The sequence below is a fragment of the Notamacropus eugenii genome, chromosome 4 (assembly GCF_028372415.1).
Source record: "Notamacropus eugenii isolate mMacEug1 chromosome 4, mMacEug1.pri_v2, whole genome shotgun sequence".
In the NCBI taxonomy this organism is placed as follows: domain Eukaryota; kingdom Metazoa; phylum Chordata; class Mammalia; order Diprotodontia; family Macropodidae; genus Notamacropus; species Notamacropus eugenii.
The window spans coordinates 278679774-278751862 of NC_092875.1; the positions used below are offsets into that span (position 1 = coordinate 278679774).

Consider the following 72089-nt stretch of genomic DNA (forward strand, 5'->3'; position numbering starts at 1 on the left):
TTAAATTTTCTCTCCTGGATCTATTTTCCAAGTCAGTTGTTTTTCCAGTTAGACATTTTACATTTTATTCGGTCTTTTCATTCTTTAGATTTTGTTTGACTGATTCTTGATGTCTCATAAAGTCATTAGCTTCTACTTGTCCAGTTCTAATTTTCATCAAATTGTTTTCTTTGGTTAACTTTTGCATCTCCTTTTCCATCTGTCCAATTATTCTTTTTAAGAAATTATTTTCTCCAGTTAGCTTTTGTACTTTCTTTCCCATTTGTCCAATTTTCCCAGTTAGGTTTTGTGTTTCCTTTTTCATTTGTTCAATTTTGATTTCTAAAAATCTATTCTCTTCAGTGAATTCTTTTTTCATACTTTTAAAATCGTTGGCCATTTTTTCCTCTATTTTCTTCTTCAGCTTTTCCAGGAGTGTTCTCGGTACATGCGAGCCATTCATATTCCCTTCTGAAGTTTCAGATGGGAGTACAGTCTCAATACCAACCTCTTTGGTAATTGTGGTTTGGTCCTTGTTCCCATAGAAAGATTCTATGGTCTTTTCTTTCCTCTTTTGCTTCTTGCTCATGATGTTGATGCTTTATGTGTTGTGGCCTCTGTTTCTATCAGCTAGACTCTAAAGAACTTGGTGCTGAACTGACTGGGGTCAGAAAGCAAAGGCAGGTGAAATCTGTTTGTGTTTCCCTGGATTAGTCCTAGAGCTAACTTGTTAAGTGTGGGGGAGGGGTGGTCTGGTCACAGGAGATCTCCTCAGCTGAGCTAGAGCAAAAGCAAGCTCAACGCTTGGTAATCCCAGCTGTCTTCTTGTTTTCTGTGGAAGGCTTAGGCACATCTGGGTCCTAATGCAAGACACCACACCCCTGGAGCTCTGGCTGTCTGGGGCAGCTCTGTTCAGCAGTCACAGTAAGGGGAATATTCTTTTGCTATTTTCCTAACCTCGCTTGCTATGAGATTGTTTGCCCCTTCTGCTGATCTCACTGATCCAGGATTTTTCTGGGGAAATATTTTATGGTTCTTTCAAGGTCAGCTAGGGGAGGGGGAAAGAACATTTACCAATCACTCCACCATGTTGGCTCCCAGACTTTTAAGGAGGTGACTTACAGACATTTAATCTGCAGGTTAAAGGTCTCTGTGCAGCTACTGTGGATACCTGGGCCTCCTTCTGCAGCTGTCACTTGCTCAGCTCAGCTTGACTCTCATTCTGAGCTGCTATTCCACCATGCTGCCACTTCCTCCCACTTGTATTTAAAAAAAAAAATAGATGTCACATTAGTAGGAATCTTTAAGGTCATCCAGTCCAACCCTCTTATTTTGTAGACTAGGGGAATGAGGCAGTATAGTTTAAGTCATTTGCTTAACATCACACAGTTAGTTAGTGGCAGAGTTGGGATTTTAACTCAAGTTGTCTGACAAAAAAATGAAGCATTCTCTCTGCTCAAGCACACTGCTTAGGAAAGGTCTTAGCAACCACAATCTAGATATTACAGAATTAGTTATAGCAGTCTCAATTCAGATGGCCTTGCCACATGAAGTTATTGATAAAAATGTTACATAAAATAAAGCCAAGAATATGTCCCCCGTAATATTCCACTAGAGAGCCTCCTCTAAGTCAACACTGGCCCATTAATGAGTACTGTTTGGGTCCACTTTTTGAACCCATTCCAAATCTACCAATAATCTAGCGACAGGTTTCCAACCTTCAGAAATGACTTATAGGAGGCCATAGAGTTGCTTTAAGGGGACTATTAATCCATATACAGACCAAAAATTATAACTTTAATCTTTCTGTAGTTTCAATGGCCAAACTCAATATAAGAACAAGCTGACTTTATGTAAACTAAACAAAAGAAAATATTCTCTCCTCTAGGAAGTGAACTCTTAGGTGATTGAAACTGTTTTTGCCTTTCTTTCATAGAGTAGTGATTGGCACATAGTAAGCATTAGACAAATGTCCATTGACTGACTGTCATATAACTATTACTATTTTTCAAATGTGTAGGGAGAAGCTCCAGTCATGTAACCAAGAAGATATCAGATTAGTCAGTTTACATAAAATCTTCATAATTCTCCAATATACCAAAAAATAAAAGAGCTATGTATCAGATATAATTATAATTAGATCTGTAATATATAGAATTTTAATAAGGTAAGTTTCTTTATGAGTTGATACTTGGTGCTCCTTCAACATTAGCCTTTCTATGTACTAAGGAGAAAACTCAGACTATTTCAGGACTCAAAATGAGCATAGAAATCTATGCTGCTCTCAATACATTATCTCTACAGCTCATGCAACACTGAAAGAAATAGTAATAGCTTATTTTGCTAGGCCATGTGAGGGAGAAAAGAAGAGTAGAAGGGGGAATCAGGAAGGCTGAAAATATGCCATTATTTGACTGAGGACCAGTCCTGTGGTAGGAGACCTTCTGCAGTGGCAATGGCTCTCTCCAAAAACCCACTCCATACACATGCACTAGTCATGGCAGATGTTATCTCTACTCATCCATGTGCTATAGAATAAAAACCATTCTCTGGTTGCTTGACATGTCAGATTGCTTGAAATTATTATTAAGCCATCGGTCAGTTGGCCAATTTCAACAAAATTGCTCAAAATATAACAGTACCACAAATTCCTTTCAAATAACTCAGAAATGGGAAGGCAGGGCATCATGATGTCTTAGAATCAGGCATCTTGAGTACAAAAATGGGAAATTCTGCAGTTATCAAAGAGAAAACAACAAAGCAATAATGGATATTTTCTGAGGCAAGAGAAGGCCTTTATAGGTCACACAGGTTAAGGTGGCTTCTTCAGTAGATAACACCTTCCAGGGCACGGAAAAGACAAACATATGTGATTACTGCAGAAAAAAAATGAAGCAATTTATGGTTGCAGAGGAAAGAGAAAAACTGGGGTATATCCTCTTGTTTCAAACATAAAGACAGACAGATTTTAACAAAAGATAGCTTCTGCACAAATGAAGGGAAGGAAGAAAGCAATGGGAGGAATTAGGAAAGTCAGTACCTAGCATTTACCAAGATCCTACCTTGTGCAAAATGCTGTGGATAAAAGAAAGAAAACACAGTCCTTGTTCTCAAGGAACATAAATCCTAGTGTGGGGAAGCAACATGCCAACAACTATACATAAACAAGATGGATACAGGATAAAATGGAGGTAGTCAACAAAGAAGAAACAACAGAAGTAAGAGGATTCAATAAACCCCCAAAAATCTTTGGGTCAGACACCAGTATTGGATGGTTGTGTTGGACCTGAAGAAAAGGAGACTGAAACCCAGCTTGGGTCACTTTTCTACCACAGAAGTTACTCAAAGTGGAGGCTTCAGGTAGCAAACTCTATGCACCTCAATGTGAGGAGGGAGATGTAATTTTGCATTTACATGTATTTGTGCACACGCACACAAACGCACATATGCACACAATAATAACGAAGCTAGCCAGAGAAAAATACTCGATAAAACATCAATCTATAAAATGATAAATCAATAGAGAGCATGCTAAAAACAAAAGGAAGCATAAATAAAATTTCACAAAAAAACACAAGGTTCTCTTTAAAATATTATGATATGGAAGGACGTGAACCAGTAATGCCTGCTGAAAGACAGAATTTTGTGAACTTCCTAGTGATCACAGAAAAATAAGGAACTCCACAATGAAATTAAAAACAGAGTAAAATTAATAAGAGTAGAAAGGAACAAAAAGAGGTCAGAAAATAGAGTGCTCGAAGCAGAATTTAAATATATAGAAAAAAAATTAATCCATGATGTAAAATATCTCTAGAAAAGTGTGAAACGGAAAGTTCTGAAAAACAAATATACTGAAATGGAGGAAAATTTTTAAGAGAGATGTAAAAGGCAATAGTATTTAAAGAACACATGAATTCTATAGAAGACAAAACACCTATAGAAGACAAAATCCTGACCTTGAAGACAGTATTCATATAGTTAATTGAAAGATCATAGGTTTCCAAGAACATAAATTCAAAAGCCTAAAAACGTCATAATACAGGATTTAATCTGAAAGAAAAACTGTCCAGAACTTCTGAATGCAGAAAATAAAATATTCAACATCCAGAAATGGCCACTATTAAAAAAAATAAAATCAGGCTTCAAATCCCCAAACAATTATTATATGTGTATTGATATGGAAATACACACATGCATTGTATATACCTATGTACATTAGTTAAATTTACCAGTTTCAATGGAAATCTTTAAAAGATTTAAATGGCCAAGGAAAAGATTTTCAAATATGAAGAAAATTTGAGTGACAAAATTATTCACAGTCCCAAGAAATCACAAAATGGAATAGAATAGTACCTTCTGAAAAGCAAAAGAACTCAAGCTGCAAACCTATAAATAGAAAATTGATTTCATTATTTAACATTTTCTATATAAATGTATGTATTTGCCTTTCCTCTTTTTCTGTTGTTTCAGTTGTTTGAAAGTCAAATTACCTGTTAAACTAGGATTTTCAGGTTTGGGTTTTTGAAAGAATAAAAAAAAATCCTTTTTGTCAGAAATCGACTGTTTTTTATTGGTGAATAGCTTCAGTTCTGCAGGATGTATAATTTTGCATTGCAGCTCAAACTCATTGGTATAGAATTTAACTAGTTGGGAGGAAAGGAGCTCTAAAAACATTCTAGGAGGTTGTGATAAGTACAAGGGAATGGACTAAGCAAAATATCACAAAAAGTGAGAGGGGGTGGGGAGAGAGAGAGAGAGAGAGAGAGAGAGAGAGAGAGAGAGAGAGAGAGAGAGAGAGAGAGAGAGAGTGAGTTCACCTTGAGTGGTATATAAGCCCTTCACTAGTCTTCCTGGAGGAAGTGGCTCATAGTCTTTGTCTATTCCTCGTTTCCTACTTCAGGAGATTTCAACATACGTAATGATATTCCCACAAATAACAGAACTTCCTAGTTCCTTAGCCCTTTTAATTTCCATGACTTACTCCTGCCTTCAATTATGAACAGAGATGATCATACTCTTGATTTCATGATCATAAATTTTATATTTACTTATTCTCAAACTCTGGCATTCCTTTATCTGACCATTATTTTTCAGGATTCCATCTTTCCCTAGGCATTCTCACCTCCAACTCTAATTTTTGTCCTCACTGTGACATTCATTTTTTCCAGTGTTCATTTCTCACTAAAGCCATCAACTCTCCTCTCTTTCCTAACTCACTCCCTTGATATATCAGTTCAACTCTATTTTCTTCTTTTGAATTCCTTGCCTCCTTGTCTTATCACTAATTTCTGCTTTACTAAATACTAACCCTCTATTATTCCCACAATCTGATTTTTTTCTTCTATTCCTATAGTGCTAAACTGAAGAAGAGGAAATAAGGAAACAATTTTGACTGGGTCCACTACAAATGTATGTCAACTGGGCCCTCAGTAAGACAAATATTGTCTTTTACTTTGCGTCTGCACTCTACTCACCACACTGGTCATTCCAAATTTCATCGTTCCCTAACTTTTCATGCCAACTTCCCATCTTCCCTCACTTCCTTCTTCTTAATAATGAGGATCTTGTCATATGCTACACTAAAAAAAATTGAAATGCTTTACAGAAAGCTTTCTCTTCTCCTTCATCTCATGTCACTCAAATTACTTTTTTCTACTATCTCCTTTTTCACTCTGGTCTCAGATGAAGAGGTAGTACTTGTCCTTGCTAAGGTCAAGTCCTCTACACGTGCCCTTAATCCAGTCAACTCCCAGCTTCTACCCCCAAATTGCACTCCCACTATCCTCTCCATTCTATCTTTAATCTTCTGTCTATCCTTGTCTACTGATTTCTCCCCTGGCACTTACACACACACACACACACACACACACACACACACACACACACACACACACACACACACACACACACACACACACACAATTGAGTTTGGGCTTAATATTTTTTCTACCTTCTCAATTTATTTTAAACATTCTTCAATAGCTTTTGTCTTTGCATCACCTAAGTTTATTCCATTCCTTCCCCTTTATGGTCTCCTCTTATAATAAAAAAAAGTAAGTGAAAAAAGAGAAAGAAGAGAAAGAATTCACCCAAACTTATAAATAATTGTTTAAAAGATTCTTATATTGTACTCAATGTTCATTATTCATGAAAGCCTTATATCTGCAAAGGAAAGGAGAGAGGAGTATTCTCATAACTTTTCTTTGTAACTGGAAAAGATGGTTCCTTAAAATTTTATAAAAGTAATTTTAAATTATTTTGTAGTTTTTGTTCTTTCCTTTTGCATTTTAGAAATAAGTGCATTCCTGTTTCCTGGCTCTGCCTACTTTCCTTTGTATCAGTTTATGTAAATCATTTCATGCTTCCCTGTATTTTGAATGTTTGTGGTTTCTTACAATGCAATAATATTTCATTGCTTTTATTTATGACAATTTATTCTCCCATCATGAACCACTTTGATTTCAGTTTCTTGCTACTATAAAAATGTTGCTAAAAGTATATTGGTATTTAAGGAGCATCCCTTTTCACCAATTACCTTGTTAGGGGTCATGCCTACCAATGAGCTCTTTAGGTCAAAGTGTATGAATATTTTATTTATTTTTTAAATATTTATCTATTTTTAGTTTTCAACATTCATTTCCATAAAATTTTGAGTTACAAATTTTCTCCCCCTCTCTCCTCCCCACCCTAAAATGCCATGCATTCTGGTTATCTCTTCCCCCAGTCTGCCCTCCCTTCTATCACACCCCTCCCTTCCATTATCCCCATCTTCTCTCTTGTCTTGTAGGGCAAGATAAATTTCTATACCCCATTACCCATATTTCTTTTTTCCTAGTTGCATGCAAAACAATTCTCAACTTTCATTCCTAAAACTTTGAGTTCCAACTTCTCTCCCTTTCTCCCTCCCCACCCATCCCCAGTGAGAAGGCAAGCAATTCAATATAGGCTATATACATGTAGTTTTGCAAATGACTTCCATAATAGTCATGTTGCATAAGACTAACTATATTTCCCTCAATCCTATCCTGCCCCTCATTTATTCTCTTCTCTCTTTTGACCTTGTCCCTCTCCAAAAATGTTTACTTCTAATTGTTCCCTCCTCCTATTTGCCCTCCCTTCTATCATCTCCCCCACCCCACTTGTCCCCTTCTCCTCTACTTTCCTGTAGTGTAAGATAGATTTTCATACCAAACTGAGTGAGCATGTTATTCCCTCCTTAAGCCAAATGTGATGAGAGTAAGCTTCACTTTTCCCCTCTCACCTCCCCCCTTTACCCCTCTGTTGAAAAAGCTTTTCTTTTATGAGAGATTATTTGTCCCATTCCATTTCTTCCTTTCTCCTCCCAATATATTCCTCTCTCATCCCTTAATTTTACATTTTTAGATATCAACCCTTCCTATTCAACTCACCCTGTGCTCTCTGTCTATAGATGTGTGTGTGTATGTGTGTGTGTAATCCCTTCTACTACCCAAATATTGAGAAAAGTTTCATCTATCCCTGTAGGAATATAATTAGTTCATCTTTAGTAAGTCCCTTATGATTTCTCTTTGCTGTTTACCTTTCCATGCTTCTTTTGATTCTTGTGTTTGAATATCAAATTTTCTATTCAGCTCTGGGTTTTTCATAAAAAATGCTTGAAAGTCCTCTATTTCATTGAAAGATCATTTTTTCTCCTGAAGTATTATACCCAGTTTTACTGGATAGGTGATTCTTGGTTTTAATCCTAGTTCCTTTGACTTCTGGGATATCATATTCCAAGACCTTCAATCCCTTAATATAAAAGTTGCTAGATCTTGTGTGATTCTGATTGTATCTCCACAATACTCAAATTGTTTCTTTCTAGCTGCTTTCAATATTTTCTCCTTGACCTGGGAACTCTGGAATTTGGTTACAATATTCCTAGGAGTTTCTCTTTTTGGATCTCTTTCAGGAGATAATCAACGGATTCTTTCAATATTTATTTTGCCCTCTGATTCTAGAATATCAGGGCAGTTTTCCTTGATAATTTCATGAAAGATGATGTTTATGCTCCTTTTCTGATCATGGCTTTCAACTAGTTCCATAAATTAAATTGTCTTTCCTGGATCTAATTTCCAGGTCAGTTGTTTTTCTAATGAGATATTTATCTTCTTTTTTTTTTTCATTCTTTTGATTTTGGCTTATAATGTCTTGGTTTCTCATAAACTCATTAGCTTCCACCTGCTCTATTGTAATTTTTAAAGAACTGTTTTCTTCAGTGAGGTTTTGAACCTCCTTTTCCATTTGACTAATTCTACTTTTTCAAGCATTCTTCTCCTCATTAGCTTTTTGGACTTCTTTTGTCAATTGAGTTAGCCTATTTTTAAAGGTGTTATTTTCTTCAGCATTTTTGGGGGCTCTTTTAGCAAGCAATTGATTCACTTTTCATGATTTTCTTGCATCTCTCTCATTTCTCTCCCCAATTTTTCCTCCACCTCTCTTACTTGATTTTCAAAATCCTTTTTGAACTCTCCCATGACTTGAGACCATTGCATATTTATTTTGGAGGTTTAGGATACAGAAGTCTTGACTTTTAGGTCTTCATCTGATGGTATCCATTGTTCTTCCTCATCTGAAATGATGGAAGAAAATATCTGTTCACCAAGAAAGTAGCCTTCTACAGTCTTATTTTTTCCCCCTTTTTTGGGCATTTTCTCAGCCAGTTACTTGACTTTTGGGTCCTTTGTGAAGAGGAAGTTGTACTCTGGGGACCTGTAAGTTCTCAGTTCTTCCAAGGTGGCACAATCAAGAGAGAGAAGTTTACTCCTATCTTGGCCTGTGCTCTGATCTGGGAGCAATGAAAAGAACTCTGTTCTGCCCAGAATCTGCCAGTAGGGTTCCCTTTCCAGAGTCTCCACTGGGTACATTCACAGCACTCTTCTTCACACCAGGGCCACCACTCAGGGCTGAGGTCCAGATCAGTAACTCAATTACCCCAAGGTGGTTAGGCTGAGGGCTCCAAAAAATGGATGCTTCCCCTGCAGTTGCTGCTGGTGCCACTGAAGTTGCTGCTGCTACCCTTCTCACCCAGGTAAGAAAGCTTTCTCACTGACCTTTGAAGCTGTCTTTGGTGTTTGTGGGTTGAGCAATCTGGGAACTACAGCAGTTGCTGGGGATTCCACCCTCTCAGGTCTGTTCCAGTCCTGTTCCTACTGGTGTCGTGTGGCCAAGGCTGGGCTGCACTCTGTGGGCTGTTCTCTGCCCTGAGCCAGGTGTGATGGACCTTTCCTGTTGGCCTTCCCAGCTGCCTTGGGCTGAAAATCTCTTTCACCTTGTCATTTAGAATTTTTTTAGAGTCATTTTTAAAAGGTATTTTCCATGTTTACAATTTCATTTGGAGCAAAGGGCAAAGAGCAGGAGCGGTGCCCTCTGGCCAGATGTCAGTTAGTCCAGGCTGTGCACATGCCTTCCTGTCACCTCCTCCATGGGCTCTTCAGCCTGGTCTCAGGCCCTGCATGCCCTTGTCATTCCACCCCATGCAGGCAGTAGTAGTGGGGAGGAGGGAAGGGTATAAACATTTTAACCACTTTCTTTTCATAATTCCAAAATTGTTTCCAAGAACGGTTGTATGAATTCTTTGGAATTTATCAATGGAGCATTGTTATGTTTTTCTATAACTCATCCAACAATGATTATGCCAGTCTTTTGTCATCTTTGCCAATATGCTAGATGTGATGTAAAGACTAATTTTTTATTTCCATGTTTCTTGTTACTTAATGATATTAAGCATTCTTTCATGTGGTTGTAAATAGTTTCAATTCTTCTGGGAAATTCCTAAGTTATTTATGTTTTCTGTTTTAACTAAGTGTTATTTATTTACATTATTTCTGACTTTCTTTTGTCTAGGCAATTATATTCATATATTTTTTTCTGTTTTACAGTCAGTACCAAATAATTTTTAATAATTGTATCTCTAAAATATAATTTGAGGTATGGAAATGATAATCTCATTCCTTCCCCTCCACCCCCATTTTTTCCCTTGATCTACAAAGTTTGTTCCTCCAAAGGAATTTTATTATTTTATCCAGTTCTATAAAGTTTCTTCTTGGCAATTTTATTGATATAACATTAAAAAAAGAAATTAACGTTTATGTCATTGTTGTTTTTATTACATCAACACGCCCCACACATAAGCATTGAATATTCTTGTACAGTTTAAAATTGTTCTTTATTGAGATCTTTGTAATTAAATAAATCCATGTGCTTTGATAGGTTTATCTCCCAAGGTTTGTTCAATTTGTAGATATTTTGAATGAGATTTCCATGTCTATTATTGCTTTTTAGATTTTTTTAAGGTATGATTTTGAAATATGTTTGACTTTTTTGTGAGTTTATACTGTGGCCTGAAACTTTGCTAAAGGTATTTTCCCATTTTGTTTCTTTGTTTATTCCTTAGAATTTTATAAGTAAATCCCCTTGGTATAAGCAAATAGGGAAGATTTTATCTTTTCTTTACTTATGTTTATGCTGTTAATATATTTTTCTTCTCTTATTGCTCATTTCTAGAATCATATAAAATAACATCAGGAAGAGAGGGAACCCTTAATTTTTCCTATATTAATTGGAAAAATTAGTAGAGCTCCACTGCATATGATATTTGGTTTTGGATACATATTTTTATGACATTAAATAATTCTTCTATTCCTGAACTTTGTAGGGATTTTTAGCATAAATCAGTGTTAAACTTGTTAAAGGTGTTTTCTTCATCTGTTGTGGTAACCTATGACTTGTGTGTTTTTGTTTTTAACAAGATTTATTATATTGATTGTTATTATGTTGATTGCATCCCTGATATTAATCCAGTTTAAAAATCAATGAATTCTTGGACAAATTATATTAGAATATTTCACAGAATTTTATTAAAATTTTTGAATGAATATTTTGAATGAAAATTGGTCTGTAATTCTCATTTTTGCTTGTACTCCCCTGGTTTGACTCTTCCCCCAAACACCTCCAAATGCCTTTAAAAATAACTCTAAATAATTTCTAGAGCAGAAAAACCCACCAAAAGATAAAGTGAAACAATTTTTCAGCCCAAGACAACTTGGAATGTCAACAGGAAAGTTCTGTAGCACTAGGGTGAGAGAAGAGTGTAATCTAGGGCAGGTCACGCCAGTGCAGACTGAATCTCAGCAAACCCAGAGCAATTGTTGAGGTAACTGAATCACTGGCAAGAGTCACACCTGGGTGAGAGGGGAGAGCAGTCCAACAAAATGCTGGACACAGAAGTGGCTGCTGCCAGAGATCTCAGCCCACAGATGGCAAGGGAATTGAACATCTGATGAGAAGATTTCAGGTGTCTTTTTGCTAACATTGAGTCAGGATTCTGTTGCTTTCCACATACTAAGTTCCAGGTCTCAGTTTTGGGTAGCAGCCCAGAGTGAACTAGCATACCAGAACTTGTCGTCACAAGAGAGGGTGGACCCTCCTCACATTTCCAGGGCAGAAAAGAATGCTTGCAGTCATTCACAGACAAGAGCACAGGACAAGAGAGTAGTAAACACTTCTCCTTAGATCATATCACCTTGGAAGAACTGAAAACTTACAGGTCTGTAGAAGTGTCTCTGAAAACAGCTGCACAAAACCTGAGAAGTTTGGAACAGTGCATCCTCTACTCTGGAAGCAGAGTCCAACTTTGACAAAGAATTATAAAGCAACTAATAGGCTAAGGAAATGAGCAAACAATGGAAAAATTCTGACTATTGAAAATTACTATGGTGACAAGGAAGATCAAAACATACAACCAGAAGAAGACAATAAAGTTAAAGCTGTTACATCCAAAGCCTCCAAGAAAAATCTGAATTGGTCTGATGCCATGGAAGACTTCAAGAGGAATTTTGAAAATCAAGTAAGAGAGGTAAAGGAAAACATGGGATGAGAAATGATAGCTACACAAGAAATTAATGAAAAATGGGTCAACAGTTTTGTAAATGAGATACCCAAAAATTACTGAACAAAAATAACACCTTAAAAACAGACTAGGCCAAATGGTAAAAGAGGTCGAAAAAGCCAATGAGGAGAAAAAGTGCCTTAAAAACAGAATTGGTCAGGTGGAAAAGGAGTTACAAAAATTTTCTGAAGAAAATAATTTCTTAAAAATTAGAATGTAGTAAATGGAAGCCAATGACTCTATGAGGAATCAAGAAATTATAAAAGAAAACCAAAAGAATGAAAAAAATAGAAAACAATGTGAAATATCTCATTGGTAAAACAACTGACCTGGAAAATAAATTCAAGAGACACAATTTTAATATTATTGGACCCCCTGAAACCCATAATCAAAAAAAAGAGCCTAGATGTAGTCTTTCAAGAAACTACCAAGGAAAACTGCCTTGATATCCTAGAACCAGAGGGATAAATATAAATGGAAATAATTCACCAATCACCACCTGAAAGAGATCCCAAAATGAAAACTGCCAGGAATATTGTTGCCAAATTCCACATTTTCCAGGTCAAGAAGAAAACATTGCAAGCAGCCAGAAAAGAATTTTGCGAGTGCTTCCTCCTCCTCAATTTTTGAGAATAAATTTTATAGTATTTATATTAATTATTCTTTAAAAGCTTGACAGAATTCTCCTTAAAGACCAGGGTTTCCCCATCCTTTTTGTAGCTAGTTCTATTACCTTTTCTGAGATGGAATTTTGAAATTCTCCATTTTGTGCTGTTACTTTGGTTATTTTATGCTTTTATGCTCTCAGTCGTATTGATGCATAACTATCCAGTAGATTCTGCTAATTTTTTTATTTCTATTCCTTGTCACTTCATCTCATTCATTTTAAAATTATGTTTACTTGCTTTTCTATCATTTTCCTTGGAATTAAATCAAACAATAGATTATCAGTATTGTTAGCCCTTTTAAAGCAGAAGCTTTTGTTTTTGTTTATCATTTCTATTGTATAGTTTCCAATATACACATTCATCTTCTAATTTTAAAGATTTTATTCATTGTGCTTATCATGGGTTGGCTTAATTGTTGAGTTTTACATTTTTCAATGGATATAAGTTTTCTTTAATACTCTCTTTTCTACTTTCTTTGATATTTTGAGATGTATTTTCTCTGATGATTGGTTTAATTATATCCCAGAAACTCAACTTTGTTATTTTATTCATTAACATTGTCTGTTATATCATTATTCATTATCTCTAAAATTTGTTCTTTGATCCACTATTCATTCATAATTTCATCATTATGTCTGTATGTCTTTTGTTTAAATGATTGCTCTTTTTATTGGATTATCATCTAAAAAGCACGTCTACTTTTTCTCCCTTTTTACATTTATTTGTAATAAATCCATGTTGGAGTACACAGACATTTTTTGTAAATGTTCCATATGGTCCTGTACAAATGTGCACATTTTTTAGCAATTCCATTATAAGATAACATGTCTTTTAGCTTTAATTTCTCTATAAATGTTTCCTATTCAATATGTTCCCTATTATTTGTCTTTCTCTTAGATTTGTCTAATTATGAGAGGGGAACATTAATAACTCCCAATATTATTGTGCTATTATCTATGTCTTTTTGCAATTCAGTTAACCTGTCTTTTATGAATTTAGATGCTATGGCATTTGGAATATATAAGTTGGATATTGATATTAGTTTCTTTTATGTGCTTCATTTCAGTATAAGGCAATTTCCCATTTATCTCTGGTTATGTTGTAAAATTTTTTCTTTGATGGAATGTGCAAAGTAAATTTTGTCCTAGCCTCTCATTTTAATCTGTTTATCTTTGATTTTTTAGATGTTTCTTGTAAGTAATAAATTGAAGATCTTTTTGTTTGTTTCTCAAACTGTCAGCTTCTTTTATTTTATTGGATTATCCAGGGAATCTTAACTTTTTTTGCCATGGATGTCTCTACTACTCTGGAGAAGCCTATTATTCTCAAAATAACATTTTCATATACAGAAAATAAAATGAGTATTATTTCAAAGGAAAACAATAATTTAAAATATAGTTAACATATTTCATATAAAATAAGTTTGTAGAACCAGCGTTAAGAAGTCGTGGTTTAATCTATTCATATTTATAAAGTTATGAGTTAAGAATGTGTTTTCCTCCATTCGTGTCTCTAACATTATTTTTTTCTGAATTAAGAATGTTTTCATTTCCCTTTCCAATTTTAAGTTAGCATTTCATCCATGTAATTACTTGAGCTTATTTTTCTTTCACACAATCCTCTATTCACATGTTCTCCCTCATCTCACCTCTTCTATTTATCATCCCTTTCTCTAGTTTTGGATTTATGTATAACCTATTGATTTTTTTGTCTTTTCTTCAGTTTCTTCATTTTCCTCATGTATTTGAAGCTTCTCAAGTATCAAGTTTGAATTCTGCCTTCAAACCCATACGTTATTGACTTTGTACATTTATCTTTTTCTTCCGTGTTGTGCCTAATTTATGGAAATATCAAATTATAAGGTAAGTAATAAGGATAGAAGCATGTGTTTATAAATATTTTTAAAAGTTCCCTGTGTTCCAAAATGTGCAGTTGAATTCAAACACATAAAGGCTCTTCCACCTTTGTGGATTCTTGTTCACACACACACACACACACACACACACACACACACACACACACTTCTGCCAAGTTGTTATCCCCCTTATTCTGTGGTAGGAAATAGTTCAGGAAAGCACAAAGCACTTTCAATGGAGGTATTTTTCCTGTGAAAGAGCTCCCTACAAATTAGACTTTTTGTAAAATTGCCATCTACTTCTACACCTGTGGGAATGCTCTTCACTGGGATACCCTCCTCCTCTCTACTTGAGGTTGATACTGCTTCATTTCCTTTCTCTCTCTTTCTGCCTCTTCTATTGCATTTTTGCAATTTCCTATTCTTCCATGGTCCCTCTAATTGTTGAGAGACTATAAGAATTATCTTTCTTTTATTTAACCATGTATTTAACAAGAGTTGCTTTCATGCATTTTCCCATTCTCTAAGTAAAATACTTTAATTCATCCGTAGGCAAGGTTGCAATCTATCATATTTTCTGCCCACTTCAACACCATCACTTCTATTTCTTTAAATCATCTTATTTTTATGCCCTTGTACATCTTTAAAAATAAATATTTTAATGGTTCTTTTGTTGCTGTTTTTGTTGTTTTAATTCAGCATCTTCCTCTTTATATTTTATTCCTTTTTAAATAATCTCTAGACACAGAATTATCTAATACATATTATTTCCTTGATAGTTACATGTATTTAACTTTCTTGTATTTCTGTTTCTGAGGTGTTTGCCATCCACTCATGTCATTTTAAATTTTGTGGGAATAATTCAAATGTCTCATTGAATATCAATCTTTTTTTTCAAAGGTGATTAGGTTCAGATCTGCCAGGTATGCCATTTTAGTTTGCTTCTTGAACTTGTTTGTTTTTAGGAATGTAACATTCCATTTGAAGGCTATATTACAGTCTTCTGTTATTTGAACTACCTTTCTTTTATATTTTAAAGTCTTTCTCTTGACTGTTAGGGAAAATGTCTTTGTCACAGGAATAATTAAATATAACAATTGTGTGTCTTGGAGCTCGAAGCATAGATTTTGTTTGGTTTGTTTTCCCTCTCAATGGATTCTATGGGTTCTTTCAATTGATGTTTTGTGTTCTATATCTACAAGTTTTTGTTAGTTTTCTTTTATTGTTTCTCTCATTATAGTGTTCAAGGATTTTTTTTTAAATGTGCTTGTCATGTTTTTGGAGATGTCTATCATCTTTAAGTTGTCAATGCAAAAATTTTCTTCATGTTCAGTGTGTTTTTTCTTTCTTATTGGCATAGGAAAAGAATTAGTTGATAAATGTCTAAAAGTACCTACTATGTGCCAGGCCTCAGGGCTAGGTATATGCGTTCTTTCAGCATTCCTACTTTTGTTTCTCTTCTTCCAGAATGTCCCTCACATCAATATATTTGTATTCTCATTATATTGTTCTTCCTTTTGCTTCTTTGGAAAAATTTCCCACCATAGATTAAAGTTTTTCTATTCTATTTACTTCTGTTTTGCATCATGTAATTTCTGCTATTTCTTTCTTTTAACTTCTCCCCAGATTCTGATTTATCTCTTGAACCTTTAGCAACATCCTACTGTAATTGCATGCTGTCTTTGGAATCATAGGTTTCAGAGTTTTATAAAGTATTGGTTTCATTTATTTTGTTTTGCAATATCTGTTTAGAGAATTTTATAATCTTTTGGAATTGTGCTCATCATCCCTTCTAATTCTGTGCTTGCTCTGTTGCTCTGCTTGTACCTTAGGTTTTTAAAATTATTTATTTTGAAAATTTTTTTCTTTTTAAATTGAGTTCCAAATTATTTCCCTCCCACTCCCCCCACTGAGAGGATAAGAAAAATGATATCACTTATGCATGTGAAATCATGCAAAACATTTCCATATTAGCCAAGTCTCAAGCAAAAAAGCAAAAAAAAAAAAATGGAAAAACAAGAAAACTGTATTCCAATTCGTACTCAGGGTTCTTCAGTTCTCTCTCTGGAGATGAATAGCATTTTTTTTATCATAAATCTTTTGGAATTGTGATCAGTGGAATCTTTCAGTTTCTATTTTACCCTCTGGATCTAAGAAACTGGAACAGTTTTGTTTTATAATTTTTTGAAATATGATATTCTGGTTCATTTTTTGATCATGGATTTCAGGTAGTATAATAATACTTCAATTATCTCTTCTCGATCTATTTTCCAGGTTAGTTGTCTTTCCAATGAGATATTTACCATTTTCTTCTAGGTTTTTTGCATTCTTTCAACTTTGGTTTATCATTTTTGATGTCCCCTGGAATCAGTAGCTTTCACTTGCCAAATACTAATTTTTAAGTAATTGTTTTCATCAATGAATTTGGAGTCTCTTCTTCTGTTTAATTTTAAGTAGTCCTTTTCCATATATTCATTGTTAGGAGTTCTTTTCTTTGCTGACATTCTGTACCTCCTTTTCCCTTTGGCCTAGTCCACTTTTAAGGAGTTCTATGCTTTAATGAATTTTTATGCCTCTTTTACTATTAGGCTAGTTCTGTTTTTTAAATTGTTATCTTATTCAGTACTTTTGTGCCCCCTTTTAACAAGCTGTCGATTTTCTTTTCACAATTTTCTTGTATTACTCTAGTTTCCCCTCCCCAATTTTGCCTCTACCACTCATCTTTTTCTTTAACCTTTCTGAGAATTCTTGATTTGGATCCAATTAGCATTTTTCTTTGAGGTTTTGCTTTTAACTGTTTTCATGTTGTTGTCTTATTCTGAATTTGTCTTGGTCTTCACTGCCACCTTAATAGCCTTTGATATTAAAGTTCTTTTTTGTTGTTTGCTCATTTTTCCAGCCTGTTTCTTGACTTTGACTTTTATGTTAAAGTTGGCTTCTCCTCATTTGGTGGTGGGTTGACACTGTTCTAAGCTTTAGACCTTTTCATGCTGCTGTGCCAAACATACCTAATATCACTTCTTTCTCCCCTGACTGTAATATGTAATAAGTATTAGAAAAAAGTCCTGAGGAAAGTTTAGAGGTTGTGAGTACTGTACTCTTTTCAACAGTAGTTAAATCTCCCTGGAGATTCCAAAGCACCCATGCATGGTTGGTTTTTGTTCTTTCCTGAAATGTGCAGGCTAGCATTTTTTGAATAGCTGTATCCACTCTTAATTTACAATATTCACTGTTAATTCACAAGGCTGTCTATCTTCTTGGGAATTCTTGCCTTCTTCTTTAGATTAAGCTGTAATGTTTCTACCTCTGCTGCATAATTCCCCCTTATCTAAAATTGTTTGTTCAGAAAACTAGTAGAGGAAGCAGAGCCAAGATGGTGGAGAAAACCAAGAAGCTGCCTGAGCTTTCCCCAGTTTCCCTCAGAAACAATGTTAATCAAGCTTCTAAACAGATTCTGGAGCAACAGAACCTACAAAATATGAAGTGAAATAACTTTCCAGATTAAAAGACCTTAGAGGAACTTCAGGAAATGCCTGTCTCACTTGGGTAGAAGGAGAGTGCAGCCCAGTGAATCCCAATGCAGTCCAGCAAAAATGGTGTCCTGGAAAGCCAGTGAGAGGCCCTTAGTCAAGACACCGTTCAATGAATGAGTCCCTATGGTTCTGGCTTAGTACACTGCAGTACCAATGTGATATTCACAGTGCCTGCCATGGCCATGAATATCCCGGTGCAATTTTGAATTACTAAATACAACACTCTCCAGATAGAAAACAGAACAAAAACATTTATTCAGACACCAAAAAGTCAAATCCTTCACAGCAATAAAAATTTATACACAATAACAATTCAGGGGACAACACCATCTGAAGTCTTCTCCTTGCTATGCTTCCCACAATCCACCTGCATTAAACAAATCATAAGCAGTCCCTCTTAAACAAAATCACAAACAAGCTCCTTCACTCACACTAGGCAGCTGCCTGCATACTTCCTAGCTCTGACTGCTCTCAAAACTAACTTCCTTCAGCTTTGCTCTAGATCCACCTCTTCCTGTTCCACCCATTCATCAAACTTCTCCCATCACAGGCTCCATGTGATTCAGACTCATGTGACCAGGCAGATCACATGGGTCTATTAATGAATGAGAAAGGTTTTCCCATTTTAAATTACCAATTCACAGGCCAATGACACAGTAGGCCAACTGTAAAGCCACCAGCCCCAGCATAGAAGGCAAATTGCCCACCCCAGAACACAGAGCACAATAAACATGGCTTGGCCAGGCCACTCATGTGCAGTGGGCAAGCTGCCACCACCTGAAGCCTAAAAGGAGTTTCCCTTACCAGAAGAAGCTTGAGATAGTACCCCCTGTGCCAAGGAGCAGAGCTCAAATTTAAAAGTCACAAAATAAGCGTAAAATGAGCAAGTAGCAGAAAAGCACCCCAACCATAGAAAGCTAATATGGCCACAGGGAAGATCAAAACACCAGCTCAGAAAAGAGTAACAAGGTCAAAATGCCAAACGTCAAAGGGGAATATGAATTCATCTCAAGCCCAAAAACCTTCTTGGAAGAGCTCAAAAAGGACCTTAAAAATCAAATAGATTTAGAAATAAAATTAGGAAAAGAAATGAGAGGTATATAAGACAGTGTCAATAGCTTGGAAAAAGAAGTACAAAAATTGACTGAAGAAAACAATTCCTTAGGTAATACACTTGATCAAATAGAAAAAAAAATCTATTAATTTTTGTATCAATATTCATTAGGGAAAATGGTCTATAATTTTCTTTCTCTGTTTTGGCTCTTCCTAGTTTTGGTATCAGCATCATATTTTGTCATAAAAAAACATTTGGTAGGAACCTTCACCTGTTTTTCCAAAGATTTTATTTAGTATTGGAATAAATTATTCTTTAAATGTTTGGCGGAATTAAAATGTAGATCCATCTGACCCTGGAGATGTTTTCTAGGGAGTTCATTGATGGTTTGTTCAATTTCTTTCTCTAAAACAGGGCTATTTAAGTATGTTATTTCCTCTTCTGTTAATCTGGGGAATTTATATTTTTGTAAATATTCATCCAGTTTACTTAGATTGCCATATTAATTGACATACAGTTGGACAAAATAGCTCCTAATTATTGCTTTAATTTCCTCTTCATAGGTGGTGAATTTACCCTTTTCATTTTTGATAATGATAATTCAGTTTTCTTCTTTCTTTTTTAAAATAAATTAACCAAAGTTTTATCTCTTTTTTTCTTATAAAGCCCAACTTAATTTAATTTATTAGTACAACAGTTTTCTCGCTTTCAATTTTATTATTCTCTCCTTTGAGTTTCAGAATTTCTGATTTGGTGTGCAACAAGGATGTCCATTTTCACCACTAATATTAAATATTGTACTAGAATTGTTATTTTTAACAAGAGAAGAAAAAGAAATCCAAGGACTTATAATAGGCAATGAGGAAACAAAAGTCATGCTTTGCAGATCTTATGATGATACACTAGAGAATCCCAGAGAATCAACTAAAAAAACTAGAAATAACAACTATGGCAGAATTGCAGGATATAAAATAAACTCACACAAATCATCAACATTTCTATATACTACCAACAGAGTCCAGTAGCAAGAAACAGAAAATGAATTCCCATTTAAAATAACTGTAGAGAACTTAAAATATTTTGTGGTCTACCTGTCAAGACAAACCCAGGAACTATAAGAACACAATTATAAAATAGTTTTCACACAAATAAAGTTAGATCTAAATAATCGGAAAAATAAAAATTGCTCATAGATAGGCTGAGCTAAGATAATAAAATAACCACTCTTCCTATATTAATTTACTTATTCAGTGCCTTACCAATCAAACTACCAAAAATTATTTTATAGAGCTAGAAAAATAATAGGAAAATTTGGCTGTAGGGGGACCCAGCTAACTGGATAACTCAACTCCTCCTCTCCTGTCTGCCCCCCCCCCACTTCCTTCTCTCCAAAGGAAGGTAAATTTCTATGCCCACTTGACTTGAGTTTTACTGGCTAATTCCTTTCCCTCCCCTTACTTTCCCTCCCCACCCCTCCCCTCCCCTCCCCTTCCCTTCTCCTCCCCTCTCCTTCCCCTTCCCTTCCCTTCCCTTCCTTTCCCAAAGCCTTAAACCTACTGCACTCTGAAGCTAGGACGCCAATGGGCCTCTGCCTAAGGGCTCTTCTGGACCCTCCTTACAGTGATTACCAATAGTAACTCTTCCTATTTCCCTCCCAGGCTGATGTTTTCTTCTTTTTCTTGGCCTCATTAAAGGGGCCATGCCCTGGCTACTTCTTAAACGGGCTTACTCAATGAATGGGTGTTACCTCACCCTAAGTAAGTACCTGCTAAGACCTTGGCCTAAAGGACCCAAAGTGTCCCAGTGCATTCTGGGTCATCTGCAGTCATCATGATGAGTATTTGGTCACTGGAGTCAGCTGACTGGAGAAGTGAGGCTGGCGATCTTGCACAGCCTTCCCTCACTCAAAACAAAGTCAAGAGTAAGTCATGTCATCATTTCTCTGATGGCACGTTCTTCTTCAGCAATTAAGGACAAACACAATAGTGCTCTCTTTGCAGGCCTTAATTACCACCCATCGTGATTGTTATAAAAAAATTTTTACAAGTCATAGGACCTTTGTTCTCTTCTTATTCCAATTCATCCTGTACATGCCTTTCTCATTCAATAAATCTAATCCGACTATCCCTCTGTTCATAAATCTTCATTGGTTTCCAACTGCTTGGTGATTAAAAGTCAAACACCTTTAGCAACATTAAAGAACCTCCAAAATATGGGTCTACTCTATCTCTCCAGACTTATCCCATATTACTCCTTGCCATGACGGCTATATTGCAGTCTAACTGGACTACTCTATATCCCCTAAAGACATATTGTGTTTGCTTTGTTCATACTGATCTTTTATAATACTTTCCAAACCCTTTTTGATGGTTGAATTTTTAACAATCCCTTAAACAAGATACTTACTTCTCCATGAAGCCTTCCCTGATTCCCTGGATCACAATGAAATACTCTTCAGCACTCTAGCACATTGCTTCCTTACTCTCTAAAATACTTATAATGTAACACAACGTAGTAAATCTACTGGTATTTATGTCTTATGCTACTAAGAAGATGAATGTTTGCATTTTAATGGAAATGGAATTTTTAAGTTAAAATTGTGAAACTATAAGGATGGAATTCAAACTTCAGTCTCTCTGTGGGAGAGGCTTGTTTGAGACAGCTATGAATTCTTATTGCTCTCCAAATCATCCCACTTGAGCTGCTTCCTCCTAGTATGATTCATCTGTTGCCAGTATACTATTAGGTTGGATACACACACACACACACACACACACACACACATATACACAGATATACATACGTAGACATATATATGTATACATATATGTATGTATGTATAAACCCTCCTTGCTTGCTTACAGGATGAATAAAACTAAATCATCCATTTAGTACTTACTAAAGAAGAATCTATTTTAGGGGGAAGCAGTTCTAAGCTATTGACAATACTGAACTTTCAACCATCTGGGGCATGGTTATGAAAGTGGTCAATCTGATAACAAACCCTATAAGCACACCTGAAGCATAGTATCCCAAATTATCATAAAGCTTATTTCCTCTCTAGTCTCCTCTGGTAACAACTCAAGTGGGCAAATGCAAAATTAGAAATTGGCAAATTGCCTGTTGTTTTGGCCTTTGGGCCTTGATTAGGTTTTAAAGTACTGATTTCATGTTATTGTTGTGAGAAGATGAACTGAAAGAGGGGATAAGTTATACTCCAAAGATGTAGCATTATTAGCATGATTCAGAAGATCTTTGCACTAGTTCTGGATTTATAGTACCAGAGAGAAGCAGAGGGGAACAGTGTTGCACTATTTATGTAGATATCATATTTCACTGACTGCCCTGTATTGTACTTCAGGTACAGGAGTTTTCCCTTCTCTGAACTGGGAATATTTCCAAAGGAATGCATCTGGATAACATTTGCCTGTTACCCTCCCAAGAAAAGAATTAGTCACCAAGGGCCCTATTCATAAAAACTAATTCAGTCCATTTCCACTTGGATATCACGTCTTTATGTGGAAAAAGTGTGGAGCATGCTTTTTTTTCTACAGAAAGAATGTTTTTCTGTGATTAATGTACCTCTTTTACCCTACATGTAAGTAGACACCTTTCTGTTATAGACCTAAGGGAGGCAAAAGTCTAAAGAGGGGTGGGGGAATGGGGAAAACAAGAACTAGACAGGATGTTTCTAGCTACAACTTGTATTCTTTCTGAAAATAGATGATGTAAAATATCTTAAGTTTCTAGGACAGATGCATTTTTTCAGACTATGTAGAGAACGTGCCCTAATACTTCAAGCAAATACATACAATACGTTCACTCAGCAAACCATCTGATTTCTTAAGTCATAATCACCAACCATGAACACATCTCAAATTCTTCATCTGTCATCACGTCACAGAATTTTAATTCCCAGCATCAAGGAGTTAATCTTAATGGTATAATACAATTTAATCAGCCCATAAGGTTGATAAATTGGATTGATTGGAATCAGAGTTAGACTGAGAATTGGGGTGGATTTTTAATTGTCACCAATGGTGCATGAGATTTATGAAAGAGCCAGTGTATGATTTTCTTTCGGTTGAATGATCATTTTAATGTCCTGTAATGTCCTGTCCTTTCATTTTGGGCAGTAACAAAGGATTTTTACCATACTGTAAGGTCAGCTCATTACATTTCATGTGAGATACACTATAGTACTTAAATGCATTGTTTTACTTCAATCACTGCAGAGAAATGTGGGAGTTTATGGAAGACATTTTATGTAGTTACAACCATCATAGCAGAGCACTGCCAGAAGAAATCTCTTACAGAAATGGAGCAAGTTGACAAACCAGCAGTACCAAAATAAAAGATCAGAAGTTTTATCTGTTTCCTTTTTTGTTGTAGTTCAGTCATTTTAGTCATATCCAAGTCTTTATGACCCCATCTTGGCAAAGATACTGAGGTTTACCATCACCAAATGGTTTACCATTTCCTTCTTCAGGTCATTTCATAGGTGAACAACTGAGACAAACAGGATTAAGTGACTTGCCCAGGACCACAGAGCTAGTGAAGGTCTGAGGCCAGATTTGAAATCAGGAGGAGGAGTCTTTTTAACTTCAGGTCAGATACTCTTTCCATTGTGCCACCTGGATGCCCTGTGATTCCTTTTTAACCCTGACAAATCTGCAAATAAATGTTATCTCAGGTTATTTCTGTCAGCCATGTGTTTTCCAAATACAGCTTTTTTAAAGTATGAATTGTTAAATTGCATCCTATACTGGGAAGAGACCTCAGAGGTTATCCCATCTACCTTAATGCAACAAATAAATTTTTTAAGAAGTGATTTCCATATACAAAATCTGCCCATTTTCAGAATCATCTCAGATGCCCACAACATCCCAGATAAGAGACAATTCAGCAACCTTTGCTTGAAGACCTACACTGACAATTAGTTGACTACATAGTGAGGTAGCTCATTCCATTTTGGAATAGCTTATATTGTTATGAAGTTCTTCCATAAATCACCAACTCTGCCTCCCTGTATCTTTTGACTACTCTTTCTGTTTATATCCCATGGAGCCAAGTGGAACAATCCCAATCTCTTTTTCATATGACAACCATGTATTTGAAGACAGATTGAAATTTACTTGGAATGTAATTAAATCTTCCCATTTAATCTTTGAATAGCATGTTTATCATAAGTAAAGTACTAATTGTTTAGATATTTTTACAAAACTATACAACAAACATGAAACAGACTTCATAAAAGAAACAATCAAATAAGACTTTTCCATGTTCACTATCCATCTTAGACCTTTTGACAGTACAACATATACTCCTATAATTTGTATTGATAATAACAATGACTCATGTTTTGTGTGTTAAGGTTAAAACATATTAGGTATGTTAAGATTCAAATATTAACATGCTTAATGTGTACTATTAAAATATTAAGTAAGTTAAGATTTAAAAGAAATTTCCTTCAAAACAATCACATGAATAATATAATATGAATATCCTTGTCACAAAAACAGAAAAATGTAGCTACAGAATCATAGAGCTGTAAGTTATTTCAAGGGGTACTGTAATCAAACCCCTGGCATTAAGGAGGTCTGTGTTTTAAGCTTTAATATGAGAAGATGTATTGACTGTTAATCATTCTGAACAAAAGGAGTCTACTCTGCCATTGATAGATAGCTGTGCTTTTGATCCAGACATTTGGATCACAGAAACCCCTTTTATTAGAGCTTATGCTGGCAGGAGCTGCCCAAATGGGTTGCTTCTCCAAACAACTGAAGAGCAATGAGCTCTTAGCTACAAATGACTATAATGCCTAATTAAATGCATAGAAATATGGGCTTCAAACAAAAGACAATGTGAAAAAAACGTGAACTGGCATCAATATTACTGCATGATAAATATAGCATATTTGACTACTCCCTTGGGGAGTATTTCTCCACCCTCTCTTCAGTAAATCACAAATTCATCAAAGGGAAAATACAAGAGGGCATATCATTGGTACATTCTTCTCTCAAAGAGGAAAAATCAGACTAATGGTGTGGAGGAAGCATGGTTCTATGAAAAGATTGTAAGATTTGGAGCCAGATGACCTGAATTTGAATCCTCATTCTATTACTTGTATGACTTTGGATGAGGCACTCAACTTCCACTTCATTTTTCTTCAACTGTAAAATAAATAGTTTTAGACTAGATGATTCTCAGTGTTCTTCAGCCCTATCCTATGATTCTATGTTCAGAGTTAACAATAATTGATAAACATTTATAAGTACCTACTATGTGCTAAGCACTGAGGGCTAAATAAGAAAAAGAAGGGCAGTCCTTACCCTCTAAGCTTACAATCTAATGGAGAAAGACAATACACAAAAAAAAGCTGAAATGCTGCGGGGAGTGTGTGACCAACCAAGAGGCCTGCTATGGGGCATGAAATTTGAGTTTGAAACCAAGCAGCTGATCGGAAATGAAGAGATGGCTAGAAATTCTGAGTCTTTTATAAAAGGGGGGCTTTTGGAGGAGTTTTGTTTATTTGTTTTTGTTTTTTCCATTCTGCCTTTCAGCCCTCCAATCAGAAAACATAGATGACTGAGGGCACTATGGAAGAGATAAAGCTGAAATCATCTCCATGATGATTTGATTTATGATAATAAACTTGTTCTGGGGGAAACATGAAGTCTATGGAGTTGAAAACAAGTAGAACACCTGATAGTAGTGAATATGAATCCAGATTAAGAAAATGTGAACATTTTCCTGAAATATTTGGTGAAAAATTCAGATGTACATCTGTTTAGCTTTCGCTTTACTGTTAAGGTCTATATTGGGATCACCATAACTATTGCTCTTTTATTTTCTCTCTCATGTGAATGATCTTCAGACTCCCACAGTTTATCTCCCTATTAGTTTATTATCTTTTGTCATTTTATCCCCCTATTGCCATCCTCCTGAATAACGATCCCTCTTTTATTATTTCTCCTTTGGAATTTTCAGTGCTTAGTGCTGGAATGTGACAGAAGATAGATTCCTTTTCTTTGATTCCTCTACCTCCCTCAGCTGACAATTCCAAAACAAGTGTTACTAGATGTTGAGACTCAGGACAAAGGCATGAGAACAATTGAAGAAGGAGTTTTCTTCATTTACCAAAAGTTGTCAAAATGGAGAATGTGTTGTATAATTAATGGCTAGAATGTTAGATCTGGAGACATCATTCAGTTCAATTAAATTCAACAAACATTTAATAAATCTCAACTATGTTCAAGTGATTGTCCTGGGTTCTGGGGATTCAAAAACAAGAATGAAATGGTATCCAACCTCAGGAAACTTATGTGCTACTCTGGAAAACGCTGATTCTGACACTTAATAACATGAAAATCAACAATTCTCTATACTTTCCCTAACCTCCATTTCTTCATTTGTAAAATCAAGATAGTAATGTTTGCAATATCTTCCTCATGGGGTACTTGAGAGACTCAAATGAGAGAAGTAGATAAAACACTTTACAAACTTTAAAGCTACGTAAATGCCAGTTATTATTACATTATGTGCAGCTGGTTATGACTTTTCAAGCTTAGCATATAAAGAAAAATAACACTCAAAATATATAGCAAAAAAAAACCCCTATAATATGAACCTTTCCTACATTCTTCCCCAAACAAGGCAACTAATGTTTTAAAGCATCAACATTTCTTCTAAGGAAAACCTATCAGCTATATAAATACAAATGCACATATCTGAAATGCAAATATATAATCTCAACTAAACAGTCATAGGCCAAAAATTTTGGCAAGATCACTCACAGATGTTTCACAGAAATGGAGAGTAGAGAGGTCAACGTACTGTAAATAAATGTAGTTGTCCAATGCTTCTCTGGTCAATTTCCTCCTCAGCAGAATACATTTATTGTAATAAATGTTTCATCTGGGAAGCTTTCCAGATTCATCTTTAAAATAAAAAAGTAAGCACAGTTGTTCTTAGAGGATTTTTCTCCCTATCATATTATTAAACACATCTCAGAAACATTCTAGAATGTGCCAGTAAATACAAGAAAGGTAGAAAAGAGAATATAATGGAAAGAGAAGCAAAGAGCAAGAAGATGTTTTAGATTTTATTGGGTGGGGGCCTCCTTCACCTGTGGAATAACTTTACTGAATGTCTTATTGTCATGCCTGAAGTGATAATGCAATATATTTGGAATAAAAATATTTTTGTAACTTTTTTCTTCCTTTAGCATTCCCTTCCTACCTCAGGCCTTAGTGATTTCTCCCAACTCTAAGCTTAAATGTATTTATTGTCTCTACCATTCATCTATCACTCATCATAGGCTATCTTGTTTAACTACCTAGATTTAAAAGAACAAATACATGTCTCTCCAATTAGATTATAAACTCCTAGAAATTAGCAGTCTTTTTTTTTACTCGTATGTATTCCCTTTCCAAGCCTACTCTGTGTACTTTTTACTTCTATATATCCCCTTAAATCCCCATACCCCTACATACACAGTAGGTAATTATATGATGACATAATACAGATGGTTTTGAATTGAAAAGAAAAAAGACACTAACAGAAAATAAGGTATACTTAGCCATATCAGGAAAAGGATGATCATTAAGAATATAACATTAATTCAACTTCCTTCCCTCTGTAATGGTCATGTTGGTTGTCTGGTCAGAAGCATTTGGTCAAGAAACCAAATCTACCTCCTTATAGGTTGAGTTTTATAGCAAGCCGTCCAGGGATCTATAGCCAATTAAATGTTGAGGATGGTTTTAATACAGTTTAAGGAAAAACTTGCCCAGCTTATATGACAAATAGTATACCTACTAAATACTATGCTAAATATATTAAATTTACAGTACTAAATACTCTACTAAAATAGTATACTAAATACAATACTAAAAAAAGTTGATTGAGTTGATGTTTGATTTCATTTAACACTCATTTAAACATTCCTTTAACATTATTTTTATATGTAAAATTCAAAGTTTTTATTACATTTTTATTTTAAGAGATTCATAATGACAATGGGAATATTTACAAATTATAATTGTTATTATTAGCGATATTTGTACCAAAAGCTACAAATCTGATTGACATCCTAAGGGGAATGGTAATAGGACATAAGAGTGAGACTCTAAAGGAAATTTCACAAAGAAACTGATGTTCTAGGTTGGTTCTGACCAGAGTGGGATGCTGTTCCCTCACTATTTCCTGATCGGTAGCAGACATTCTCTGAAGGAATATAAGAGTCTCAGAAATACCAGGCATAGAAGTTGAACATCAAAGATCAGATTTCTATTGGTGTATTCTGCTCTAGGAAAACTCATCAATGTGATCAAATACATACAAAGAGGCAAAATTTCTTGGTCTTCCTTACTAAAGAAGATGTCTCACAGTACAATAAAAATATGCTCATGAAGAGAAAGGTGCCTGCAGCTCAAGACCACTATGATCATGTTGTCTTGCCAAATTGATAATTCTGCCCCTGTTTTCTTTCTCCCCCTTCCTGTATTTGTCTTTTTCTCTCTTTCCTAGCTTCTCTTTCCCTACATTTCCTTCTCTCTCTCTCTCTCTCTCTCTCTCTCTCTCTCTCTCTCTGTCTCTGTCTCTCTGTCTCTCTGTCTCTCTCTCTCTCTCTCTCTCTCTCTCTCTCTCTCTGATTGCCTCTATATCCTTGTCCCCAAATTTCACCTTGAAACAAACTTAGGAACATGCATATCATGGTTACCCAGCAAGGGTGTTATCCTCAACCAATTCTCTGTCAGACAACCATCAATTGCCTTGACCTTCCTGGACTCCCTACATCTGAAGGGCGTAATCACACACCTTCTACTTTACCATTTTTTTCTCTCTTTTGATATATAACAATGAATAAAGACAAAGGGTGAGCATTTTATTTTTTCTTTGATATCTTAAAGACAGAATTCTCTACCAATTCTACTGTAATTATTCATCATGGTATAGTGTTAATTCTGGGTTCCTGAAGGTTTTGTCAGTGTAACAAAAGATCTGGTGAGTTCTGCTGTGCTGAAAAGGTTTTGACTACCATCTTGGCAAAACACCTTACCTTCTTTTCAAGGACCATCTTAGCTATGTATAGAGATGATCACTTTGTGATGAATTCTTTGGCTATAAGCAGCTCATAAACCAACAAAAACAACAAATAAAAAATGATTTTCAGTCCTGCATATCCCCTTATGCTATTACAGTGATGCAATAGAGTGCTAGAAAGGGGGACAAAGGGTGAAGGGAATCAGAGTTTGTAGATTAAATAGAAACATTAATTTAACTCTCGATATTTTTAAAGTTAGGCAGCTAAGTGACACTGTGTATAAAATACTGGGACTAGATTCAAGATTCACTTTCCTAAGTTCAAATCTGGCCTTAGAAACTTATTTACTGTTTGATCCTGTACAAGTCACTTAACCCTCTTTGCCTCAGTTTTCTCATCTGTAAAATAATCTGGAGAAGGAAGTGGTAAACCACTCCACTATCTTTGTCAAGAAAACTCAAAGTGGGGTCACAGAGTCACTGAAAAGTGACTGCATGACAATAACAAAATTTTAAAGTGAGATTCTTGTCCAGCAAACAATGAGGGGACATATACTGGAAAGACTGAATTACATCAATAGACATAATGATATAAATGAAATCAGAAGTCAAAAGAAATGTGTGGCAAATATTCTCTTTGGAGAGGCAAATAAAGTACTTGCTAGATTTATCTTCTCATGTGTCCAAAGGCAAAATGAAACATAATTTCATAGGGATAGTTGATCATCTTGTATTTTAGTACTCAGGATAAACACTTGCAAATAAAGCACAATTAAAATAATTGAAACTTTATAAAAATCTGTTGCAGAGAATGAGAAAATAGAGAAATTATTCAAAGAACTGAATATGACACTTCACCCAAATAAAATTTATCAATAATTTAATACTTTAATATTTTCAATGCAAAGGTATATGCAAAGGATATGGCAACAACATTACATTAGATATCATGGGTGAAGACTAAAATATAGCTTGGTGTGGGGGGAAGGGAGAGATGGAAAGAAACTTTGGAACTCATAATCTTATGGAAGTGAATGTTGAAAACTAAAAATAAATAAAAAGTAAAAGTTAAATCTCAACATAGAAGACTTTTGCCTTGTATAATGAATGTTTTTTTCAAGAACTTTAGTGGGGAACACTGGACATGGTGAGCACAAAGAATCAAAAGGAAAGAAATTGAATGTATTCTAACAGAAAGAAAATGTTTAGTTACTCATAAAGTAGTCATTACTAGTTAGACGACTATACAAACATACCTAGATTTATTAGAACACAGATCAAAGTCAATGCCAATTTAGTACATGTGAAAATGAGAAGATAGTGTGGCTACTTTTATCTAACCTATCAGAATAATTTGTTAACCACAAAAACTAGGAAATGGATAAAGCAACAGACAATAGGTGATTCCTAAAGAAGATTAACTAATTAAAGTAAATTACCACAGTGATGAGAAATTGTCCCAGTCAGCAAATACTCTTCCTGTCATGTGGAAAGATGTGACAGTGAAGGGCAAATTTAATTTAGGGTATATAGTCATTCACAAAATTATACTTAGAAGAATCATGGAAGATTAAAACCACTACATAAAAGAAATAGCAATATTAAAAAAAATAAGTTGGAATAAGTTTAGAAACTTAATCAAGGATCCCAACAGAACTTAAAGAAGGAATTAGAAGATAGAAAACAGAAAAATAATTTAAAAACCATCAAATTTTAAGATAACTAACCCTTTTCTTCATAAGTGAGAGTGAACCTCTAATTTTGAAATCCAGTGGCACCATCCCTGATACACTCTGAGCATTTCTACTTCAGTGGGGCATCTGCAACCACAAGAGTGAGCATATGACTCCACAGTGAGTAGTTATGGGAACCATCTGTTAGTGAAACCTGTTGGTGTAAATGTTCACCCCATTCCCCTTATGCCATCCCCCATCAAATCTTTTATTGTTGCCTTTATATTGTCAGAATCTAGGAAAGTGCTTGAAGGATAATAGGTACTCAGTTAATGCAAACTGAATTGAATTGAAGTGATTACTCTCCTAACATATAAGAGTAATGGACAAAATGGATGAAAATCCATTTGAAAAAGTAGAGCAGAATCCTGCCTCAAAGGATTTTATCCAACAATTTGACTCAAGTGCACATATTAAAATTCTACAAAATTCTTATAAAAATATTAACAGTTGAAAGGACCATGTTCAATGACCTTCTGATTAATAACATTAAGAACAGCATAACATAAGTACATAACATAAGTTCATCAAAGGTGTTTCCCACTGTCATAGATGATGTTCAATGCAGAGTACAAATGGAAGAATTCCTTATAGAAATGATAATAGTAGCAAATGACACAAAATTTCAGTTTCCTATATATGATCCATAACAATTCCAGAAAGTCTGATCTACACATGCACACACACACACACACACACACACACACATACACACACACCTATGAAGAATAATTATTGACTATGAAGTGTCATGTGAAAGACAACCCAAAGAGCTAGAGCATCAGTGCATTACATATCTAATTTATCTTGCATAGAGACTACAGATAAACAAAGAACTAGGCCTGTAATTGAAAAGCAGGAAGAGATCTGGCTAGATTTCATTTGGGAAATGAAACAATGATTTTAATGGCCCTGGGCTTTTGCCTGAAACAAAAAGTCATGTTTTCTTTTAAACATCAATATTCTTCTAATGATGCCATTTGACTGTGGGTCAAGGGATAGCACAGTCTTCAAATAATTAAAGTTGTAGGACCCCCCAGGGAAATAGGGAGGCATATGGTAAGTGTGTAACTACAATATCTTATCAACAAAGAATTCTATAAGGAAAGTGACCTAAAAGATATCACCAGAGACTGAAATAATAGTTGGTCCATTCCTGCTATATGATCAAATGGTAAGTCATGTACAGCTTGAATTTCCCATTGGCATATATGCAATTTCAAAACACCTAGGGGAAAGCCCTCAGCATCTTGGGTGGACCATTTGTGGAAACATTGCAACATATGTATGGAGTAAGACAGTATGAGAAGGCATACATTAGTGGTGATTTGTAATGTGGGAAGTAATACATATATTGATGAGATTAGAGATTATCAAAGTTAGAAAAGACCCCAGAGACCATCTGGGCTAACCAAGATCTGAATGGGAGTCATGTAAAACTTAACTTTTTTATGTTGTTGTAGCGATGAAATGACCTATTACATGGATAGTGTTTTGAAAATTTAAAATCACTATATAAGTGCCTACTGTTATTATTCTCTGTAGCCTGACCTAGGCTTGACCAGTAGCACTATTAATTCCTATCTTTAAATACCATGAATCCTGATTACAGATTTAATGCATTTGCTGGATGCAAAGGGTAAAAGAGTGGAAAAACTCACAGATGCCCACTCTGAGGTCTTAAAACTGAGAAACTATGAAAATTGTAGTGCTTACAGGAAAAGGAATATTAAGAAAAGTACCAAGATTTTTAATTTATGTAACTTGGGGAGCTTAGAAAGAAATGAGAAATCATAGAAAAACCTCATTTTACTGATAAGGAAACTGAGACCTAAAGAAGTAAAGTGACTGTGAAGAGCATTACCTAGGAGTAATAGGAAATTCAAACCCAGTTACTCTGGTTCAAATTCAATTGTTTTTGGGGGGAGCATTCAATGATGCTATGTTGTCTCTCACCTTTTGTTCAAGTTGGATAGTGTGAATTTGAGGCCCTAGTGGGACATAAAGGAAGATTTGTCTAGCAGGCAGTTGGAAATGTGGGCCTGGCATCCAGAAGTAGAATGGTAGAGCTATAAATGTAGGAGTTACCTACATTGGGATAGTGTTTGAAGCCAAAAATGGGAGGAGTGTTGAATGAAATGTCTAAGGAAAAAATGATATAAAGAGCATGGCCAATGAAAGGGCCCTGAGGGACACCTATATTTAAGATGCAGAAGAGGAAGATGAATCCATGGAGAATCAGGAGCCCTGTAGTCCTCATCTGTCCTCTGGGTAGACAATCCAAAAAGAACAAGTCAAATTCCTCTTTCACAACCCTTAAAACCCTTGAAGAAATCTCACATGTTCCCCTCCCCTTCCCTACCTTAAGTCTTCTCTTTCCTAGTCTGAAAATGACAGTTGTTCTTACCCCAAGGTTCTAATTAAAAATGTTGATGCATAGAAGCCATCTCATCTTTATCCATCTCCCAGGTGGATCCACAAGTTTAATTACAATAAGAGACAGAGAGAAATATTATGAGGATAATAGAAATAAAAGGCCTTCATAGTTCTAGGCTTGCAGATGATTTCCACTAATTTATCGTTGCTGCTGTTGCCAGAGGTACTTTATGTTACCGCTGCCATTACTACCAGAAGGACCCTCCTCTCCAAACATATCTCCATGTTTAGTTATAGGATCATTTGTATTTATTTGGGATGCAGAATGTTTTGTGTAGGTAAAACCAAGGTAGTAGTAATTCCTGATTTATCTGTTTATTTTCTGCAGACTGGCAGATGTAGTAAAGGTAGGAATAGGTGCCTGAAGGGTAGAAGGAAATGGTTTTACCTTTTTTACATAGTTTAGGTTCTGGATTGGATTCATTCACATGTAAAACTGGAAAAGATATAATTAATAAATAAGAATCAATAAATAAACATTTACTAATGCCAAGAACAGTGCTTTGCTGGGGATACAAAGGGAAGGCAAACGATAGTCCTTGCCTTCAAGGAATTTCAAGAATTCAAATTCAAGGAATTTCAGAAGCAAACAATTATATTCAAATAAGCTCTAAATAGGGAACCTTTGAGACAGAGAAGGCATTAGGTTTAAGGGGAGTAGGGAGACTTTCTGTAGATAATATTTTTGCTGGGATTTGAATGAAACCAGGGAATCCAGGAGGTTGGGATGAAGAGGGAGAGTATTCCAGGTCCAAGGGACAGTCAGTAAAAAGGAAAGGAGTAGGGAAGAGGATGACCATCCATATAGCACCTACTATCTAGTCTAAGCACCTCACAGATATATTATTGGATTCTCACACCAACTCTGTGAGGTAGGTGCTTTTATCATACCCATTTTGCAGACCAGAAAACTGAGAAGAATAACAGTTACATGACTTTCCCAGGGTTATGCTGCTACAAACTGTATGAAGCCAGATTTGAACTCAGATTTTTCTGACTCCAGGCCAAGTATATTATATTATGCCATTACACAGCTGCTTTGAAAATGATCAGAAAAAAGACAACAGTAACAATAAGGAAAACAGTGTCACCAGATCAAGAGTATGTGGTGAGGAGTAAAATGGAAGAAAACTAGAAAGGTGGTGGGGGATGAGAATGCTGGGTTGGTTATGTAGTGCTTTCTATGCCAAAGAAAAGATATTTTTATTTGATTTTGGAAATGATAGGGGGCCCCTGGATTTTATTGAGTATATGTGTGTTGGAGGGAGGCTAACATGATCAGATTTTTACTTTAGGAAAATCACATTGGCGACTGAATGGAGAAGGTACTGGAATGGGGAGAGGCCTGAGACAGGCAGGCCCACCAGCAGACGACTGAAATGCTGGAAACAAAGTGGGCCTCTTAGCCATAGAGTCCTCAACATTCCAGTGGATTTATTTGGTAAAGTCGTCTGAAATGGGTTGTGAATAGGGAATATAGGATCCAATTATGCTATGCTGCTCAAATCCTTATTCCCGACATCTACCACCTTCCAAGACATTTTCTCACCTTCAAAAGAGTGTTCAGAACATGATTTCCAGTCTTCTCTACTCTAACCTGTCAATTGCTTCAATAGTCACATTGATGCTTACATTCTCTGGCATCTGGTTCATCAACCTCTTCAACCTCACCTTTTGTCAGGCACCCATAGGAGGAGTCACACCTTAAATTCCACCTAAATCTTTTCTCCTCCAAGATTCTGAATTTTTAAATTCTCCTCTATAAACACAAATTCTTATCCTATTTTTTTCCTACTGATGCACTTCTCCTTAATTTCATTTTTCAGCCTTACCTTTGGTCTATTTTACCTTTTCATCACTGGTAAAAATAAGTTTGAGATTAGCCTAAAATCACAAGGAGAAATGAAAAATATATCCCTTTCCCTAAGTCATATAGTTGTCTTTGGCCATGATCTTAGATCCAGTACCAGAGACAGATAACGTAAGGACTGTACTCAATTTCAACCTTCGGACACTCTGTCTGGCTTTTGTATGTCTACTTTTAGCTGGGCATAGTGGTTCATTGTATCAGCTGCATCTAAAGAGGTGTCAGCTGACCCTTATCAGGGAGAATTTTCAAGTCATTAGACTTCAGCAGACAAAAGCTTATTCATTCAGCAGTTAGTACAGGTAGTAGCAGGAGAGATGAAGGCTAAAATCAGGAAGCAGAGGGAGATTTGGGAACCATGAGACCCAAGAGGCCCCTTAAGAGAGACAATGCAACACTAAGACAACATTAAGATTCAAGACAATGCCAAGCAAAGACAAATTTCATAACACAAAGACTTATGTACTCAACAGAGACAGTATCTCACGTGGAAAGCAAAGGCATGGTCTCATAACATTCAGAATGATTAGAGGACAACAGCAGTCCTTCAGCATCTGAGGTATAAGTTGCCCTTCCTAAAAGTGTACTCTGGCCACACAGTTTTCTCATGGGTATGTCCTTTCCACTTATGCTCTTGCTCCACAAGTTCCTGTTATATACCTTTTCATGCATGTTCCTTGAACACATATTCACTGTGTAAGAGTTCTACATGTAGGGCACTTTGACATGCATAGTCCCTATTTAGGTGCCTTCCATGCATATTCCTTATTTACATGTATTCTCTGAGGTTTGCTCTTCTCCACTGGAGACATGATAAACTCTGGGAGAGCATATCTTATGAAAAAGTGATAAGGAATTTCTTCTTGTCACCTAATATACCTTGCTGTTTGATGTAACAAATTTTGTTTGAGTTAAGATTTCTCTGTCGGTTGGTTAAAATTCAGAATAATCGTTTTGGGACTCTGTGCTGATTCACAGAATGCCTCAAACTTGAGGTAGATTTTCTGGGATCCCCATTGTGTTCTAACACTCTAGCACAATAGAGTCAAACCCAAATAGAAACTGATCTTTACGGGCTACAAATTGAATTAGAAAACAAATTTACATTTGTTGCATTGTATTGGGTTGTCTTCCAGCATCTATGTGGTGCAGTATATAAAGTGCTGGGTCTAAAGTCAGAAAGACTCATCTTCTAGAGCTCAAATTCAACCTCAGGCACTAACTATTTCTGTAACTCTGGCCAAAAAAGAACTGGCAAACCTCTCTAGTATCTTTGCCAAGAAAGAAACTAGTGAAATCATGAAGAGTAGTACATGACTGAATAGCAAATTTTATTGTACTTTCATTTATTTTATTAAACTTTTCCCGGTTACATTTTAACCTGGTCCCAACCTCAGGTAGGCTACAAGTTCTAGCACCTCTTCTATAGTGGATTTATTTATGAAAACATTTTCATATCCACTGTTCTACCAATTTCTAACAAAAATCCTGTCAGAGCAAGGATTATGTTCTAAGCCTGGCTCTAATATTAATTTAGAGAACTTTCGTCAGGTTATTTAAACTCTATGCATCAATTCCATCAGCTACAAATTCAGCATAATAGTAACTGCTTATCTACCATATAAAATTGTCATGAGGATCAGATGAAATAAATACAAGGAAATGTTTTTTAATAGTGATGATGATGATATTCAAACTGCAAATAATCATCTGCATTTCACTTAAGTTTGTTGGCGGTTTATTTGTTCATATGTGTAGTAAGACATCTTTATAACATTTTGCTTGTAACAGAGGTGGTATGAATATGATGGCTGACAAAACATAACAGGAGATTAACATTGTAGCAATGTTCCATTGTCCTGAACAACACAAATCCATTCATTTTTATGCTTGATGTTTGATTAAATTTGCTCTGGGGTTCTGATCTTGAAAGTGAATAATGAGTTTTCATAGAGGCTTTTAGACTTATTTTTTAACTTTTTCCCTTTGCCTCAGGTCTTCAGTGATATGAAGTTTTGGTCTTAAAGAGTAGCGTCCTGTTTCATTTCATAAATAAATGTGTTTGTACAGATATTATTTTTAGGAATTAATAACCTTAAATTTATTTTCATGTTCAAGATATGAATTTATAACATAAGGACAATATATGGGAGTAGGTCTATTGTACATCCTCATCCTTGCTAAAACATAGTTTTTACACAAAGCTGGAAGGTCATTTAGTCCATGCCACTACCCTAAAGGTTCTCCTTTAAAATCTCTTGAGGAAAAAAAAAGAAATTCTACAACCTATCCTGTGCGCACTGGGGAAAGTGCCTTTAGTCTATTTTATAATAAGCAATTTACTCCTGACCAAGATGATGAGGACATTCTTTCCATTTTCTGTAATGCTTCATCTCCTAATAAATTTTACTGGGTAGTTATTTTGTCAAATCCAATATACTGAACAAACAAAAATACCTACAATTCTAAGATCTATATTTAGCTGGTGATTACCCCCTCCCCCTCAACAAATGTAATGGAGATGAAAAGTGCCAGATTTACAGAATTGGAAATTGAATTTCTTAGTTTATTCATAGCAGCAGCAATAGCTATGCATGACCCCTCATGCTGCCTAGCCAATGTGTCATGACCTACAAATGAAAGAACCAGTCCTACACTGAAAACAGTTTCTTTGTTTTGAATTCCTTGTTCTTAGGTCTTAAAATAATGTGTCACCTGGCTTGAAGTTAATATGAGTGAGTGTGTGTGTGTGTGTGTGTGTGTGTATGTGTGAGAGAGAGACAGACAGAGAGAGAGAGAGAGAGAGAGAGAGAGAGAGAGAGAGAGAGAGAGAGAGAGAGAGAGAGAGAGAGAGAATAGTGGCTATAGATGGGAAGATTAAGAGATTAAGAAAAGAGAGATGGGAAAAGAAGGTGCTAAGTGCTAAGTGAGCATATTCACTAAGAAATTAACTATGATTCTCTTTTGTTAAAAAATAAAGAACATTGATTCAAGTACAATGCAATACAATTCAACACTGATTAAATAATATTCTGAGGATGCCTATGTATGTGTATATGTGTGTATTTAAATGTGAGCTATGATTTCATTGGTATACAAAACTTCCAGTGTGGAAATTCCCATTATCAAAAGCAAGGCCCCAATTTTCTGGCCACTTACACTCTTAAAGAATTGAGTGGAGGCACACAGGGCTTAAAGAGTCTAACCACCAAGCATGTATCAATGGGATATGTATCCAGATCTTACTGCCTCTGAGGCTAAGCCTCCATCCACTAGCCATACATGCTCATGAAAGAGGAAATAAAAAGATTAAAAAACAAAAACAATAAACCAAACAACTCTTAATCTCAGAGAACTTAACTTCTAAGAGATAAATTACATTCATGAATGAATATGATACAAAATATAAGGTGACAAGGGTAAAAGAGAAATCCACATCTTTTTGTCCGGTGGGTAACTAGTGATAATAATTTTGTTTAATTTTGAATTAAATGATTTAATTCTCAGTTGACTCAGACCTCTGAACTAGGGTTAAATTGATGTCCTATGTTAGAAGTCTCATTCTGCCAGGTAACTGCCTTCATGATCTTAGATAAGTCACTTTATTATGTAAGTTTCTTCATCTGGAAAAGGAAGGAATGGGACTTGATGACCATTAAGGTCCTTTCCAACCCTAAATCTACGAGTTGTGTGATGATAGAGAGCAACAACATCAATCACTAAAGCTATATTTTTATCTAAAGCAGTGTAGTACAGTAGGCCAAACACTGACTTTGCAGTGAAAAGAACTAGGCTCAAATCTCTGCTCTGCCACTTACAACGCACGTGGTACTGGTATATCACACCCTCTCTGAGTCTCAGCTCCTTAAGGCATAAAAATACAACCATTGAATTAAATGATCTTTAAATTCTCTCAGAGCTCTCAACCCTGAGGAAACCATCTTATATGTAATAAGACATAATAAAATATCAAAAGTGCAAAGAAATTGAATAAAACATTAAATCTACTAAGATTTTAATTTGTAATAATCATCTGATTTGACTCTATATGCTCCTTCATGTGTAGTCCAGAAAGAGAATGGAGGGAGGAAAGGTTTCCATTGCTTGGTTAGTCAACAATAAATCCACATTTTTGGAGGTTGTATTGAAAGATTGCAATCTCCCCAAATTGTAATTCACTGAACTCATATATTACTAAGAGCAGAGAGTCTCCACCCTGGAGGGCATGTTTAGTGATCACTTTCTAACATTATAAAGGCATCAGAAAACCAGAAATAAATGAAGTTTTCTTGAGCCAATTAGATTAGCTTGAGCTCTTTCCACATGTGATTGTAGATGATCTAATTGGCCTGTTCAGTAAGTAAGTTATACTGAGTGTTTGAATATAATGCATGGATGTTTACAATACATTAGAAACATTTTCATTCGTTACATTTTTGTTGATGTAAATCCTGCTACAAAAATCTTTGCATAGCACTCTCGGTGTCAAGAAGAATGTCTGTGTTAGATTAGAATATAACATAGTTTTCTCCTACGTGAATCACTAGTTATCATGGAGTTCTATTGTCAGAGGGAGTGGACCCTTCTGGAATAACTTTCTTCTCAAACTGCTTTCTGTATTTGGTTTTCACCAGTTCAACATATTGTACTGATTTGAATAAGGACAGAGACAGAAAGAGAAAGAGAGACAGACAGAGACAGAGAGACACAGAGAGAGACAGAGGTAGAGAGAAAGACAGAGAGAACTTATCAGATGTAATATTATTAAGAACTCTTTAGCTGTGCTTCTTACCTTGGTGTTCTTGGTTGTTGCAAAACACATAATGAGTGGATAGAGAAAGCTGCCTTTAAAATCCCAGAAAGCCATAGTTCAAGTCCTGCCTCCATTGCAGGATGGTTGTATGTCTGTGGGCAAGTTGCTTAACCTCTTAACTAGCCAGGCAGCAATCTCAGGTTATAAACTGTTGAAAAGATGCTGAAATGTATTGGTAAAGAGATTTTCTTCACCTGGGAGTTTATATGACCTCAAAATCACAACTCTCATCCCATTTCTCTGTCCAGTTGCCGGCATTGTAAATTATATAAAAATGTTAGATTTAATCCATCATTATATTCCAAAGTAGTGCTGCCCTTGGCTGCCATATGCGTACATATGGCAGGTAAATCAAGTATTTGATGATTAATGAGCTTTTCAGATTCTTTAATCCCCTGGTTAGGGTAATTGGTTTATGTCAGTTAAACTGCAGGAAAAAAAGACTGGACTTGGAATCACCATAACTGCAAAAAGTAGGACTCACAGGTCTTATAAGAATTTTAAATTTTTTTCTCTTTTTTTAAGACGTGCTGTGATGTCAGAATTTATCACTGTTAGAATCTCTTAATGATGAGTCTTTCCATTCACAGCTAGCCTGATTCTCTGGTGGGGGGGGAGGGGAAGACAGGCTATTCCTAGGGCCATAGTAGTGTTTCCAGTAAACTTGAACCTGTGAAAATTTGAGCCCCAGTGATCTCAAGGTAACAAATACTGGTATACAGTAGCTTTTATTTTACCCCACAGAAGGTGAAAAAGTGAGTCAGTGAGTCAACAAATATTTATTAAGCATTTACTATGTGACAGGCAACTGGGATACAAAAAAAGCAAAAAAGGAGCCCTTGAATTCAAGGAGTTCATGTTCTTATGAGAGAGATAATATGCAAACAGATTTATAAAACAAAAGATAAATTGGAGATAATCTCTAAAGGAAGGCATTAATACTAAAGAGCATCAAAAACAACTTCTTGTATTTTAGTTGGGATTTGAATGAAACGGTAGAAACCAAGAAGCAGAGACAAGGAAGAAGAGAGTTGCAATGATGGATGACAGCCAGTGAAAGTTTCTGGAGTCAAGACATCAAGGATTTTATTCAAAGAGCAGCAAGGAAGCTAGTACCACTGGATCATATAGTATGTGGAGGGGAATAAGGTATAAGAAGACTAGAACACTTCTGAGTCATGTGAGTAGGCAATAAGATGTCAGAACTGACAATTTATCTTATTCCCCAAATCTCCTGAACCTTTCCAAAATAGAAATTAGATGTCAAAGGTAAAGCAACTTCATCTGTCTTTGAGGTCTGAGGCATACCGAAAGAAGTTACATAACCAACAAGACAGAAATTAATGGTGACTGACCCTATGCTCAATAAGCACCCTTTCCCCAACTTTGACTACAGGCAAGAAAGCTGCACTAGAAGACCCAAGGATATGACATACACTTACATCAAAACCTATCCCAACATTCTGGTCCCTCTCTCCTCTTTCCATTGCCATGAATACCCTGGTTTGGGGCTGTGGTAGTTTCCTCATGACAGAAAACTTGGCCACAGCTCTTTAGCAACAAAAGTCTTCTGGGGTTTGCATATCAGAAGCACTAGTACTTCCAGAGAAAGATCTCTGAAAGGAAAGGACATTCAAATAATGCATGACTATTCTGAAACCACAAGAAAAAGGAGGAAATGGAATGTATTTTGAAGCACAATTGAGCTCAAGATGAAGCCCAGAATGCCCTACCTTACAAATGTAAACTTAACCATGCGGAACAGAAGATGAACATTCAATACTGAAGGAGAATTTGAAGCAGTTTTAGAAAGAAAACCAGAATTGAAGCGATCATTTGCTTCTTGAAAAACCCCAGACAACATAAAAGCAAGAGTGAATTTGTATCAGGTAAGAAAAGCAAACAATAAAAAAGTGACACCCAAAAGACCAAGAAGAGACTTCTTCCTAAATGTACACAAGGAGACAGGTGTGAAGGCAGAAATCTGGTAGAGGCAACAGTGATTAGGCAGACAGGAAGCATTATAGACAGATCTTGGTAACACCTTGCACATAGATGAATGCATCTTTTTAGGACTGCATTACAACATGGGAAGGTACATAAAAGAGATGGAGGGGAACAGGAGAATAGAGAGGAATGTGTGATGAGTTGGAGTCCAATAAGGGCAAATAATGAGGGATAAATGAGCTTTGTGGTCTCAGAAAGAGAAGATCCTCCAGGAAAGTGGAAGAGATTGAACAGAGGAGGAAAGAAAAGAAGTCTTACTTTAGAGAGATGAGGAAGTTCCTCTAATAAATGCTCCAACAGGTGAAGAGAGGTTTGGTGAGTGAGAATAGTTTACTTGTCTTGAGAAAGAGGGAGTTGCAGTCCCCAGGAACAACTTACACCTGGAAGAGTTGGAGAACAAGGACACGGAGGAGATTTCCAAGTAAATGTAGGACAGAAAAAGGTCAACAAGAGATGGTATAGATCAGTAATAAGGAAGGGTCCCTATGATGAGACATTTTCCTTTATCACATCTGCAATAGCAGGCATTGTTTTTGAGAGTGAAGCACAATGGAAAGGGGGAATCCATGGGGTAAATCTTACAGGGTAGTGGCATAGAGCACCTAGAGGGGAGAGCCTAAAATGAATATTTTCATGAAGAATACAGAATAGAGACCTGATAATTATAGGGGTGATGAATCAGAGGATGAGGGCCTGGAGTAAAGCGAAAGAAAGAAAAGATGAATAATGGCTAAACTAAGAAAAATAATTTTTGAAAAGGAGTGCAAAATATGAAATTAAAAAATAAAGAGAAGAAGAGGTAATATACCTGAATAATGGAGGAGAAAAAGAAAGAGAAAACATTACTAGATAAAAGTAGAAATCAAAAAAGAATTAATAAAAAAAAACCTTACAGGGAGAGGGAAAAGAAATGACAAGAGGGTATCAGAATTGAGAGGAAAAGAGCCAGTGGAAACAGGGCCATCTTTAAATAGATTAAAGTAAAGTAATTGAGGGAAAACAATACTGTGTTTATAGCAGAAGAGGGAAAAATCTTAAAAGAATTTTAGAGAGAGATGGAAGAAAATATAAATCTGACTTAAAACTTTAAATGTGGATGGATTAAACAAACCAAAAAAATGTAAAATAGTGACAGATGGATAAGAAAACAAAATCTTACAATCTATTGCTTACAAGAAACACATTTTAAAAATACAAAGAAATCCACATAAGAAGATTGGAACAGATATGCAGGAGGATATTAGGAGATATGTAAAATATATAAAGCCCTACCAGTAACTAATAAATTGTTCTAAGAAGAGAATTGAACTTGGTGTTATAACAGGGATAACCTAGGAGTCCTTATTTTCCATAGAGTCCTACACAGTGTTGCCATGATTCAAAATACCATCTTGTGGTTTAGAATCTACCTGCAAGGGAAATGGACTTTGGGGACTACTAAATAAACAAATTCATTCTTATCTACCCCTCCTGGCTCATTGCCTTCTTGTTGTGGAGAGGCTTGAATAATTCAATTGAAACTAAAACCTGTGCTGTACAGGGCTACCTTAGATAGAAAGGTCACAGTGGAGAGTTTAGCAATATATGAAACAAGAACAGCTAGAGGTGCAGACTGTTTTTTGAAGAGGCAAAGGAACTACAGACCAAATCACCAGCATTTGTTGAATTATGGAGAAAGCAAGGAAGATCCAAAAATTCATCTACTTCTGTTTCATTGACTATATTAAAACTTGTTGACCATGTGGATCACAACAAAATGCAACAAGTCCTTAAGGAAATAGGAGTACCTGTTCATCTTACTTCTCTTCTAAGGAACTTGTATGTGAATCAAGAAGCAACAGTTCAAACCAAACATGAAACAACTGATTGGTTCAATATTAGAAAAGGAGCGCTACGGGGCTGTATGTTGTCACCTTACTCAAGAATCTCAGCTACTCAGACAAGGCCATTCTGAGGGCAGAAACTGAAAAAGAATTAAGAAACCTCTTGAAAAAAGAGCAAGATGGGAGTGAAAAAGCTGTCTTGAAACTTAGCATTAAAAAACCAAACTATGATCATGGCAACTGGTCTCATTACTTCCTGACAAAGGGAGAAGACATAGAAGCAGTGTCAGATTTTGTATTCTGGGGCTCAAGAATACAAATTCAGTCACTGCAGATAGTGATTGCAGTCACGAAATTAAAAGACATTTGCTCCTTGGAAAGAAAATTAAGGTAAATATGAACAGCATGCTAAAAAGCAAAGACATCACCTTGTAAATGAAGGTCTATATAGGGAAAGCTATGGGCTTTCCAGTAGCAATGAATGCCATGAGAGTTGAACTATAAGAAAAGCTATCTGCCACGGAATTGACACTTTCAAATTGTGGTGCTGGAGATGTTTCTGTCCTGTGGACAGAAAGAACATAAAATTAGTCAATACTTAAAAAAAAATTCAAATTCTTCATTGGAGGACAAATACCGAAGCTTAAGATTAAATACTTTGGTCACATAATGAGAAGGTGGAACTCATTGGGAAGGACCCTGATGTTGGGAAAGATTGAAAGCAAAAGGAGAAGGGGATGGAAGAGGATGAAATGCATAGATAGTGTCATGGAAGCAGTGAACATGAGCTTGGACAGACTTTGGGAGACAGTGGATGATAGAAGGAACTGGATATGGTCCATGGGATCACAAACAATCAAGCATAACTGAGTAGTAACAACCAAATTCTTATCAAACCTTCACATCTGCACATCATATTAATTCAATAACTTTGCTCAGTGTGGAGGACAGTTCAAAGAACAATATGAACTGTTTATTTCATTCTCCAGGGAATGTAGTACGTTAGCAGATCTCAAGAGAAGGTGAGAGTTAGGATCAAAAGAGGAGGCAAGTGCAGTTGAGAGGAAAGTAAAGAACAAATATTTATTTATTACCTACTATTTGCCAAATACTGTGCTAATCCTTTTTACAAATGGGCTTGAAAAGGAGAATTTAGGGTTCACTTAAATATCAGCTGATGTTCTTCTGTCCTACCTGTCCTGAAAACTAGAAGACTGTGTTAGTAACTACACTACTAAACATTGCCAGGGAATTTGAAGTCATACAGGGAAGAAAGAATGGTTGAAGGTCTTGAAGATCTCATTGGACTCCAACTCAAGGAACTGACTAATTTATTGGTGACATACTTAGCACATTTGGAAGACATGATGTTTATTAATGACTTGAAAGCCAATAATAATTGATGCCTTTCTCCTCTTGTTCTGATGAAAACTTAAGCAACATCATCCATTATGCAATGTTGACAATAATGAGAATAATATTTGCAAATACGGTGATAACACATCTCTCAGGGTGTAAAACCATCCGTTATAATCACAAAAGTTTGTCCTTGCCAAGTTATCAAATTGTTATGCACAGCTCTAAAGACCATTTATGTCCTATGTTCACCTTCTCCTGATGCCCCAATTTGCAGCCTGCCTTAGGTTACGGTGGATTTTGCCAGGTCATACAGACACAGTTAACATGGACTCTTGTGATCTATTTACTTGACTGAAATATTCTAGGACTTAGGAAATAAATGAAAGCATTTGTGCATTGGTATACATTGAGTACTGAAAATTTTGACATCAAAGTGTGAAAGCATAGACTAACTAGATGAAGGGACAAGCAGATGCTTCTACTGAGAGTTCAAATGCAACATCCTCTGACAGGTTCTCCTTGGCCCTAGCAGAGCAGAATTAGATTATTCTGGCCACATCCTCAGAAATAGCAGCTTCATAGAGTGCCTTCTTTTATGTCTGAGTGTTAGTTTTTTCCCACCTGTAAGAGGCAGAAAGGAGTCATAAGTGAGTAAGAATGAATCAGACCAAGGCCACGTACAGTCACTAAAGATGGGGGTTGTCTGATAGGTACTTGAATGCTGATAGCACTAGCAGCACATTGGACCAACAGACAAAAGAGTGGATTATGGAATACAAAGTCTTTTTATTATTAGACAGGTATGGAGGTAATACTTAATGACAACAAAGGAATTAGAACCTGTATCAAGATTACTTGGGCAGAGCCCCACAGAAGATGAATTACAGGATATAATTAATGAAATAGTTACTGATGGAAATGGCCCAAATAGCTCCAGAATTTATGACAATGTTGGCAAGAAAAATGAAAGACATATACAGTGAAGAAGAAATTAGAGAAGCATTTCATGTATTTGATAAGGATAGAAATATTACATCAGTGCCCCACAACTTCACCATGTGATGACAAATCTTGGAGAGAAGTTGACAAATGAAGAGTGCTTTGAAAGGCTCAGGGAAGCAGATATTGATAATGTTGGCCAAGTAAGTTATTCTGTACAAAGAATGACAGCAAAGGTTATTGTAGAGAATGTGTTAAATTTTTTGTGCAAAATGTTTATTTACCTTTTCTTTTTTTGTAATTTATCTGTAAAAGGTCACCCCCACCTCCCACTGTGAGAACACGTAAGTGTAGTAATTAGAAGTTCAATCCTCCATGTTTTTCTTCCTTTGTCCGGAAACTTAATTTTGGAAAATTTATCATGTAACATGTTGCTCTAGATATACTGAAGCCCTCCTACATATTTAAACTTAGATATAGTTGGACAAATGAGAGATTATTTGGATTATGCCTGTTTGTTTTTTTAAAAGTAGTTTTCTTTCGGAGTTGTCAGTCTTGTTGAAATGTGGAGTCATAGCTCTGATCATGCTACAGACAACCAACAGATAACATGTACTTTGGTTAACTATTACAAAACAAGTGGATTACACAGATTTACTGTTTAAACATTTTTCCACTTACCTGTAAAATCAATTTTTTAATGTTCATTTTATAAAATTTTGAGTTCAAATTCTTTCCCTCACTTATTCCTCTCCCCTGTCATTGAGAAGGCAAGCAATTTTATATAGGTTATACATGTGCAGTCATGTAAAACATATTTCCATGTTGGTCATGTTGTGAAAGAAAACACAAACAAAAGAAAAAACATTAAACCAAGAAGATTTTTTTTAAAGTATGCTTTGATCTGCATTCAGACTCCATCAGTTCTTTCTCTGGAGGTTGACAGCATTTTTCATCATAAGTCCTTCAGAACTTACTTGAATCTTTATTGCTGAAATTAGCTAAGTAATTTACAGTTCTTCATCATACAATATTGCTGTTGCTGTTTGCAATATTTCCTTTGTCCTGCTCTCTTCATTTTGCATCAGTTCATGTAACTTTCCAAGTTCTTCTGAAAGCATCCTGCTCATTGTTTCTTACACCACAATAGTATTCCATCACAATAATATACTACAGTTTATTCAGCCATTCCCAAGTTGATGGATGTCCCTTCAATTTTCAATCCTTTGCTACCACAAAAATCACTGCTATAAATATTTTTGTACATAAAAATCATATAGATTCTTTTCTTTCCTTTTTTTGTATCTTTAGGATACAAACCTAGTAATGTTATAACTGATTCAAAGAGTATGCAGCTTTATAGCCTTTTGAACATAGTTCCAAATGCTCTCCAGGCTGATTGAATTAGTTCACAACTCCACCAACAGTGCATTATGTTCCAAATTTTCCACATCGCTCCAACATTTATCATTTTCCTTTTCTGTCACTATTTTTGCTACTGCTGGTCTTGTACTAGAAAATGTTTTCTTCTACTCTTGCTTCCATTTTAATCCTTGTTTAGCCATTTATTAAAATTAAAAAACTCCTTATGGCATAATTTACACGAAATATATTCCAAGTTCTGTATGATTTTAAATTTTAAAATTACATTTAAAAATAAAATGTTAGACTATTTATGAAAGATTTTCTTGCCACAAAGTTTGCTTCATCCAGATTATCTATTTTGTACTCAATTACAATATTAATTGTTATGAGAAGCAATACTATATAGTAAATAGATGGACAGCCTTGTAGGCCATATTTGAGTCTTATCTGTGATATAGGGTATGAGACCATAGTCAAGACTCTCATCTTTAGAGTTCTAGGTACCCCTTTAAGACAATGTTACAGACAATTTGATTGGGACAGCTAGGTGGTGCAGTGGATAGAGCACCAGTGCAGGAGTCAGGAGGACCTGAGTTCAAATCTCACCTCAGACACTTGACACTCGCTAGTTGTGCGACCTTGGGCAAGTCACTTAATCCCAATTGCCTCATCCTGGGTCATCTCCAGTCATCCTGATGAATATCTGCTCACAGGATTCAGATGGCTCTGGAAGAGAAGTGAGGCTGGTGACCTTGCAAAGCCCTCACTTACACAAAACAAAGTCAAGTGCAAGTCATGTCATCATTTCTCTGATGCCATGGTCTTCTTTGGCAATGAAGCACGAACACACACAGACAAGTTGGAGATCTACCACAGTAGAGTGAGTTTCCATACTAGAAATTCTCTATGCTTATAAAACAAAAAAGATCTAAAATCTATCTGTTTTCTTAAAATGAGGTTATGATAATCTTTATTATAGTTCTCTTATATGATAATACATACATACACTTTAAAATATGATTGAATATCATGACACTTTCTTCTACTTACAGAATAAATGTGTGATAATTATAATGTTGTTGATGATGATGACACAATGAAACAACTACAGCATTATAACATGGCCCTTAATAAGCTTAGTTAATGGAAATGGAAGCTAAGAGATGTAAATTGCTATGGAGAAAATCAAAGAAAGCACAGACAGGAAGATTACAAAGAGCATCAGGAACTTGAAAGTTTATAGCCCACTAAGGATAAGGATGAACATTAAAGCACAAAATTGCCTTTTTAACCATTGGTTGGGGAGAGGCTTTTAAATATTTTTGTATTGGGCACAAGATAAAATCCAGTCAAGAACAGAGTATTTGCCATGGTGGATTAGACAATATGAATGGAAAACAGAGAAGGTAGAATTACTCTTATTTTGCATTTGATTTCATTTATATGAATAAAACTCTTTAATGAGATGATGTAGTCAAGAAAAATGGTTAATAAAGAATCACAGCAAGGATGACTATATAGCAAAGAAAAAAGTGATTGACCTCAATTATTTCAAATCATCAGTTTCAAATGAATTGCAACTAAAAGGAAAAAAAAACAGCTGGAGATTTACAGGAAAAATCATGAATAATAAAAGTGATACAGGACTGGTAATGGGAAAATTTTGTCCCCATTTTAAAAAGGGAAAAAAGTAGATCAATTGATTAGCTGAGGAGTTCAAACTTGATATTTGAAAAAATCTAGAAGAAACAATCAAAGGGGTCATGTATAAAATCTGGAAAGGGAAACAATGATCACGATAAACTTGCAGGTATATAAACTAAACTTTAAAATAAACTTTGCTAGAATAATGTCATTACCTTGCTTGGCATGGTCACTAGATCAGTACATGTGAAACAACAAGGAGTAGGTCTTCGAAATCTTCCAAGATGTTTTTGTGGAGAAGATATATGTTGTGGTTAACATCACATTTCAGGGAAGAACATTTGGGATGAACTGAAGTCTTGAAAATTTTCAAAAGTTCAGGGATTGAGTGGGTATAACAAGGACTAGTGAAAATGTATTTGACTCAAAGAGACTGACCTTCAAGAAAAAAGAAAAGGGGGTAAATTGCCAACATATGTCTTCCAAAATAGAAATACAGAGGAGTTAAAATGAAAAAACACTAGCAGTGGAAATGTTGAGAAATTAACAGAAATAGTTTTCAGCAGTAAAAAAAAAAATTCTCAGTTGTCTATACAATAATATATGAAGTATAAGTAACAACGAAGGTTGAAGTAGTAATCTAAATGTTGGTGCAAATTAAATTTGACCTCATGATTATGACTAAGTTATGATGGGACCCAGAAGTAGAATGTGTCTTTGGAAAGGTGTATATTTTATACAAAAAGAGCAGGGCAGTTAAAATGTGGAAGGAGCAGAGTAGTATTATGTATTCAGAAGGGACAGAATAACATTATAGAGGATGTCCAAAGAGTCATTGTGTAGTTTTTATTTTGTATTTATTTTCAGTTCCAAATTCTCTCCCTCTCTTTATCACCACCTTCACGCATTGAGAAGGAAAGAAATACAATATCCACTACACATCTGATGTTACAAAACATATTTCTGTATTAGTCAAGTTCCAACAAAAAGCAAAATAAACAAAAGCAAATAAATATGCTTCAGTTTCCACTCTGAGCCCATGAGTTCTCTATCTGAAGATAACATTTTCCATCATGACTCTTTTGAAGTTATGGTGGATCATTGTAATGATTGGAATCACTAAGTCTCACAGTTGAATATCTTTATAATATTTCTGTTATAGCATAGATTTTTCTTGTTCTGTTCACTTCATTTGCTTCAGTTCATATAAGTTTCCCAACTTGTTTTTCTCCTAAAACCATCCTCTTCATTATTCATTACAAGACAGTACTATTCCATCAAATTTAAGAAACATAATTCATTCAAACCAAGTGATGGACATCTCCTTGGTTTCCATTTCTTTACAACCATAAAAATACAAATATTTTTGTGCATATAGTCCTTTTCTTTTTGCTTTGATCTCCTTGGGGCATGGCTCTAATGGGGCATAACTCTAATAGGGATGTTACTGGCTAAAGGTTATATATAGATTTATAGCTCTTTGGACATAGTTTCAAATTGTTCTCCAGAAAGGTTGACCTAGCTGACAACAAAACTGAGTGTCTTGCTGTGTTTATATTCCCATATCCCTTTTGGCATTTGTCAGTTTCATTTTCTGTCATCTTAGTCAATTTGAGGACTATGGGGTGGTACCACAGAGTTGTCGTAATTTGAATTTCCCTAATTATGAGTGATTTAAAGAATATTTCACATGGCTATTGATAGCTTTTATTTAATCCTCTGACAAATCCCTGAACACATCATTTGATTTTATTAATTGTAGAATAGCTATTTTTATATAAATTTGAATAAATATATATCTGAGTAATTAAATTATTATCAGAAAAAATTGCTTTAAATTTTTTTCTGCCAGTTGTCTGTTTTTCTTTTAATTTGGGCTGCATTGGTTTTATTTGTGCAAATTTTCAAAAACATTACATAATCAAAATTATCCATCATGCCAAGTATCTCTCTGTCTTTTGTTTAGCCATGAGGTCTTCCCCATTCATATACTGACAGGTACCTTCTTCCATAATTCCTCATTTTTTATGACATAATCTTTCATTTTTAAATTATGTACTCATTTTGAACTTATCTTGTTATATGGTGTGATGTTGGTTTATACCTAATTTCCACCAAACTGCTTTCTAATTGTCCCAGCAATGTTTGGCAAATGTTGAATTCTTACCATAAAAGCTGGGATCTTTGGGTTTATCAAGTACCAGGTTAGTGTGCTTATTTACTTCACTGTATTGTATATTTGATCCATTTCACTGATTAAACATTCTATTTGTTATCTAGTACTAATTTAATTTTATGATTACCACTTTGTAGCATAGTTTGAAATCTGGTACTGCTAGGTTACTCTTTCATCACATTTTTTTCTATAAATTACCTTGATAGGCTTGAATTTTTGTTACTTCAAATGAATTTTATTTTCTCCAGCTCTTTAAAATAATATTTTGATAGCTTGATACAGCACTAAATAACTAAATTAGTTTGGGTAGAATTGTCATTTTTATTACATTGGTTTGTTCTACCCATGAACACTTAACATTTCTCTAATTATTTAGAATGCTATTTGTGTAGCATGTTTTGCAACTGTGTTCACATATTTTTTGTGTGTTTTGGAAGTTATATCCTGTCTGCAGTCCTTTTAAATGAAATTTACCTTTATATCTTTTCCTATTTTTATTACTAAGATTTCTCTGATAATATATATTAAAAAAAACTTATGATTTGTGTGAGTTTATTTTATATCCTGCAACTGTGCTGAAGTTGTTAATGGTTTTGACTATTTTTAGTGGATGCCCTAGAGTTCTCTGTGTATAACATCATCGAAAAAAAAGTGATACCTTTGATTCCTCATTGTATATTCTTGTTTTTCTTCGAAATGCTACTCTTGCCTTCTTTCTATAGCAAGCATTGCTAGTCAATAATGATGGTAATGATAAACATTCTTGCATTTGTCCTGATCTTATAGGAAATATCATCCAGCTTATTTCTATTACAGATGATGCTTGTGGTTGGTTTTAGATAGATACTACTTATCATTTTAAGAAAAGCTCCATTTATTCCTATAATTTCTGGTGTACTTGACAGGAATGGGTGTTGAATTTTGTCAACTTTTCTCTCATTTATTAACATGATCATATGATTTTGGTTGTTTTTTGTTATTTACATAACTAATTATGCTTGTAGTTTTCCTAATAATAACCCAGTCCTGTATTCTTGATATAAATCCAACCGAGTCATAGTCTATGACAATTGTGATGTATTGCTGTAATTTCCTTGCCTATATTTTATTTAAAAATTTTCCCTTGATATTCGTTAGGAAAGTTGGACTATACTTTTCTTTCTGTATCTTTGCTTTCAGGTTCATAATCATATTTATGTCAGAGAAGGAACTTTGTAGGGTTCCCTCTTTACATACATTAAACATTTTTAAATTTTGAATTCCAAATTCTCTCTTTCCCTCCTATTCTTCCTTACCCTTTCTGAAGTTGAGAAATATAACCATTATACATATGAAGTCATGAAAAACATATTTCTACATTTGCCATTTTGTGAAAAGGGGATCAAAGGGGGTGGAGCCAAGATGCGGAGTAGAAAGACACACCTACTCTAGCTTTTCCCCCACAGCCCAAAAATACCTGTAAAAAATGACTCTAAAAAAATTCTAGACCAGCAGAAGTCACAAAACGACAGAGTGAAAGAGATTTCCAGCCCAAGGTAGCCTGGAAGGTTGATAGGAAAGATCTATCGCATGGGGTGTGGAGTGAAGTGTAGCCTACGGGGCCCAGCCTAGCCTTGGCCATGCAGCACCAGCAGGCATAGGATGAGAAAAAGCCTCAGGGGTGAAATCCCTGGCAGGAGCTGCGGTTTCCAGATCCCTCAACCCATAAATGCCAAAGATAGCTTCAAAGGGTAGTGAGAAAGCTTTTTCACCTGGATAAGACAGGAGCAGGGTCCCTCCCTAGCCTTGCCCCTAGGTGGTGGCAGCAGCAGCAGCATCCATTTTTGGAACCTTCAGCCGTAAGCCCTTGGAGGCATTGAACCACTGATCTGGGTTTCAGCCCTGAGTGATGGCCGAGGGTGATGAAGAGGGCTAGCAATGGACCTGGTGGAGGCTCTGGAAAGGGAATTCAACTTGCAGATCCTGGCAGAAAATCTTTGGTAGCTCCAAGACCAGAGGGCAGGTCAGGAGAGGAGTTTACTAACCCTCAATTGTGCCACCTTGGGGGAACTGAGAACTTACAGGTTCCCAGAGTATACCCTGCTCTTGACAAAGGAGTCAAAAGTCAAGTAACTAGCAGGGAAAATGCCCAAAAAAGGGGGAAAATTTAAGACTATAGAAGGCTAATTTCTTGGTTAGCAGGCATTTTCTTCCATGTTTTAGGATGAGGAAGAACAAGGCATACTATCACAGGAAGATGCAAAAGTCAAGGCTTCTGCATCCAAAACCTCCAAACTAAATATGCAGTGGTTTCAGGCCTTGGAAGAGCTCAAAAAGGATTTTGAAAATAAAGTAAGAGAGGTGGAGGAAAAATTGGGAAGAGAAATGAGAGCAATGCAAGAAATTCATGAAAAGCGAGTGAACAGCTTGCTAAAAGAGACCCAAAAAAATGCTGAAGAAAAAAATACCTTTAAAATAGGCTAACCCAATTGGCAAAAGAGGTTCAAAAAGCTAAAGAGGAGAAGAATGCTTTAAAAAGCAGAATTAACCAAATGGAAAAGGAGGCTACAAAGGGCACTGAAGAAGATAGTTCTTTAAAAATTAGAATAGAGCAGATGGAAGATAATGACAATGTGAAACCAAGAAATTACAAAAGAAAACCAAAAGAATGAAAACATGGAACATAATGTGAAATATCTCATTGGAAAAGCAACTGACCTGAAAAATAGATACAGGAGAGACAATTTAAAAATTATGGGACTACCTGAAAGCCATGATAAAGAAAAAGAGCCTAGACATCATCTTTCATGAAATTATCAAGGAAAACTGCCCTGAGATTTTAGAACCAGAGGGCAAAATAAGTATTCAGGGAATCCACCAATCACCACCTGAAAGAGATCCAAACAGAGAAACTCCTAGGAACATTGTGGACAAATTCCAGAGTTCCCAGGTCAAGGAGAAAATATTGCAAGCAGTTAGAAAGACACAATTCAAGTATTGTGGAAATACAATCAGGATAACACAAGATCTAACAGCTTCTACATTAAGGAATAGAAGGGCATGGAATATGATATTCCAGAAGTCAAAGGAACTAGGATTAAAACCAAGAATCACCTACCCAGCAAAACTGAGTATAACACTTCAGGGGAAAAAATGGTCTTTCAATGAAATTGAGGACTTTCAAGCATTCTTGATGAAAAGACCAGAGCTGAAAAGAAAATTTGACTTTCAAACACAAGAATGAAGAGAAGCATGAAAAGGTAAACAGCAAAGAGAAGTCATAAAGGAATTACTAAAGTTGAACTGTTTACATTCCTACAGGGAAAAACAATATTTGTAACTCTTGAAACTTTTCAGTATTTGGGTAGTTGGTGGGATTACACACACACACACACACACACACACACACACACACACACACACACAGAGCACAGAGTGAATTGAATAGGATGGGATCATATCTTTAAAAATTAAAATTAAGCAGTAAGAGAGAAATATATTGGGAAGAGAAAGGGAGAAATGGAATGGGGCAAATTATCTCTCATAAAAGAGGCAAGCAAAACACTTATTAGTGGAGGGAAAAAGAGGGGAGGTGAGAGAAAAACATGAAGTTTACTCTCATCACATTCGACTAAAGGAAGGAATAAAATGTACACTCATTTTGGTATGAAAACCTATCTTACAATACAGGAAAGTGGGGGAGAAGGGGATAATCGGGGGGGGGGATGATGGAAGGGAGGGCAATGGGAGGAGGGAACAATCTGAAGTCAGCACTCTTGGGGAGGGACAGGATCAAAAGAGAGAATAGAAGCAATGGGGGACAGGATAGGATGGAGGGAAATGTAGTTAGTCTTACACAACATGATTATTATGGAAGTCATTTGCAAAACTACACAGATATGGCCTATATTTAATTGCTTGCCTTCCCAAAGGGAATGGGTGGGGAGGGAGGGATGAAGAGACGTTGGAACTTAAAGTTTTAGGAACAACTGTCAAGTACTGTTCTTGCTACTAGGAAATAAGAAAAACAGGTGATGGGGTATAGAAAGTTATCTTGCCCTACAGGACAAAAGAGAAACCGGGGACAAGGGAAGGGAGGGATGATAGAGGAGAGGGCAGATTGGTGATGGGGCAATTAGAATGCTCAGTGTTTTGGGGTGGGGGGAGGGGATAAATGGGGAGAAAATTTGGAACCCAAAATTTTGTGAAAATGAATGTTAAAAGTTAAATAAATAAATTTTAAAAAAAGAAATAACTTTTTCAATGGAGGGAAAAAGAGAGGAGGCGAGAGGGAAAAAGTGAAGCTTACTCTTGTCACATTTGACTTAAGGAGGGAATTACATGCACACTCAATTTGGTGTGAAAATCTCTTACTACAGGAAAGTAGGGGAGAAGAGAATAAGTGGAGTGGAACATGGTAGAAGGGAGGGCAAATGGGAAGAGGGAGTAATAAGAAATAATCACTTTAGGGGAGAGACAAGGTCTAAAGAGAGAATAGAAATATAATTAATCTTTCACAACATGATTATTATGGAAGTCTTTAGCAAAACTACATATATATAGCCTATGTTGAATTGCTTGCCTTCTCAGTGGGGATGAGTGGGGAGGGAGAAAGGGAGAGAAGTTGGAACTCAAAGTTTTAGGAGTGAAGGAATGAATGTTGAGAATTGTTTTTGCATGCAACTGGGAAATAAAAAATACAGGTAATAGGATATAGAAATCTATCTTGCCCTACAAGAAAAGGGAGAAGATGGGGAGAAGAGAAGGGAGAGGTGTGATAGAAGGGAGAGTAGATTGGGGGAAGAGGTAATCAGAATGCATGGTATTTAGGGGTGGGCAGGGGAGAGATGGGGAAAAAATTTGGGACTCGAAATCTTGTAGAAATGATTGTTGAAAACTAAAAATAAATAAAGGAAAAAAAGAATCTAAAATAGACCAGACAAGCATAGTCTAAACAAATCACCACATTGGCAATGCCCCAAAATGTCTTATTCTGCATCTTGCGTGTCGAGAGATGGGTAATAACATGGTTCTCATCAGTCCTCTGGAATCATAGGCTTTGGGTTGATCAAAGTTCTTAAGACTTTCAGAGTTGTTTTTTACATTATTGTTATTATGTGAACTGTTCTTACAGTTCTGCCCATTTCACTTTGTCTCAATTCTTATGTTTATCTAGATTTCTTTGAATTCATGCCATCATTTCTTATTACCCAATAGTAGTATTTTCATATATTATAATTTTTTCAGCTTTTCCTCAATTAATAGGCACCTCTTTGATTTCCAGTTCTTTGCCACATCAAAAACACTGCTATAAATATGTTTATAAAAATCTACAGGCCTTTTTTTTTTCTTTCTTTGATCTCTTTGAGGTTTAGACCTAGTAGTCATATGGATAATTCAAAGGGCATGCATAGTTTAGGAGTTTTTTGGCATAGTTTCTAATTCCTTTCCAGAATTGCTAGCCCAATTTGCAGTTCCACCACCAACACATTAATGTACCTTTTTCCCCTTATAGTTCCTTCAGTATTCCCAGTTTTACCAATCTGTTGAGTATGTGGTAGAAGAGTTGATTTAATTTGCATTTCTCTAATTATTAAGATTTGGGCCATTTTTCCTGTAGCTGGTGATAGCTTTTATTTCTTCTTTTGAAATCTGCTTGTTCATATCATTTGACCTCATTAATTGGGGGAATAGTTCTTATTTTTATAAATTTGAAAATCTTGGAAAAGAGAACTTTATCAGGAAACTTGTTATAATGACTTTTTCCCTCAGTCACCTGATTTCTTTCTAATTTTAGCTATATTTGTTTTGTTAGTGTAAAAAATTTAAAATTTTATATCATGAAAATTGTCAGTTTTATCTTCTACCACTTGTTTGGTCATGAACTCTAATGGTTTTCCACATCATCTTTTACATCTAAGTCATGTATCCCTTTAGTATGTGTCTTGCTTTATGGAATGAGATGTTGGTCCATACCTAGTTTCTGCTAGGTTGATTTCCAATATTGCCATCAGATTTTGTTGAATAAGTTAGTCCTTACCGAAGTAACTGAGATTGGGGATTTTTCAAACACTTTACTACTGTATTCATTTACTTCATCTGTTGTATATCTAATTTATCCTATTGATGAGGCTTTCTATTTTTTTATATTTTTATTTTTTATTATTAAATTTATTTATTTTTTGTTTTCAATAAAAAAGAAGAAAAGGGGAACAAAGCAAGAAAAATAAAGGTAAAGAAAATATGTTTCAACTTGTTCCCAGAATTCATTAGTTCTGTATTTGGAGACAGCATTTTTCATCAGGAGTACTTTGGAACTGCCATGGATCATTCTACTGACTGGAGAAACTAAGGCTTTCACAGTTGATTGTGATTACAATATTAATGTCACTAATTATAACAGAGTTTGTATAATCTTAGATTAATTGTTCTTTAACTATTCAATAGAATTCTTTATAAATCCATTTTGTCCTGTTTTGTTTTCTCCTTAGGGAGCTCATTTATAGTTTATTTAATTTCTTTTTCTAATGTGAGGACATTTAAGTGTTGTATTTCCTTCTCTGTTGACCTGTGCAATTTATGTTTTGTAAATCTTCATTTATTTCACTAAGAATATCAATTTTATTAGTATATAGTTGAGGAAAATATTTCTTAATAATTCCTTTTAATTTCATCTTCATTGGTTGCACCCTTTGCATTTTTAATGTTGGCAATTTGATGTTTTTCATTTTGAGATAAAATTAGCCAAAAGTTTATCTACTATTTTGTGTTTGAGATAAAACTATCTTCAGGGAGACTTCCAGGAGTTAGGATGGCAGAGAGCCTTAAATTGCCATAACTCTCCTATATTCATTTCCAAACAACAAAAATAAAATGAGAAAAGCAAAATAAATGCTGAAACAGGAGAAACAGGAAAAAGATGAAGTGAAATAATTTTTAGCCCAAGAAGCTTGAAAGATTGGCAGGAAAGATCTGTCACATTTGGGTAAAAGGGGAGTACAGCCCAGGAAAGGAAGATTCCTAGAAAGTCAGACGCAAGACCCTCCTCAGCAAACTACCAGGAAATCCTGACCCCTCTTGCAGTGGGGCAGACCAACACCAACACCAGGACCCCACAAATACCTCAGCATAGCCAGGGGAACCAGCAGACTCCACCTCCAACAACCACCAGATGCTTCAGGGTAGCCTCAGTAAAAAAGGAAACCTTCAGTGTCCTGATCACCACATGCCTCAATGTAGCAGGAGAAATGATGAAATACTCCCCTGGCCTCAGCATATGCCAAGCACAACTAGTAGGATCCTGGCATGAAACCCAGTAAACTACGAGATCTCAGATGGCCTTCAGCTTAGCACTAGACAGACCTAAGGTAAATTTGAGGAAATGACATAAAAAATTAATTAAGGCATGAAAAAGAGGAGTACTCTGTTACAAAATGAAGGGAGAGGTAGAAAGGGATAAATTATTTCACATGAAGAGGCATGAAAAACCTATCATAGTAGAGGGAAAAATGGTATGGTTGGTGGTGGGTAGTACTCACCAGTATTAGTCCAAAGAGGGATATATCTACATCTATATCTAGACACATATATACATATACACACATATACATACATATATGTGTATATACATATAGATACACATGCATATGTATTATATATATTTATGCACATATCCATGTATACATGTGTATGTGTATATGTGTATAAACAAATAAATTTAGAAATCTATCCTACCTGAATGGAAAATAAGAGAGGAGGAGATTGTCAGGGAGAAGCCTTTCAGAAGAGAGGGGAGACCACAGAAGAGCCTAGACACAAGCAAAACACCTTCTAGAAGGGAAAGGGTGAAAAGAGAGAGAAGAAAAACAGGAGGAAAATAGGGATGGGAGAAAATAAAGAGTTAGTAATTATAACTCTGAATGTGAATGGGATAAACTCTCCCATAAAAAGAAGCAGATGGCAGAATGGATCAAAAATCAAAATCTTACAACGCATTGCTTACAAGAAACACACTTGAAACAGAGAGAGAAACACACAGTAATGATAAGGAGATGGAGTAGAATTTATTATGCTTTAGCTAAAGTTAAAAAAAAATGAGAGGTAGCAATCATGATCTCAGACAAAAGAAAATCAAAAATAGACCTAATTAAAAGATATAAGGAAGGGAACTATATCTTTCCTAAAATGTGCCTTACACAAGGAAACAATATCAGTACTAAACATACGTTCACTAACTGGTTTAGCAATCATGTGTTAAAGTAGAAGTCTAGTTATTTAGAGGAAGAAATCGATAGCAAAACTATACTAGTTGTGGGGATCTCAGCTCTTCCTTCTTGGAACATGATAAATCTGACAAAAAAGTAAACAAGAAAGAAACTAAGGAGGTGCATAGAACATTAGAAAAATTAGATATGAGAGATCTTTGGAGAAAACTGAATGAGAAGTAAAAGGAATATATCATTTTCTCAGTGGTACATAGCACCTGCACACAAAAAATAACCATTCAGAAGGCATAAAAGCCTCAAAATCAAATGTAGAAAGCCAAAAGTTCTTAATGATTTTTTTTGGATCATAATGCAATAAAAATTACATTCAACAATGGACAATGGAAGGTGAGATTAAAATTAATTTGAAACTAAATAATTTAATCCTAAAGAATAGATGAGTCAAAAAACAAATCTAAGAAACAATCAAAAATTTCATTAAAGAGAATGACAATAATGAGGGAAAATACTAAAATTTACTAGCTGCAGCCAAAGCAGTACATAGGGGAAAACTGATTTCTCTAAATTCTTACATCAACAAAATAGAGAAAGAATAGATAAATGAATTGGGCATGTAATTAACTAAAAAAAAAAAAAACTAGAAAAAGAACAAATTAAAAATTCCCAATTGAGGACCAAATTTGAAATCTGAAATTTGAAGATGAGATTAATAAAAGTGAAAGTTAAAAAAAAAAAACTATTGAACTAATCAATAAAACAAGGAGCTAGTTTTCTGAAAACAACAGCCAGTAAGATAGATGAGCTATTGGTTAATTTGATTTTAGAAAAGAAAGAAGAAAATCAAAGATTCAGTAACAAAAATGAAATCACTATCAATGAAAAAGAAATTAAAACAATCATCAAGAAATATTTTGCCCAGTTATATGCCAATAAATCTGACAATCTGAGCAAAATCAAGGAATATTTATTAATACATGTGTGTGTGTGTTACCTAGATTAACAAATTAAGAAGTAGAAAGCCTAGATAACCATGTCATAGAAAAAGAAATTGAACAAGCCATTAATGAATACCCTAAGGAAAATACCCCAGGATCAGATGGGTTCACAAATGAATTCTACCAAGCATTTAAAGAATAATTAATTCCAATACTATACAATATATTTTGAAAAACAGGTGGAAAAGAAGTTCTATCAAATTCCTTTTATGAAACAAATATGGTACTGATACCTCAGTCAGGAAGAGCTAAAACAGAAACAAAAATTATAGACCAATTATCTTAATGAATATCAATGCAAAAATTCTGACCAAAATACTAGCAAGACTATTACAACAATATCGCAAGGATTATACTGCTTAAAAATTAGAACTGACCAAATGGAAAAGAAGATACAAAAATCCACTAAGAAAACAGCTCCTTAAAAAGTACAATTGACCAAATGGAAAAAGAAATACAAAAGCTAACTGGGGAGAACAATCCTTAAAAGTTAGAATTGGAGAAATGAAAGATACTGACTCTGGAGTATCAAGAATCAATCAAATTCAAAAGAAGTAAAAAATAGAAGAAAATGTAAAATATCACTTTGGGATAAGAACTGACTTAGAAAATAGATCCAGGAGAGACAATATCAGAATCATTGTACTACCTGAAAGCTATAACAAAAAGAAGAACCTGGACAGCTTCTTTCAAGATCAAGGAAAAGTGCCCTGATATCCTGGAACCAGAGGGGAAATTGAGCATTGAAAGAATTCACTGATCACCTCAGGAAAGAGATTACAAAATAAAAACTTCAAGGAACATTGTAGTCAAATTTCAGAACTTTCAGGTCAAGGAAAAAGTATTGCAAATGACCATAAAAGAAAACAATTCAAATATTGAGGATTCACAATCTGCATTATGCAAGACTTGAGAGCTGTATCATCAAAGGATAAGAGTTCATGAAACATGATATTCCAGAAGACAAAGGAGCTAGGACTACAACCAAGAATCACTTCGTCAGCAAAATTAACCATAATACATCAAATGGAAATAAGGATAATTCAAGGATATGGAAGGTTTTCAAACTTCATAAGAAGAAGACCAGAACTAAACCAAAGATTTGTCCTCCAATATCAAAACCCAAGCAAAGCAGAAACAGGTAAAATGGGAAAAGAAAACATGACAAATTCAACAGAGCTAAACTGTTTATGTTTCCACATGAGAAGATGATACTTGTAATTCTTATAAATTGTATCACTAATAGTACAACTAGAAGAAACATACATAGGCAGAGGACATGGGTATCAGGTGAATTTGAATTAATTTAAAAATTAATATATGAGAGGAAGAATTGACATGGGTACAGAAAGAAAGGGGAGGAAGAATGCGAGGAAGAAATTGTTTCACATGAAGAGTTGCAGAAGACCCAGGAAGAGATGTGAGGGTGGGTTATGAGCATCACTTAAACCGTACTCTCATCAGTATTGGTTCAAAGAGAGAATAATATATACAATCAGTTGATTATAGAAATCTATCTTACCCTACAGAGAATTAAGAGGGAAGGAGACCAAGAAAAGGGAGTGGGGTGGGAATTGACAGAAGGGAGATCAGGGGAGGTGGTAGACAGAAGCAAAACAATAGTGAGGAGGGAAAAAGTGAAAGGAGAGAGAAGACAAATGAGGAAAGAATTGGATGGAGGGAAATACACAGTTAGTAATCATAACTGTGAATGTGAATGGAATGAACTCTCCTATAAAATGGAAGTGGATAGTAGAGTGAATCAAAAAAACCAGAATCCTACAATATGTTTTTTACAAGAAATGTGTGTGTGTTCATCCTTCATTGCCGAAGAAAACCATGCCATCAGAGAAATGATGACATGACTAGCACTTGACTTTGTTTTGAGTGAGGACTGTGCAGGTCACCAGCCTCACTTTTTCTCCAGAGCCATCTGAATTCACAAGATGACTGGAGATGACCCAGGATGAGGCAATTGGGGTTAAGGGACTTGCCCAAGGTCACACAGCTATTGAATGTCAAGTGTCTGAGGTGAGATTTAAACTCAGTTCCTCCTGGCTCCAGCACTGGCACTCTATCCACTGCACCACCTAGCTGCCCCAACAAGGAGAAAGAGACAGAGGAATAGTAAAGGTAAAGTGCTAGAGCAGAACCTATTATGCTTTAACTGAAGTAAAAACAAAAAAAGCAGGGTAGCAATCCTGATTTCAGACAAATCTAAACAAAATTAGACCTAATTAAAAGAGATAAGGAAGGAAACTACATCTTACTTAAAGGTACCATAGACAATGAAGCAATATCAATTCTAAACATATATACACCAAGTGATATAGTGTCCAAATTCTTACAGGATAATTTAAGGAATAAGTAAACAGCAAAACTATACTAGTGGGGGACCTCAACTGTCCCCTCTCAGAACTCGATAAAACCAACCAAAAAAGAAAAAAGAAAAAACTAAGGAGATAGAAAATTAGAAAAGTTAGATATGACAAACTTTTGAAGAAAACTGAATACACATGCAACTAAAAAACTAGAAAAAGAACAAATTAAAAATCCCCAATTGAGCATCAAATTGGAAATTCTGAAAAATCAAAGGTGAGATTAATATGATTGAAAATAAAAAATTCTATTGCTAATAAATAAATCTAGGAGATGGTTTTATGAAAAATAATCAATATGATAGACAAGCCATTGATTAATATAATTTGAAAATGAAAGAAGGAAGCCAAATATATAGTATCAAAAATGTAAAGAGTGGAATCACCACCAATGAAGGAGAAATTAAGTAATTATTAGGAAATATTTTACCCAATTATATGCCAATAAATCTGACAAACTGAGTGAAATAATTAATATTTACTAAAAATATAAATTACCTAGATTAGCAAATCAGGAAATAGATTGCCTAAAAAAAGCCCATCTTAAAAAAAAATTGAACAAGACATTAATGAACTCCCTAGGAAAAAATCTCCAGTGCCAGAAGGATTCACAAATGAATTCTAAAATACATTTAAAGAACAATTAATTCCAATGATATTTGGGAAAATGGGCAAAGAAGGAGTCCTACCGACACAAATATGGTAGAAAGACTTGTATGAACTGATGTAAGGTGATATGTTCAGAACTAGGAAACATTATAGAAAGTATCAGCAATAATGTGCAATGAGCAACTCTGAATAAATCATCTCTTCTCAGTAACATAATCATCAAAGACAAGTTCAAAGGATTCACAAAGGAAAATGTGATCAATGTCCATTTCAGAAGAAGGAAGGGAAGGGAGAGATGGAGAAGAATTTGGAATTCTATATCTTGTAACAATTGATTGTTTGACATGTAATTGAAGAAAAATTAAATACCAATAAAATTTAAAACAACTCAAACCAAACAAATTCAAAAGAAGAAAAAATAGAAGAAAATGTAATATACCTCCTTAAAAAAACTGACCTGGAAAATACATCCAGGAGACAAAATGTCAGAAACATTTATCTACCTGAAAGCCTTTAGCATAAGAATCTGGACAGCATCTTTCAAGAAATTATCCAGGAAAACGGCCTTACTGTTCTGCAAAAAAAAAAAAGGGTAAAATAGACATTGAAAAAATCTACCAATCACCTCAGCAATGAGATCTCAAAAGAAAAACTCCAAGGAACAGTGTAGTTAAAATGCAGAAATATCAGGTCAAGGAAAAAAAAATACTGCAAGTGGCCAGAGAGACAATTCATCAATTACATCCCTATATGAGAAAATGATACTTGTAATTCTTAAAAATTATAACACTAATAGTTGGTTGGTTATTGTCCTTTATTCTTGAAGAGGACCAAAATAACACCACTATGTTAGCATCAAGTTATAGTGTATCCAACTGTGGCTGATCAGACCAATATGAGCTTGGAATGCCTTACTATGCAAGTCAGGTACAAATCATCTATGTGAACATTTGGTATAGATTCTCAAAATTTGCATATCTCACATTTCTTTCGAGATAATTCAATTCTACTTTTTCCACAGAGAACAGCACATTATCTGATGAGGGCACACCATGCTGGGTGAACCTGTGCCAGTGTCTTTCATGTCACACATGCAATTCCAAAGTTCTTCAGAGAGACCTTTAGAGTGTCCTTTTATTGCATCTTCTGACCACCATGTGAGAGCTTGTCCTGCATGAAGTGTCCATAAAATAGTCTTTCAGGTAAGTGTATGTTTGGCATTCAAACAATGTGGCCAACTCATCATAGTTGCACTCTCTGCAATAGAGTTTGAATGTTTGAAGTTTAGTTGAAGAAAAGACCTCAGTTTCTGGTAGCTTATCCTACCAGACGGTCTTCACAATTTTACTAAGGTGATTCAAATGAAGTGATTCAGTTTCCTCACATGACACTGGTAAATTGCCCAGCAGCTACAGTTTCCAAACTTCTCAAACCACAAATATCAAAGACAGATTTGAAGGTCAGTGGAAAGGGTATCTCACCTGGCTGAGAGTGGAGTGTGGTCTGGCCTCAGCCCCAGCTCAGGCCCCATGTTGGCAGCAGTCACTGATGAAGCAGAGGCTGTTTCTAGAGCCCTACACTTAACAAATAGCTCAAAAGTCAAATAATTGGCTGAGAAAATTGGCAAATACAGAAAAGAGTAGGGTCTTCCTTTCTCAGTGAGGAGGTATTTTCTTACATCATTGGTGACAAGGAGGATCAAAACATATAACCAGAAGAAAACAAAACCAAAACTCCTACACTCAAAACCTCCAAAAAAAATAGGAATTGGTCTCAGGCCAGGAAAGAGCTCAAAAAGGATTTTGAAAATCAAGTAAGAGAAGCAGAGGAAAAATTGGGAAGAGTAATGAGATGCAAGAAAATCATGAAAAATGAGTCAATAGCTTGCTGTAGGGAACAAAAAAATGCTGAAGAAAATAACAGCTTTAAAATTAGACTAACCCAAATGGCAAAATAGGTCCAAAATAGTCAATGAGGAAAATTCCTTAAAAAACAGAATGGGCCAAATAGAAAAAGAGGTCCAAAATAATTCCTTAAAAATTAGAATGGAGCAAATGGAAGCTAATGACATTATAAAACAAAGCCAAAGAAAGAAGAAAAGAGAAGACAATGTAAAATATCTTACTGGAAAAACAGTTGACCTGGAAAATAGATCCTGGAAAGAGAATTTAAAAATTATTGTACTACCTGAAAGCTCATGATCAAAAAAAGAGCCTAGACATCATATTTCAAGAAATTGTCAAAGAAAACTGCCCTAACATTTTAGAACCAGAAAGTAAAACAGAAATTGAAAGAATCCACCAATAGCCACTGGAAAGAAATCCTAAAAGGTGGAAGATGGAGCCAAGAAGGTGGAGTAGAAAGATGCACATACTTTAGCTCTTCCCCCATAGCCCATAAAATACCTGTAAAGAATGACTCTCAACAAATTCTAGAGCAGCAGAAGCCACAGAACAATGGAGCGAAGGAGATTTCCAGCCTAGGGTGACCTGGAAGGCCAACCAGAAAGATCTGTCACACCAGACACAGAGTGGAGCACAGCCTAGCCTTGACCATGCAGCACCAAGAGGAACAGAACCACAGCAGGCCTCAGGGGCAGAATTCCCAGCAGCAGCAGATGTTCACAGATCAGAGATGAATAGAAAATTTCACTTTCAAATACAACAATCAAGAAAGGTAAACAGGAAAGAGAAACCATATAGGACTTATTAAAGTTGAACTGTTTATATTCTTGCATGGAATGTTGAAATTTGTAATTCATGAGAACTTTCTCAGTATTAGGATAGTTGGAGGGAATATATGTATTTCTGTGTGTATACACACACATGTTCATATATGTATATGTATGGAGAGAGACAAAGAGAGAAAGAGAAAGAGAGAGAGAGAGAGAGAGAGAGGCACCATGGGTGAGCTGAATATGAAGGGATGTTATCTAAAAAAGAAAATTAAGTGTTGAGAAGAATGTACTAGGAGAAAGAGAAAAGGATAGATAGAATGTAGTAAATCATCTCGCATAAAAGAGGAAAGAAAGAGCTTTTACAATGAAGGAGTAAAGGGGGAAAATGAGAGGGAATTAGTGAATCTTCCTTTCATCAGATTTGTCTTCTGGAGGCAATAACATATGCACTCAATTGGGTATAGAAGTTTATCTTACCCTACAGCAAAGCAGGGAATAAGGGATTGAGAGGGGGGATAATAGAAGGGACAGCAGATTGGGGGAAAGGGTAATTGGAAGTAAACACTTCAGTAGAGGGACAGGTCAGACAGGTCAAAGGAAAGAATAGAATAAATGGAGGAAAGTATAGGATAGAGTGAAATATAGTTAGCCTTTCACAACATGACTGTTATAGAAGTGTTTTGCATAACTACACATGTATAACATATCAAATTGCTTGCCTTCTCAATGAAGCTGGATGGGGATGGGGGAATGGGAGATAATGTGGAACTCAAAGCTTTAAAAATGAATGTTAACAATTGTTTTTACATGCAACTATGAAAAAAGATATATAGATGTGGTATAGAAATAGTGGTATAGAAATCTATCTTGTCCTACAGGGAAATAGAAGGGAGGGCAGATTGGAGGAAAGTGTAATTATAATACAGGCTGTCCTGGGATGGGGGCAGGAGAAGATGGGGAGAAAATATGAAATTCAAAATTTTGTTGATGTGAATGTTGAAAACTGAAAATAAATAAAAACTAATTTAAAATAAAATAAATAAATAGTACCAAGGTATGATGAACCAGAACTTAATAAGAACCTAAATCTAAAAGAATTGAATAAATAAAATAAGCAATGAAGAAACAATACATGTCAGTAAATCCAGGAAATGAGTATGGGAAACACAACAGAGAGCATAAGAAGATATAATAGGAGAAAAAGATGCAATATTATCATAAGAATTTCCAATAGTTCATTGAAAGTATAGACATGATCTTATGGATTAATATTCTTCAGGAGAAAGTCCACCCATGGGTAACAGCCAGGAACAGGAAACTTTCAAGAGTGAAATCCTTAAGACATGCAAAAATAAGCATGAAAAGAGGGAGATCCCAAAATAATTTGATGTGACTGAACAAAGCATTCATCAATTGACTGAGATTATATATAAATACATACATACATACATACATACATATATATATATACATATATATGTATATATATATATATATATATATATATATATATATATATATATATATATATATATATATACATATATATGGAATGAGTACAAAAGTATTGCATAGTCCTGAAAGTACAGTTCAGAAACCCAGACTGAGCCAAGATTGATGATAAATACTCGGGCCAAAAAAAGGAGCTAGTACTTTTCTTTATGAGTTGTGATTTAAAAAAAAAAAAAATAAGAAAAATGGAAGATGGGAAAGGGCCAATGCTTATGACCAATGACATGATGGTTAAAGACCATGGGCTTTTATTTTTTGCTTCTCCTTTCCTCCCTCCCCTTATCTTCTTAAAAATGAATCATATTTGTTCTGAGAAAAGAATAAAAAATGGTTAAAAGAGTGAAACTTAAAATAAGTGAGGCTATTAAGAGACAGGATATCTGCCCTAATGAGTTCAAGTCACCAGGCCCTGTTGAACTACATGATATTGAAAGGCCTGGCAGATGTATTTGTTTAACCACTGATCTTTGAAAGACTGCTAAAATTATTCACTATGACCAAGCTGGATCTCTACCAGGAATGCAAGAACAGTTCAACATTAGGAAAACTATAAGCATAATAAACCATATCAATAATAACAATAATAAAAATCACATGGTTATAGCTAGAGACACAAAAAGGGCTCCAATAAAATATAGTCCTCATTTATGTTAAGAAAAGTATAGGAATAAAAGAACTTTTACTTAATATAATCAAAAAGATCTCCTACAACCAAGAATTTTTCATTGCTGACTTTTGTTTTTATATCACATTCATTTGTGAATCTACCTCTCCTAACCAACACCCAGGGAGGCTTCTTGGTAAAAAAAAAAAAAAAAAAAAGATCTTTAAATAAAGGAAAAGTTTCAGAAAAATTAAATGACGTAAATTATTTTTAACAGTATATGCACCATTTTACAGTGTTATAAAATATTAAATAAAATTAGAATAAAAAAGTACATTTTCACCTCTTATTCAAGACTGATCTTGATTATAATTACATAGCATTTAAATTAATTTAATTTTTGATGTACACTGTTGTAGTCATTATGTAAATTGTTTTCCTGCTCCTGCTTTGCTCATTCTATATCAATTTGTCACCCCATGCTTCTCTGAATTTTGATATTCAGTGGTTCATACGATAGGATAATATTCCAATTCATTATGTATTACAATTTGTCTAACCATTCCTTAATCTACTACTTTGTAACTACTTTCTTTCCAGGTCTTGGTAACCACAAAAAGTGATGCTACAACTTTATGAGACCTTTCTGCCTTTGATTGCCTTGGGGCATATGTTTAGCAGTGGGGACTGTGGATAAAAAATTAAGAGATATTTTTATCACTTTTATTACCTAATTCTCAATTGCTTTCCAGAACTTTTGGAATAATCCACAGTACCAACAACAGATTATTAGTTTCTTCCAATTTGTCGAGAGGTGAAACCACAGGATTGTTATAATTTACATTTCTTCCATTGGTAATTTGGAACAATATTTCATACAGTTGTTAAAAGTTGGCAATTCTTTCCAGAATTGTTTGTTCATATTTTTGGACTACTTATTCACTGGAAAATGGCTTTTGGATTTATATATTTGTTTTGATTCCCTAAATATCTTTAGATATTAGACTCCATCAAAGAATTTTGTTACATAGATTTTTCCACCATTCAACAATTTCTTTTCTTTTTCTGACTACATTGATTTCGTCCCTGCAAAAGCTTTTCAGTTCCATGTAGCTTAAATTATCTGTTATATCTTTTCTGATCACCTCTTACTCTTGATTTTGGACAAAAATCTTCCCTTTAGTGATAGTTTTGGGAAATATCTCCACTCATTTTCTGTTTATACATTTTCTCTTCTTTGCATATCTGATGCTGATCTTTTGTGATTCTATTGCCAAAATGATCCTACTTGGTATCCTTTGCCGGATCATCATTCATACTATTCATTCTTACTCTTTGGATACTGCAAAACTCTTTCCTAGGCTCTTTTCTCTCTTCCCATCAGCTGACATGAGTTTAGCAATAATTTTTGTTGCTGACTCTGAGTTCTATTCATACAGACTGAGTCTCTTCCTCGAACTCTAGGCACACATCACCCACTAACTGTGTTCTAGGTATTTCAAAGCAGATATGCCATATATATCCAAAGTTAATTGTCCAGAGTGGACAATTATCTTTTCTCAAACCCATTACTTTTCCAAAATTCCTTTTTTCTATCAAGGGTACTACTCTGTCTCTCCAATCACTCAGGTTCAAATCCTTGGGGTCATACTTGACTCCTCATTCAACCCATATAGAAAATCAATTGCTAAATCTTTTTGTTTCTACTTCTACATCAACTTACGTCTGTATCCTTCTCTCTGCTCACATGACCAGATAATTCAAGCCATCACCACCACTGGCTGGGAGAACTGAAATAGACTTTGAGCATTTTCACTGCCACTCCTTCATGCCTGGACTGCTTTCTGTCCTCATCCCTGACTCACAGCTTACCTGACTTCCTTCAAGTCCTGGCTAAAATTTCAACTTCTATTGGAAACCTTTTCTAAAACCTCTTCATTCTAGTGCCTTTCCTCTCATTATTTCCCATGTGTCTTGTATTTAGGTTGTTTATACATAATTTTTGGCATATTATCTCTCTCCTCAGACTGTGAGCTCCTTGAGAGTAAAGACCTTTTGTCATTCTTTTTCATTTCTAGCACTTAGCGCAAGGCTGGCTTAGAGCATGTGCTTAATAAATTTTCTGAGAAATTTAAATGACTGATGTACCTGACTCAAGTCGCTGCCCAATAGCATATAACCACCTCATAATTGCCAAAGTTATTTTTCCCCAAAGCAGATCTTTGACTATATAACTCTCCTACTCCTATAGTGATTCTCTCATCTCTAGAAACAAATAAGAACTCCTCTGTTTGATATTCAAAATCCTTCATGATTTGGTTCTATCATATATTTCTAGCTTTATTATGTGTTATGTCATACATGCATGGCCATACTGGAATTATTACTCTTCCTCACACACCATAATTTATCATATATTTCCTGTAGTAACATTAAATGTTTTCCATTTTCACCTCTACCTCTTAGAAACACTAGTTCTCTTTAAGGCAAACCCCAGTACACAAAGCCTTTGCTGATTCCTTCAGCTGTCAGTACCTTCTTTTCCAAATTACTTTGTCTCTGTTTTGTTCATATGCCTATCTATTTCTCTATCATCTGTCTATCTGAATGTATACATATGTGTATGTATATCTATGCATGTAGGTGCTATGTGTGTGTGTATATATACATTCTCAGTTTTCATAGTGGTTTATGTTATCAGGTTAGTATTGTTTTGTACTCAAAGAACATTGGAAGCTTTCCCAATAGCATTTGAATAATGCAAGGATGTCCACTCTCTTCACTATTGTTTCATATGGTGATAAAAATGCTACCAATAAAAAAAAAAAAAACAACAACTATCTTATGGAATAAGCATGGGTAGAGAGAGAAGGTAAATTATCTCTACTTGCAGATAATATAATTTACTGAAAGAAATCCAGATTTACAATAAAGTAATCAAAACAGTAAATATCCATATCAAAGTAACAGGTTACAAAATAAACAAAGAAAAATTTTCACCCTTCCTATATATGATTAATAAAACCCAATAAGACAAAAGTAGAAAAAAAATTCTGCTGAATTAATTGCAAGCTATTCAAACTATTTGAATATTAACCACCATAATATACATAAATTATATGAATACAACAATATAATTTTTTTCATAAATCACAGAAGACCAAAGCATAAAGACAATTCATTTCTCATGGTTAGGCCATAGCAATTTAAATAAAATAATACTATTTAAATTAGCTTAGATATTATTCTGGACCAGATCTTATTCAAACAATCTATTCCTATGATTCATATTTAGGATAGGAATGTATTGTAACATTTATAGACCACAAAAATGCAACAAAACATCTTTTCTTGGAATTAAGCTAAAATAAATATAATTCCTATGGTTAAAAAAGGATACTTATTGAGATAAAACACTACATGCCTCTACCTCTGTATTCACTATGGCAATTATAAATGCTAGGTCAGGAATGAATCCTATTGCCCATAGCCAAGTCTTGAGACATCAAGTGGTGCAGTCCCTGCCTGAAGTCAGGGAGATCTGAGTTCAAATTCAGCCCCAGTCACCTACTATGTGAACCTGTTCAAGCCACTTAACCTCTGTCCACCTTAGTTTTTTTCAACTATAAAATGGGGATTATAGTAGCACCTACTTCCCAGGGTATATAAAGATCAACTGTGATATTTATAAAGAGATTATCACAATTTCTCACTTATAGTACACACTAATTATATACTTATTCCCTTTTATACCTCATAAGGCATTAAAGCCCAAATAATAATTCATTCCTGGACTCCAAGACCAAATAATTCCCAAATATGTCATTCCTGACTCTCTAAAGAGAAATTAACCCAGTTTATATAAAAAGATACAAGTCCTCTCCCAGGACTTAAGCCAAGATGG

General features: G+C 35.2%; 1 long non-coding RNA gene and 1 pseudogene across 1 annotated transcript; both read left to right on the top strand.

Moving 5' to 3' along the window:
* The first annotated feature begins 11538 nt into the window (after positions 1-11538).
* Positions 11539-23933, top strand: LOC140498415 (uncharacterized). The gene is made up of 3 exons (XR_011965089.1): positions 11539-11854; positions 14278-14417; positions 23233-23933. It is a non-coding gene; the product is annotated as an uncharacterized lncRNA (long non-coding RNA).
* A 10596-nt stretch (positions 23934-34529) lies between these two features.
* On the top strand, positions 34530-46333 carry LOC140502503 (uncharacterized; annotated as a pseudogene).
* The last annotated feature ends 25756 nt before the right edge of the window (positions 46334-72089 follow it).